Source organism: Natrix helvetica, assembly GCF_964273705.1.
Source record: "Natrix helvetica genome assembly, chromosome: 1".
Classification (NCBI taxonomy): domain Eukaryota; kingdom Metazoa; phylum Chordata; class Lepidosauria; order Squamata; family Natricidae; genus Natrix; species Natrix helvetica.
The window spans coordinates 138,634,514-138,706,602 of record NC_138548.1 but is presented as its reverse complement, the minus strand read 5'-3'; the positions used below and the strand labels follow the sequence as shown (position 1 = coordinate 138,706,602).

Below are 72,089 nucleotides of genomic sequence, written 5' to 3'. Positions count from 1 at the left end.
CTATGGTCACATGATCAAAATTCAGATGCTTAGCAACTGGTTCATATTTATGATGACTGCAGTGTCCTGGGGTCATGTGATCAGCTTTCCCGTGCTTCTGACAAGCAAAGTCAGTGGGGAAGCCAGCTTCACATTGCAACCGTGCTACTAACTTAACAAATGCAATGATTCACTTAACAACTGTGGTTAAAAAAAAAGTCGTAAAATGGGGGGGGGGGTAATCATTTAACAAATGTTTCACTTAAGCAACATACATTTTGGGATCAATTGCAGTTGTAACTCGGTTACGGTTTTTAGTCCGACCCCATGATTGAGCGAGTCCACGGATGGGCAACGAAAATGGTGCAAAGTCTGAGGGACAACACATATCAGCAGAGATTGGATGAACTGACTTTGTACAGCCTGGAGGACAGGAGGGAAAGGTGGGGGGACAAGATTGAAACCTTAAATATATTAAGGATGTGCATAAGGTTCTAAAAGGTAGTATTTTCAATCTTAGACAAAAATCAAAAACACAGCAGGAGGGGAAGTTCAAAAGTATTGTTAGAAAATATTACTTCAAAAAAAGAGTAGGGGAAACTTGGAACCAATTTACAGCAATGATAGCAGGTCATTCATCAGCCACTGAGTTTAATCATGCTTGGGATAAGTACAAGACCATCATCTCCTCCCCAAAAATAAAAAAAAATAAAGTATAATAATAATAATTTTTAGATAGATGGACAAAAAAATGCCAAATCAAGTCTAAACATCTGGCTGATATTGTGACAAACAAATATAAACTAAAAGGAAAATCTCTCTAGTAAAGGGATTAATTCCTCCTCTTCAATTTACCAGGGAGAACTGTGGATTATACAACCAGTGGGAAGTTAGAAACGGCAAATTATATCTGTAGGGCACAGGAAAATATATGCAAAACAAAAAGGGAATTAGTAGAAACAGAATTAGGACAGGCAAAAAGTAGCCTAAAATGTAACAGGATGATGTTGGAAATCCTTTGGTTTAACTTTTGAAACATTTATCTTAGAAACATTTATTTGTTTGTTTATTTAAACATTTATTCTAGAAATTAAACAAAATAGAAATATACATGCATCTTTGTTTATAGAGAAGTTTCTTTGCCCAACCTCACTTGAGCTCCAAACATATTTTCACAGACAGGCAGGCAGGCAAGCAGGCAGACATCTTAGATGGAGACACAGGTAATTTGTTCATACAAACGCCCTTTACAAGCCCATTGTATTTTGCACCATGCTTATATTTTGTACTTGATCGCGCCTTCCGAAATATGTTTTTGAAAATACATTGCAAGTGAGGATCAATCATACCTCCAAGCCTCTAGGAGGCGCGACATGGGAGCCTTTGACCGTGAGGCCGTGTTGGAACATCTCCGGTTGTCATTTCCGATTACGTCCTCTTTTTTCCTTCTTTCCTTCCTCTGGCGCACGTGTTCTCTCCGGTCTTCACTCTTGCGGAAGGATGGCGGCGAATACCGGGAAGCTTCCGATGCGGCTTCTGCGCAAGAAACTGGAAAAGCGCAACCGCAAGATCCGTCAGCGCAATTTGGCCCAGCAAAGAGCTGCCGATCCAAGCCTGGCCGCGGGAGCGTCGCCTGCGGGAGAAACGCTGGGTAAGGTCATCATCATCATCACCACCGTCTCTTTCTTTCCATTTAATCCCAGTCTCCCCCCCCATCCCCGGGTGTGGAAGGAAGCCGGTGGCATGATTGAAGTGGCATGTTTTTTTTCAGGGAAGACTCGACTCCTCTTGCGCAGAAAGAATAGAATAGAATTCTTTATTGGCCAAGTGTAATTGGGCACACAAGGAATTTGTCTTTGATGCAGATGCTCTCAGTGTACATAAAAAGACATGAAAAGATACGCTTGTCAAGAATCATAAGGAAGGGGCTCCCGGATTGCTGGTTGGTTATAATGTCAGAATTAGCCAGTTTGGGTTAAGACGTTGCCTGGATGGGGGAAGGGGTGGTATGTTTGCATGAGATAAAGAAACCTTATGGATACTTTTACTTGGGAAAGGAAGGCCAGCTCATGCATGGATGATGGAGTTTAGATAGAGGAGTTCAGTTCAAATTACTAAAAGTTTATGACATACCAATAGCACTTAGATTTCTATACCGCTTTACAGCCCTCTCTAAGCCGTTTACAGAGTTAGCATATTGGCCCCAAACAATCTGGGTCCTTATGCCATCTATGCACAAAAGTCTTATCTACTGAGGGTAGCAGTAATAACAGAGTGGTCAATGCCTGGCACTTCCTGACTGTTGTTACATCCCCAAACCCATAATTTTAACCTTAGACTGTCTACTTTTGACCTCTCCCCAATACTTAAGAGGTTTGTAAGGGGCGTGCATAAGCGCACCAAAGTGCCTACTGTCTCCATTTATTCATACCCATTTACTGTGTTCATATTTATATTTATACTTATACCTGTTATCTTTTGCGTGTTTGACAAACTAACTAACTAACTAAAAAAAATAAGCTAAATTTGCACTAGATAAAGGTCTGTGGAATTCACCAGGGGCTAGACTGGGGTCTGTTATAGGAGTGCAGTGACTTCAGACTGATGACATGACACGTTTGCCCCATCCTGGGGATCAGCCTGCTCATTTCCTACACTTGAATTGGGTTGAACCTGGGGCAGCTTCCTTGTGAAGAAAGGTTGCAATATTAGGGCTTTTCAGCCTACGCAAAAGGCGAATGAGTGAAGTGTACAAAATTATGCATTATGTGGGTGAAGTGGACAAAGAGAAGCTGCTTTCCTCTTCCCAAAATACTAAAATCGGAGGTGACCCAATGAAATGGAATCCTAAAAGAATCGTGATCAACAAAGGGTATATTTTTTATACGTATATTACTCAACTTAAGAATTTACTACCATGAGATGCAGTGCTATCCAGCAGCTTGACTGGCCACTATGAGAATAGCCTGCTAGATCAGATGAGACAAGAATGTGATCCAGCAAGGTATTTTTTTAGTGGCCCAAGCTGTGAAGTGGTAATAATATTCAAATCAATAAATGCTTTAGCAAGTATGATAGAATACAAAGCTTTAATTGATATTCCTATGTAAACTGTGTGTAGTATATTCATTGATCCTTGTTGCCTGAATGAGATTTCCAGATACATTTTTGGCACTTAGCGCTGAGTGCAGCAACAATTGACCTTTTTGTTTATGCCATTAGAAAATGCAGTGGAGAATGTCTCAGAAGTTTCCAACATTTCAGAAACAGCAATGAAAGACCACAAAATGACAGAGGGGGACTTACCTGATGTAACAAAAGCTGAGGAACCTGGCGGTAAACAACCTGGGATGAAGAAGAAGAAGAAAAAGAAAAGGAAAATTGAAAATTGTGCAGAAAATGGTATGATAGCTCTTATTTTTGCTTCTTTTTAAATGAGCGTTATTTTATTGTCTTGGTTCTTTTTCTCCCCATGATAGCATTGCAGTAATCTTTTTATTAATGCATTTTATTTTAAAATTATAACACATACACATGAGCGTACCAAACACAAACGCTACAATTGATGCTGTTTCGCTTAGTAGATACGGGAAGACATAATTCAGGTATAGTTAATCATTCATGGCATTGAAGACAAAAAAGGATTTCTTCTTTTCTGGATGATACTGGAATGATGTTCAATATCATCCACTGTAATGGAAAGCAGGGAAATTTAAGACCAGCAGAAAGAAAGACTTTTGTTTGATACGGCATAGGTATAGTGGAATTTACAGCCAATGGTTGTAATGGCAACCCATTAGGTTGCTTTTAAAAGACAAGTGGATAGATTCATGGAGTATCATATTATTACTGGATGCTAATACTGATGCCTGCTGGATCATGAGCAGCATCCCTTAAATATTGGTTGCTAGGATGTGATAATGAAAAGGGTGGCAGGCCCAAGATTCTTATAAGTAATCCTCAGATTATGACCAAATTGAAGCTGTAATTTTTGTTGCTAAGTGAAACATTGGTTACGTGAGTTTGTCCCATTTTACAACTTTTCTTGCCACCGTTGTTAAGTGAATCATTGCATTTGTTAAGTCAGTAATACAGTTGTTAAGTGGATCTGACTTCCCCATTGACTCTGCTTGTCAGAAGGTTGCAAAAGCTGATCACATGACCCTTCAACCATCATAAATATGAGCCAGTTACCAACCATTGGGATTTTGATCATGTGACCAAGGGGATGCTGCAGCGGCTGTAAGTGTAAAAACCAGTCTTAAGTAACTTCTTTTTAGTGCCGTTGTAACTTTGAATGGTCACTAAATGAACTGTTGTAAGTCGAGAACTACCTGTATTCCTTTCATGCCAGGCATATCAGAATCTGGTTGCCACTGGGGATCACAAAATACTGGATTAGATCCATTAGAGCTCTTTCACAGTAACAATGCATACTGAGATTCAATAGTAATGAAACAAGTGCTATGCTGAGTGTATACCCTCAGCTCTACAATAGGTTGAAGTAGATCATAAGGAACAGCTATATTAGCTTTCCTAAATAAAATGGAATCTCTAAGCTTATGTGAAAGTATCTCTCATTTTTCTTGTCCTTCCATTTCTAGCTGGTGAAATGTTTCATAAAATGGACATTTGATCTGATCGGGTTCAACAACCCAAAACTTAAGTTCATTTCAAACTGCTATCATAATCTCCTTGTTTTTTTTCAGTTCCATTCTTTTCCACTTCCAGAATGGAGGCTTTATGTTGTACAGTGTTTACTTGTTTATTTCATGGCCGCTTAGAGGGGTATATGGCAGCGGTATAAGGAAACAAAACTTTTTGTCTTTAAAAAAAATAAAAATCTACATTTTGAGTGGGTTTAACTTTCAATGGAGAGAATAGTATAGCATAGAATAGCATAGAATAGAATAGAATAACTTTATTGTCACTTCGAATGTATACTAATCATCATACATTAAAATGAAATTACATTGCATACAGCTCTCAAAGAGTCTCCACCTCTAATACAAATATAAACACGACAAGATTAATAAATACAAACATACATACAGAATTATGCATGTACCTACATATATTACTGTATATGACACAAAGAAACAATACAGACTATTTCGGATGTATACATGTACTTGGCAAGAGAGATAAATCTTGCTAGTTTACCAAGAGATTACTGCTTCATCTTCAGATAATTATTGATAATGAAAATTGGTTTTGTGGTATGTATGCAGGTGGTAAAAAAGCAAAAAATGAGGAAGAAGATCTTAAAACACAAGGGGCTTTACCTGGGAATCTCGAAGAAGAAGAAGAAGAAAATGCTGAAGGTCTGACTGAAGAAGAAGCGTCCGATGATGCTGATGGACCTGTCTTGCCTCTGGGTTTAACAGGTGCGTTTTCTGAATTCTGTTTCTCAGATTTTGTATGTTGACATATCCCCATTACATCATAAATGCATGGAATAAGTCTTATCAAACTCAGTGGAATTTAGAAATATATAGGAATGGTATGTAGGATACTGAACCTGGAATCTCTTTATTTTTATTGAGCTTAGAGGCCAAGCCTTTGGCCTTGGTTAAATATTTATTCATTTTAAATGTTAGTTCACTGGCTTGTGGGTAACATAAAACTTGTACTAAGAGCATCCTTTCCTACTGTTTAGAATATTAACATTAAGAAAAAAATGTAGTGATTAACAACTTTGAGTACTTTCTTGTGATAGATGATGGGCTGTAACCTAAACAAATAAATACGAACTCAATGGATTTCAAGGATGATTTTAAATAAATGTAGGAATATTTATTGAAAAACTATGGTGATTTTATTGAGGAATGTGATGTATATAGGAATGCATTGGTTAAAAAACATCTAAGCAGTACACATTTTCCAAAATAGAGTGGCTAAATTTGGCTCAGCCTTAAATGGTTTGATGACCTAATATTTCCTTCCATGTTTACCTTCCTGCTTGATGCTTGTTCATTTGTAAATTTATAAGCTTGTTTATTTACAAATAAACCAAGGTGGTAAACATACAAAAAAAAAACCCTTTCTGCTACTATTTTCCTTGCAACAACAACCCTATGAGGTGGGTAGAACTGAGAAAGAGTCACTGGCCCATAGTCACTTAGATCAGGGGTGTCCAAACTTAGGAACTTTAAGACTTGTGGACTTCAACTCCCAGAATTCCCCAGCCAGCCATGCTGGCTGGGGAATTCTGGAAGTTGAAGTCCACAAGTCTTAAAGTTCCCAAGTTTGGACACCCCTGACTTAGATGGATGCTCTTTCACGGTTAAGGTGGGAATCGAAGTCATGGTTTCCAGTCTGATGTCTTAACCACTACACCAAATTGGCTCTCAATTGTTTAAAACTAGGCATACTTAAACTCTGCTGTATTTTAATACAATTAACTTCTTTTTATCCAGAGTGATTGATTAGGAGCAATTAAATAAAGCTGACGTTGCTTGTCTCTTCAGGTGCTTTTGAGGATACTTCCTTTGAATCTCTTAATGATCTCGTCAGTGAGAACACGTTGAAAGGGATAGCAGACATGGGATTTACACACATGACAGAAATTCAGCATAAAAGTATTAAACCGCTTTTGGAAGGCAGGTAAGAAATATCATTTTTAAAGAGAAGGGCAAAAGAAATGAATTTCTGTCACAGATGACTGACAGGCAGAAAGCAATAGTGATTAAAATTGTTGTCTTGGAGTTATAGTATTCAGTTGATCAGCCTTGTTTATTAAGCATTAATTTTAAATTCATATGAAGGATGCTACTTTTTAAATAAAAAATGTTAATTTCCAAATCACTTACACATTCCTTTTTTCTCTTTTCTTTTCGTAATTATTCTACATGGCAGAGATATTTTAGCAGCTGCAAAAACTGGCAGTGGCAAAACTCTTGCATTTCTCATTCCAGCCATAGAACTTATCTACAAGTTAAAATTTATGCCTAGGAATGGTGAGATTTTTTTTTCCTTGATATTTCATTTGAAATCTTAAAGATAAATGTGGTGTCGAAGGGCCAAGTAGTCACTTCCAGGGGGAAAGAGGTCTCTAATTGGATGGCAATTGACTTCTCTAATTTGGTTGCCCCATCTTGGTGGCATCTGCTGTCTAAAATGAGTAGAGAGGCCTGATGTGTATTACTTTCTTCGACTGAGTGTGGCAGAGGTATTACCCTCTTCGAAACCTGCCAGAGCTGTGGGAAGAAAAGTGATATTGAGCTCTTAACACTGTTCCTGAGATGGCAGAGCAGAGAAATCTAAGCTCCACATTTGTAGGTAGGCCCACATTAAAACTTGTTTTTATCTCTGGGGAGATAGCAATTGGGATGTTTGAGAATGCAGTATTACTGTATTTTCTATGTCACGGTCAGGTCGCTTCCTGGTCCAAATGCAGTTGACTGCGCCCTGCTCCCTCTGCAGGGTTTGACTCATTCATTTGATCCATCTTAGGCATTTTATGGATCCAAATGATTTTCCTAAGTATTTCCCTGACATGAGTAGAGGTTGAATTTGGAGTTTTATCCATCACTGGCAAGAAGCAGTGTCTCAGGCCCCTGACAAAATTGCTCCTGGCTGTTTGGCCAGTCTGGGTGATCCCTTGGTTAATGGAAGATGGGAGGTGAAGTGGCAGAAGCAATGCCTGGTATACAGGTGGAGGGCAATGAAGACTGAATCTGACTAAGCACAGCTAATATGCCCACGTTTGGGCCAACGCTGTGGCAATATGAGAGGCAAAGTGTACGTAATTCTCTCTTATTGTATCAGCAAGTTATCATCCAGAAGCCCATCTCTCCTAATTTTCGTTGAGTAAAGTGTGTCTTGTAGAATTACCATCTGGCCACTCTGACCAATTAGCTGGGCTGAATCCCAGGAGAGTTGATTTTCCATAGTAGGTGTAGCCTTCTGGAGTGGCCTCCCATTGGAGGTTCAATTGGTGTCTACTTTCCAGAATTAGTTGACAATGGAACTCTCTTGAAGGACATTTGGTGTATGACATCCTCTGTTGTTAGCTAGTTTTAAAATTATTATGGGTTTATATTACAGATAGTCCCCAACGTACGATCACAATTGAGCCCAAAATTTATATTGTTAAGTAAATTTTGCCCCGTTTTACAAGTTTTCTTGCCACGTTTGTTAAGTGAATAACTGAAGTTGTTAAATTAGTAACACCGTTGTTACGTGAATCCGGCTTCACCGTTGTTTTTGCTTGTCAGAAGGTTGCAAAGGGGGTGATCACATGACCCTAGGGCACTTTAACCATCATAAATATGAACGAGTTGTCAAGCACCCAAATGTAAATCACATGACCATGGGGTACTGCAACGGTCATAAGTGTGAAAAATGGGCCTGAGTCACATTTTTCAATGTCATCAAACGGGCACTAAATGAACCGCTGTAAGTTGAGGACTACCTGTATTCTTTGCAGAGTTTTTTTGTTTTTGGCTGCCAAAAGTTTAGATTGTTTAATTACAGTAAGATGATAGACAGGCAAAAAGATAGGTTTGTCATTATTGATTAGAAACTCTCTAGACATCTCTTATTTCCCTTCTTCATTTTAGGAACCGGTGTCCTCATCCTCTCACCAACTCGAGAACTTGCCATGCAGACTTACGGTGTTCTCAAAGAATTGTTGACTCATCATGTCCACACCTTTGGCTTGATAATGGGGGGCAGTAATAGATCAGTTGAGGTACAAAAACTTGGAAATGGCATAAACATCATTGTCGCAACTCCAGGCAGGCTTCTGGACCATTTGCAGGTAAAACAGATAGTATTGCATCATGCATGTCCTCTCTTTTGTCCATGTGTGTGGTTGACACCATTGTTGGATGTGTTTCAGAATACTCCAGGATTTATGTATAAGAACCTGCAGTGTCTGATAATTGATGAAGCTGATAGAATTCTAGAAGTTGGGTTTGAAGAAGAATTGAAACAGATCATAAAGCTTCTACCAAGTAAGTCAGATATTTATGCTGTCTGTATTCTGTGATACTTCAAAATGTATGCAGTAGTCCTGTTTCCACTTTTGTAAATCCTGCTCTTTGTGTCTGCTGTACTGATGCCTACAATTCCCTTTAAGCACTCTACAAGCTATGTAGATCTTAAATGTTTGGTTGATTAATACCTTTTACAGTGCTATTCATATTTGCTAAAGAAAATCCTTCTCCATTCAGTGGACATTACTCCCAATTTAGGATAACTTGAAAAAATTGAGGATGACCCAAATTTAGGATTGCTTGAAAAAATTTAGGGTGGCTTGAAAAAAACACATTTATAAAGATTTGGATGAGCGGCTATATACCCTGTTTCCCCCAAAATAAGACCTTCCCCGGATAATAAGCCCAATCGGGCTTTTGAGTGCATGCGCTAAAATAAGCCCTCCCACAAAAATAAGCCTTCGCAGAAAATCTTGCAATACAGCAGCAGCCATGAGGTGACCACGCTTGCCGTCTCCTGCTCCTCAAAAATAATACAGCCTTCCTGAAAATAAGGCCAAGCGCTTATTTTGGGGGGTCAAAAGAAAATAAGACCCTGTTTTATTTTCTGGGAAACACGGTATGTATGTATAACACTGCCATTTTGTTTCTTTATTTTTTTATTGTAAAAGCTTGTGGGGCACTATTTTTTTAAAGGGATTCTAGTGGCGTATAATCAGCTGGATTGTTCTAATTTGTTACCTTGTCACAGTGTGGAAAAAAAAAACATGTATGTTTAATTTCATCCCTTTCCCTGCCAGAGCGTAGGCAAACCATGCTGTTCTCTGCTACACAAACCCGTAAAGTTGAAGATCTGGCAAGGATTTCTCTAAAAAAGGAGCCATTGTATGTTGGGGTTGATGACAATAAAGAGACAGCAACTGTAGAAGGTCTTGAGCAGGTAATTTAAGCACAGATATCTGGGCAAACCATATTACTCTTAACATTGAATTCAATAGTACTTCTGACATTTAATTCTTCGGAATTTTCTTTCTTGGCCCTTTCTTTCCCATTTAGAGATTTGTATCCAAGCACAAGGATATTTTCTCCCCTTTGTTTCTAACTCTAGCTCTTCACATTCTATTAATTTCTCTTTCAAAATGTTCATGAATTCCTTATCGGGCTTGATTGATAACTGCTGACTATATTATGACATTTCTTGGATTTTCACATTCCTTCATCAATAAATTATTGCCTATTGTATAGGTAGTTAAATTAAAATGTATATTTGTATCTTCACTTCGAAGCCATTAGACATTCACAGTTTGGGAAGTCATATATTTAAAAAATAATACTTTTCAAACAACTACAGGGATATGTAATATGCCCTTCGGAAAAGAGATTCCTCCTGCTGTTCACTTTCCTGAAGAAGAATCGGAAGAAGAAGTTAATGGTGTTCTTCTCTTCATGTATGTCCGTGAAGTACCACTATGAACTTCTTAACTACATTGATCTGCCGGTATTGGCTATTCATGTAAGTATTCACGATATGAATGAATTGATGTACACACACCTACAATACTGTGCAAAAGTCTTAGGCCGCCGTTAGATTTGTTGGAGCAAATGTATAATGACCATATATTTAATGAGGTTGCTGTGACCTACCACTGGCCAGCGGAGCTGGTGGCAGACTCAGACCATGAGGAGGTTGGGGAGGAACATGGGCCAGTCCTGGAGTCTGGGGAAGCCTCTGATGACTGCTCTGATTCGGAGGCAGAGATGGGGCCAGGGCCGTCTGACAGTTATCAGCTGCCTTGGGAGTCGGAGATCAGTGGGACAGAAGAACAGCTGGAGCCTGTTTCTGATGTGAGCATGCGCAGAGCTGCCAGGAGAAGGGAACAGTTAAGGAACAAGGGCCGACTCGGAAGTGAAGGCACAGGTGGATGGTGAATGGCCCCTCCCAAAGAGGAGAGAAAAGAAAGGGGAGTTTGCAGGAGACAATTAGTTCAATTCATTAGGGTGAAGATCTGTTCCTGACTTCTTGCCAAGTAATTGCTGCTACAGCATGGCGTTTGGAAGATATAAGCCTTGCAACTCTCCAAGCCTGATAAAAATCTGTAGTTGTGAAATCTCATGAAATACTGTTTTCCGGGACTTTGCTGGAGAGGAATTCACTTTAACCTAAATTAAAGGTTTTATGGGGACAAGGAGTCTCCTTCATGATCTTGGGAAGACTGAGATGTCTCAGTCTCCTTATCAGAATACAACCCGAAAATACAGGAAAGTTATATGCAGTACTCAAAAACAAGGAAAAAAACCCCCCAAAAAAACAAACCCCAAAACTTCCATAGGCCAAAGTGATAAGTACAGGTAGTCCTTGACTTACAACTATTCAAAGTTACAACAGCAGTGAAAAAGGTGATTTATGACCATTGCAGCATGCCCATGATTTACATTCAGATGCTTGACAGCTGGTTCATATTATTGATGACGGTCGCAGCGTCCCGGGCTCATGTCATCCCCTTTTGCGACCTTCTGACAAGCAAAGTCAATGGGGAAGCCAGATTCACATAACCCTGTGACTAATTTAACAACTGCACCAATTCGCTTCACAAATGTGGCAAAAAAAGCCGTCAAAGGAGACGAAACCCACTTAATCAATTTTTCACTTAGCAACATAAATTCTGGCTCAATTGTGATCGTATGTCGAGGACTACCTGTATGTAATGTGACTTCCTCAGTCAGCTGAACAACAGCAAACACCTGGTATAAACCGAAATGGGGAACCCTCAGTACTGTCATCCTTTAACAGCTTATGCATCCTACTATTTCATGCCAAAGTGACTGCTGTGCATAAAAAAATTACACCAGTTTTGTGCAAGACCTGCTTGACCATTACATACACTACTTGTGTAAGTTATATGAGTGCAATTCATTGGAAGTTTGCTAATAAGACCAACTTTCAATCGCATCGTTCCAGTCAAAATGCCAGAGATTACAGAATTTGACAGACATAAAATCATACTTTTACATCAGCAAGGCCACTCTCAGAGGGAAATCAACAGACAACTGGATATTCAAGATGTGGTATTCAAGATCAAAAAATAATTACAGATGTCGTCAGTAAAACTTTGCTACAACAACAAATCTAATGGTGTCTTAAGACTTTTGCACGTTATACTGTATATTAGAGTAATTCAGCATCTGGATTATAATCCAGAGCTGCTCATTTCTAAAATGCTTCTCTTACATTGGATTGGATTCAGAGTTTTCCACACCACCAGGATACCTTTTATTTGCTAATTTCGTATATGACGCTTGGTGCTGTGTTTTCCCCATTTTCCAAAACAGATTTTCAGGCTATTGCATAGCTGAGGAGGTAACTGAAATAAATATCTTCCATTGAATCAAAAGCCCCGTCTTCTAATGGAAGGGACTCTCAGTCATACTCTCAGTCATCCAGGTCACGGTTGTCTCAAAAGTGCTTTTTCAGGGGGCAACTGGACTTTCTTGGAGGGGGGGGGTTCTTTTTATCTTTTGAAGAAGTTTCGCTTCTCATCCAAGAAGCTTCTTCAGCTCTGACAGGACAGTGGGGAATGGAACGATTTGTATTCCAGTGTCCTGTCAGAGCTGAAGAAGCTTCTTGGATGAAAAGCGAAACTTCTTCAAAACAAAAACAAAATACAACGAAGTCCAGTTGCCTCCTGAAAAAGCACCTTTGGGATGGAAGGGACTGTTTCTTCCCCAGAAAACCTTTGTGACTTCCAGCCCTTTCGTTGTAGTAACTTTATAAGCACTTGAACCATCTGATGGTCAACTAATTTACCAATTTTATTTTTGACCAGCTAAGTGTCAGTGTTGACTGATTTGTGTTCTTAGATTTGTGAGAGTTTTAGGGCATTGTAAATCCAGAGGCTTTTCTTCTGCTCTTGTGTTGCAGTGAAGATCCACTTTTGTGCCTTAGTTGGGTGTCTCAAACTGTCTTTCAAGCTTGAATAATGCAGGCTGCTTTGAGGTTATTGCAAATAGCAAGTGGCCTTTATGAAGGTTGGGGTGCATAACAACAGTGTCAGATTCTCAGCAAGATTTCACCAGCGGAGTCATAAATTAACCTTTAAATGCCATTTAGAGCATCTTTCTCTTAAAGCTGTCTTTAAAGTGCTTATCTGAAAAACAGGGTTCTGTCAGCAAGGTTGAAGTTGTTTGTTAGAACAGTGTTTGCTGTCAGCAAACTATTTTAAGTGGCTCCAGTTGGTATATGACATTTGCTTCTACTGTACCATGTGTAGAAGAACAGAAGCATCCATTGATTCCATATGTATTAGCATAAAAAGAAAAAAAATGATTTTTGTTCGCGCTTTTTTAGTTTCATAAATGAACTCTAAGCCATTTTTATGGAAATCTGGGTATTACCTCTGTGGAAGGAATTACAAATATGGTAAAAGAGAGACTGCTAATATACCTTAGAGGTGTGTAAAATGTAGTTTTGCCCTTTTCTCAGACGAGAACTTGGACATTTTGGGTTGATCCCCCCCCTCCCCTCGCTGCTTTAAAACAAACCGAAGCACAAAACTACCACAACAGAATGATGGAAGTTGGAGATGTTGTCTTACTCAACCAGTAAATCTCATTAGCAACCTTTTTCCTGTTGCCATTGCTTGGTATGGCAGTTTTACTTACTTTTTTTTCCCAGTTGCTTACCACTTCCTTATCTTGCATGTCTTTTTTTCTAGGGCAAACAGAAACAGACTAAACGCACAACCACATTTTTCCAGTTCTGCAATGCGGATTCTGGAATACTCTTATGCACAGATGTCGCTGCTCGTGGGCTGGACATTCCAGAGGTTGACTGGATCGTTCAATATGACCCACCAGATGACCCAAAGGTATTGCATAGTCTCAAAAACCGTATACTTTAAATATGCATTAATGCAACTTTTATGTGTGATGTTAAAATCGGAAATTAGAGTAGTCTGGGATAGTTTATTTTTAATTAACTCCAGCAAAGCTGAATTTAACATGTTCCTATTATTATTATTATTATTATTATTATTATTATTATTATTATTATTATTATTATTATTATTATTATTATTATTATTATTATTATTATTATTACTTGTGTATCCCATTTGTATCTTAGACACAGTGTTTTAGCTTTGTAAATGGCTTCAGTGTTGGTCCAAGGCAGGGGTGGGTTCTGAATCCTGTTGCAACCGATATGCTGCAATGGGGCCGGGTGTCCACCACGTACATATGCGCAGCTCGCACATGTGTATCCACCACCCGCGACGCTCCAGCTGCTCGGCAGAGCGTCGCACGGGCTCCATGCGCGAATGGCTCAAACAGAGGTGTACTGGTCGTATCCCACCACTGCTCCAAGGGTTGAGCCATTGCAGTTGGGTGCCTGGATAAGCAGCTATGTGGGTATGGGGCACTGTCTTTAAGGAAAACAAGAGAATGAACTCATATTAGTGATAGGTTCTGGGATGCTAGAGTGTCTTAGCCGACTCCTGAATTTAGCTATTGTTGAAACAAATGCTGCCAATCAAAAATAATACCTTCAAAATGAGTGCTGATTTAAAACCTCCAGGCTGTTTGCTTTATTAGTATGCAATTTGTAAAGTATATGAAATATGAATAGGGGACTTTGGATCCATTGGCATGACCTTCCGTGCTATACTTTCCTGATTATCAATATGAAACCAAAATGTTAGTTTATACTCTTATTACTTCCCACTAATAAAAGGAATATATTCATCGTGTTGGGAGAACAGCCCGTGGAATCAATGGAAGGGGACATGCCCTGCTCATTTTAAGGCCAGAAGAACTGGGATTCCTGCGTTACCTCAAGCAAGCCAGGGTAAGTTTCTATGGAGTACTGTAGCATTGTACTGGTAGCTGGAATGATTCGTCTTTTCCCCCCCCAGTAATATGAGTCTCTTCATGTTTCATATTTAGTAATATAACTTCACTAGAAATGCAAGGCAGCTGGAATAGCAGAACTGTGTAACATGGAATATAAAAGAATGGAGCAGTTTTAATCCAAATTACCTTAGAATAAGAAGCTGTACTAATTGGATGCTGTGGTTGTGAATTCAGGTTTCATATGGTTGCTAGTACCTAGAACAAAGAGGACTAGCTATCTATAATGCCAAAATGGCCATCTTCTGTCTTTTTAAAAAACAGAAACCTCCCTCTATTCAGTACCCTAAATGGGACAATAGTACTGGGGAGAGAAATTACACGAGTGCTTCGCTTATTGAGAATGAGCTGCAGACATTCATGTGAGCTTGTTTTCTCATTCTAAAACAGTTTGCAGGGACATTAAAATATGGGAATGGCACAGTGGTCCTGGAAGAATTGGCATAATTGTCCAGTGATGGATTGGATGTACAATCTAAAATGGCCACGGTTGCTAAAATGGCTGCCCTTAGTGGATGTTTAAAACTGAGGTTTTTTTCTGAAACATTTTCTGGTAGAACTTGGTCGACCTTATAAAACGTTTGCTATATAACTTCTTTATGGTACTCTAAATTGGCTAGAATAAGAGCATGAGGCATAGAATTGCAGGGGGATTGATCTTTGTACAAGCACAATATTGATCCAGTTTGGCTGTGCACTTTGTATTAAAACATGAAGTTTTTTGCAAATGTCTAATGCTTCACATATGAACCTATAAATGAGAGTGATTGGGTTCACACATAGAACCTACCACATCACATTTATTTATTTTTAAAAAAAATTATTGTTGTTATTAAATTTCCTGCCCGAAAGAAGCCATTACCTTTTCAATAGATTAGGAGTTTTAAAAAAATCTAGTTTAGCGACATGTATTCATCCAGCCAATGTTTAGATGATCTAAGTTTAGATGTGTTGAAATGTATTATATTCTTAATATCTTGTGTAGATATTACATTCACTATATAGAATTTTTGTTGAAAACTTATCTTTATATTTTTAGGTGCCATTAAGTGAATTTGAATTTTCTTGGTCTAAAATTTCTGACATTCAATCTCAGGTAAATATAGACTATACTATGAATATTTTAAAAACGTGGTTTTTTCATTTGTATAGCTAATAAAATATTCAAAAGCAGTTCAATGATGCCAAAAACAACAAAGGATTCATAGTGGTTTTATTTCGATATTCTTGTGAAATGTAATAGTACAGATCCAAACAGCTGATTAAATCGGGCAGTATGAAATTTTCTTGTTAAGAGTGAATAAGAATTGACTCCTTTTCTAAAATTGTCATCTGTGCAGTTTTGACACAAGATACCCAAATTATGTACTCTGGTTGTAAGAACTGAGCCTTAAACAGAGTACAGATGAATGTATCTGGATTTGTGATTATTATTTTTTTAGAACAATTCTCGGGGATGCAGATGGGTATAGGAGGGATAGATGGAAAAGAAAATGAGAGCAAGGCCAATTCTAATTATATTTTTAAAAAGTCCACTTCTAGGATGTTGCATGTACTCATGGAGAAGAATCAAGTTGTGGCAATAAATTATGATTGTTTTAGTAAGTGTGAAAGATTAAGATGAGAATGTTTAAATTCAAGCAACTAAAGTAAGTTGCTTTATAGTAAGATGATTGCAATTATCTATGATGGCTTAAGAGTGTTCTGCAGAATTTTAGGCAAGAATTTCTCCAGTCTCACCTATCTGGAAGTTGCTCGCGTGCAAATCAAGTACTTTATGGTTAAGCGGTGGTCTTTTCCTAACTATGATTTTGGTATACTGGTAATAGCTAATCTGATATTTGAAATAATAACAAAAACATTATCCTATATCCATAAAGACACAAGATATGTTTTGGTACCGTGAATTTTAGAGTGGAGTGCAATGCAAAGATGCAGATGTTTTTCTGTTTGAGTAAATGTTACCTTCCTAAAAATTGTTCATGACTCTGAAGTAAAGAATACGGTTCTTTATGCCTCTATTTATAAATTTTCAGCTGGAAAAATTGATTGAGAAGAACTACTTCCTCCACAAATCAGCCCAAGAAGCATACAAAGCCTATATAAGAGCTTATGATTCCCACTCTTTGAAGCATATTTACAATGTCCATAGCTTGGATTTGATCAAGGTTGCTTTGTCCTTTGGCTTCAAGGTGCCGCCATTTGTAGATCTCAGTATCCTTTCACTACAAGTTAAATTACTTTTCCTCCCTCTTTCTCTCTGTTTCCATTTTTCCCCTCACTCAATAATGTGCTTGCTTGAGTGGGTTGGTAGCAATTGCTGATGTTAATAAATCATTTAAAAGTTAGTGATGTACTAGTAAACTATAAGATTTTTTTCCCCTATTCTGGTTAGATGTGAGGAAAAACAAGCTTTAGATGCACACTTACTCATTTGTGTCATAACGATAATATCATTTGTTGGGATTATTGAATGCTGTTATTGTAGTGATCTTACATGTTAACTATCGTATTTTTGTACCTGTTGTGGGGCAGGGGCTGCTTAGACATCTAATAACCTTTGATATAAGCTGACAGTCAATGAGGGGCGCAGAAATCCAATGTATCTGGAAAGTTCCGTAGTTGAGGAAAGCTGGTCTTGAATCAACTACTTCTTTGTCCTCTTTTGAACTACTAATGTGTTGCCAGCAAACTAATGTTGCGCTTAAGTGAAAGGCTTGTGTCAGCCTCTAAAACAGGCCTGTCAAACTGGCGGCCTGTGGGCCAGATGCGTCACATGCAGGCCACACACACCCCGGCTCCACAAAGGCAAAAAACACCAGTGCATCATGATACGTCACGTGACACAGTCAAGTTTGACACCCATGCTCTAAAGTTCATTTTGACATTTAATGATGGTACCAAAATTAACTGAGCTGTCTGTAGGAAAACCAAAGGGGAAGCTAAGACCAATAATAAGCAGGCAAGTCTATCTATAGATAGGAATGAATTTGCAAATTTATTGTGGAAATTAAGAGCACCTTTCACTTTTGGTGACATGTTTTTTTAACTCTTAGCTTTTATCCAGTGCACTTTTTTTTTGAGCCTACATTCCTTAACATACTCTTCAGATGTAAACAGTAGCCATGGAAAGAGGCTGCAAAAAAGAGGCGGAGGAGGCGGCTTTGGTTACCAGAAGGCAAAGAATGTTCAGAAATCCAAAATCTTCAAGCATATTAACAAGAAAAAATCCGACAACAGACAATTTTCCCGCTGAATTGCTTTATTTCGTGTTGACAGAAATGGCTGTATTACTTTTCAACCAATGTACAATCTTATTCATTTGGGGACTGAATTATATTTACAGATTGTATATACAGATTTCAAATTAAAGCTCAATATTTCAACCTGATCTGGTCCATTCTAATCACCATCTTAATGTGGAAGAATCCTGTATGTTGTCTCCCCAGCTGTTCCATGAATAGTTGTACAATGGGATCTAATCCTGTACTCCAGATGATATAAGCTAATTCATAGCTTCTTTGCAGTGCAGGTACCAGTGTAATCAGAGCTTTCTGGTTGCCTAGAAATCTTCCAAAAGCAGATCTCATGATCACAGAGTATCGTATATTATATATGGTTCTTTTTACTTTTCTTCTGTAAACTGTTTGAAATATTCTTGAATTTGACTATAAACTATATAGTGGTTTTTAAAAAATGATTTTTCTACTGTAAAGATTTTTATTGGGAGGATCTTACTTCTAAGTCAAAGTTTGGCTAGTAGGATTATACTTATACCTGAAATGTTTTGTCTTCTCAGATCTAGTGATGCCTTCAGAATGATGTTTTGTAAATAGTAAAGGAAGTTTGAAGCAGAAAGGACTATTATTTTGCGATTATATAAAAATCATACTTTGAAAGTCATAAAATAAATACATTGGGAAAGCTTGTACTTTGTGTGAGTTAAATGGTTACAATCAGAAAGATAGCAAATGTTGATTTAGCATGTGGGTTACACATTCAAAGTTACCAGTTCCGATTTGCAAATGCTTTCTTAAATCTTTTATACATGCTTCCACCTCTGTTGAAAATGCATTTATATCTTGTTTACATACCTGGCTTCTTTGGAAGAATTTGCCTTTTGAACTTGCCATAGCACAACACTGGAAAGCTGGCAGTCATGCTTAAAGGAAGAGCTGTTTACATGAGTTGCTGGGAATTTGGCACTAGCAATTTAATGTTATATTATTATTTAATAATATATCATATTATATAGTTAGATTCATAGACTAAGATTGTGTGAGTAAAATGATTCAAAGACATAAGAATTATTAAAATGGTGTCTTAAGAATAGAGGCAGTTTCAATCCAGGTTTTTGTCTTGATATTTCATTTTTTTTTTTCCTATTTCCAATCTTCAATCCTAGCATCACCCAGAATAGCAAGGTCAATGAACCAGATTTTCTTCTGCTCTACAATTATGCCTGTGTGTTTGGATCTTAAAAGTCCCATAAGATCTTAACCCACTCATTTTCCAAAACCTCACCTTGATGGCCCCAGTAATTTTTACTACATTCAAATCCAAACCTCTGGCAATTTCCAATGAATAATTTTAGCCAAGCAGTCATAATACTGCTTATCGTCAGTTTGTGAAACTTTTATTACTATTTAAGAACTGCATGTAAAGCTTCACTATTTTCCATTTTAATAACGTGACTTCTCCTAGATCAGGGATGTCAAACTCGCGGGCCTGATGCGTCACACGCTGGCCATGCTCATTCCCGATTTAGCAAAAAAGTTGTGATGCGTCATGTGAAATAATGTATCATCACAAGTTTGACACCCCTGTCCTAGATGCAATGTTCTGTTGACTTTTTTTCTCCCATATCTGATTGTGTAGATGTAGTGTGAAGGTGTGGGCATGTGGTAAGTGTTTTCTTTCTTCCAACAAAAAAAAAAGATCTGGATTAATATGAATCTGCAATTTAAAGATGTGTAGACTTCATATCTTCAATCCAGGGAATTCTGGGAATTGGAAGTCCACACTTCTTCAAATTGCCAAGGTTGAGAAATACTGATCTAATGTATACAGTAGTGTACAAATAGAAGACTTTTCTTTTGTGCATTACTTTTAGCTTTATAGGAACCTATAAAGAACGATACACATTAACTGGAAAGCTAAAGTTTCCTGTGCACTTTTCCTGTTATCAATCTTAAGGTTACTTAATGGACTATACTATTCCCACACTCAAGGCTTGTCTCATAAAGATGAAAGATGCTTTGAACACTAACCCTGTGTTTCTTGAGGAATTGTCTCCCATTCAGAGAACCTTGACAACAAAATTGGACTTTGTAAGCCAGTTAAAAGCAGGTGATCAAAATAGGGCCACGTGGAAATTTTTAAAATAAGAATTGCCTTGCTGTGGTTCCCAATAGTGATAAATCTGGTACAATCCAAGCCTATTCACTTGAAATGTCACATGCAGGCATTAAAAAGCTGTTGCAATCAAGATGAAATGGTACAGATAGATGATATATCGACTGCATGGTGTGACGATTTCATAAATTAAATAACGCTAGTTTCATAATAGCAACTGGACAAAACCACCAACTAGAGTTGTTCCGCTATATAAGCTACCTTACTTTTCAAATAAGTAAACTGCACAAGGAAAGAATTATGAAGATCATTTCTGAAATCTAAAATGTATTTTCGGGGGGGGGGGAGGATAATTTTGGCACTCACCTACAAAAAGGGTCTGTTATTTCATTGTATTTAAGTACAATGACAATAAAGATTATACTTACACTTATTGTGTGGGAGATACCTTTCTCTATGTATGAATAAATCAGCCACTTATAAGTTACTTATGTGAAAAGCTGCTGTCTAAAGTGTTTCATATTTCAGCTTTTAGATATATTTAGCCCTATTAAGTAGGGCATCCACCACAGCACATAGATGATCTGAATGTTTTCATCAGAGGTTGTAACAATAGCAAATTGTTTTGCTCATGAAGCTTCTGCAGCCTGCTTTATTCCCAAGCTTCGGCTGTCAATATTAACCAATACGCTGTGAGAAAGAAAACTTCGGGTTTTTTACACTTTTCCACAAGGTAATGCTTCAACATTTGTAGCAAGATGGTTTTAACCAACAAATGTTTAAATATTCCTCACCCATATCATTAAAGAGCTGAAAAACTACTATAAGACTGTTTTTATATAGCAGAAGAATGCAAACCTTGCTCCTCATGTTAATTATTTTAGGCATCGTCTTTCTATCATCTTTATTTTCTACCACTGTAGCCTCTGATATAGGCTTTACGCTTGCTCACTCGCTCGCTCACAAACGAACACATTTTGGTGATAAACTCACGGACACATTTTTTGTAGGAAAATTCTATTTTTAACATTTCTGTGCAGAGATCCTATCTGTACACTTTCTGCCTTTATCTTAACAAACATGGTTCACAACGAAGCAATGTTTGCTTTGTACTCTTCCGCATTCAGATTATTCTAACTCAGAAAAAAAAGAAATGATAAAAGGTAATTAAAGAGTTGATTGTCAAAGAACTCAGTTTCTTGGGACAAGATAGGAAACAGGAAATGTTTCTACTCATAACTGCAGTCATCATGAAGAAAAAATGAACTTTTTTTAAAAAAATCAATGCATAGTAATAGTTGCAAACTTAAATGTGAATTACAATTAGCCTCCCATGTTTTTTACAATTTTGCTAGGTAAGAAAATCCACATCTCTGAATTTTTGTTATAAGGTAAAGGTTCCCTTTGCAAATATGTGCTAGTTATTCCCAACTCTAGGGGACGGTGCTCATCTTTGTTTCAAAGCCGAAGAGCCAGCGCTGTCTGAAGATGTTTCCATGGTCATGTGGCCGGCATGACTCAACGCCAAAGGCGCACAGAACACTGTTACTTTCCCACCAAGGGTGGTTCCTATTTTTCTACTTGCATTTTACACGCTTTCAAACTGCTAGGTTGGCAGAAGCTGGGACAAGTAACGGGAGCTCACTCCATTACGTGGCAGTAGGGATCCGAACCACAGAACTGCCAAACTTTCTGATCAACAAGCTCAGCATCTCAGCCACTGAGCCACCGCACTCCTTTTTTTTTGTCATACTCCCATTTAAAGGGAAAATTGCTTTTTATATATATTACGAAAATATAGAAATAATTTAGCTTAATCTAAGCCTGTCTTCTTTTACTATAAATTATAGCTTGCCCTTGAGGGAAAGGAAGGTTATCATTGCAGCATGATTAAATACAAAATAAAACCAGTTTCCCTCACCCTCCCAAAAAAAACATTGGAATAGTGCTTGACAAGTTAAAAAAAAAAGGCAACTTAAGGTGTGAAGGAACTCCATAACTCCTTAGGGAAAACCATCAAAGATTCACTAATGCAGTGTTGAACCTAGAGAGCCCACAGATGTATTTTCAATAGGATAGAGACAAACCCTTAAAAACAAAAAGAGAGCCACAAAGCACTGAAAATGGGCTTGAGGAGAACTTAGTCATCCTGAAGCTACAAAATGAATTCTGGACTCATAATTGAATGCATTTGAAAAGTATTAAATTATTGGAAGTTGACGAAACTTTTTTTGAGGAGAGCATTCCAAAGGATATCTAATATTTTTGAGAACTTTGTCTTTGTTATTAAGAAACTAAGCTCTGAGTTATTGCTAGAGAAATCTGCAGGTATATTTTCAATAAAAAATGTTTTTTTCATCTAAGCCTATTTGTTCACCAATAACGTTAGGTTTGTTCATTCCATGTTTACCCAAATAGTAACAGAATTGTGAAAGCTTTGTCCTGAAAAAAAAAATTGACCAGTTCAGGATATCCTAGTCTGGTCATAATGACTAATCACATTGTCATTATGTACATTATGTATACGGGTGTGAAGATTATTTCTTAAAATATAATTATATAATTATAAATATATAAATATATACAATATATAAATATATAAAAAATATAATTAACTAATACAGTAGCAATAACCCATCCTGATCTGCTTCAGGTATCCTGAATGGAATCTATCAGAAAGGTATACAGGTGGTCCTCAAGTTATGAACACAACTGAACCCAAAATTTATGTCGCTAAGTGAAACATTTGTTAAGTGAGTTTTACAACCTTTCTTGCCACCATTGTTAAGTGAATCACTGCAATTGTTAACTTAGTTGTTAAATGAATCTGGCTTCCCCATTGACTTTGCTTGTCAGAAGGTTGCAAAAGCTGGTCATGTGACCCCGGGACATTGTAACCAACATACATGAGTCAGTGGACAAAGGTCTGAATTTTGATCATGTGACGATGATTGTGTGAAAAACGGTCATAAGTCACTTTTTTCAGTGATGATGTAATTTAGAGCAGTCACTAAATGAACCATTGTAAGTCAAGGACTACCTGTAATTAGTCTACCTTCCTTTAAGCTGTCAGAAGAGAGATATAGATGACACATTATATCATTTCCCTGTGTATGGGGTTTCATATGACTTCCACCAGCACCTGGATGATGTTTATAGTAGAGGCTAGGACAATGATTGCTAACCTTTTTTGGATAGCGTGCCAAAAGCGGGCGGAACGCAAGGAAGTCATGCGTGGGTGTGCACACACCCATAATGCTATGTGCATGCTTTTTTCACCCTTCCCAGGCTCCAGAGGCTTTCTGGGAGCCTGGGGAGGGCAAAAACAGCCTCTCCCCACCAAGGCTTCAAGAGGCTTCCCTGAAGGCTCTGGAGGGCAAAAAACGGTCCTACAAGCAAACCGGAAGTGATTTCCGTTCATTCCGGAACTTCCAGTTAGGCCGTAGGTCTGGTTTTTCGCACGCTGGAGGCTTCAAGGAAGCCTCCAGAGGGCGAAAAACAGCCTTAAAAGAAGGCTGAAGTCAGCTGGCCAGTGCACACATGCACACTAGAGCTGACAGGGCAACGCCTCGCATGCCCTAACAAATGACTCCCTGTGCCATCACAGGGCTAGGAAAAAAGTAATAAGCATTTTTAGCACTATTTATGCAACCTCACTTCCAAGTACAAATAGTCCTTGACTTACGATCACAATTGAGCCCATCATTTCTGTTGTTAAGCGAGTCATTTATTTAGTTTTGCCTTGTTTTACGACCTTTCTTGCCATAGTTTAGTGAATCACTGAAGTTGATAAGTTAGTAACCCAGTTGTTAAGAGAATCTGGCTTCCCCATTGACTTGGCTCGTCAGAAGGTTGCAAAAGGTGATCGCATGACCTTGGGACACAGCAAGGGTCGTAAGTATGAACCAGTTGCCAGACACCTGAATTTTGATCACATGACCATGGGGATGCTGCAACGATCATGAGTGTGAAAAACAATCATAAGTCACTTATGTCAGTGCCGTTGTAACTTTGAACAATCACTAAATGAATTGTTGAGGAGTACCTGTACAAGCATCTTCAGATTTTACTGGGGAATTAAAATTAAGCTTATAAGAGACAACCATTGTATGTATCCTAGGCAAAAGCAGTTAAGACTATTACATGTTAGAGGGATTAAATATTTAAAAAGCAATAGTATGTCAATGCTTTATCAGTTTGGAAAAGATATTGGTTCGGCACCATAACTCAAGTCTTTAGCACGGTACAATGCATTTCATTTTCATTCACATTCATTCACATTCATTTTGAAAAGAAGTAAACCCATAAAAAGCTTGAATGCAGAAATAAATGATGAATGGTTGGCTTCACCACCATTCAGCATGGCTCCAAGAATGAAATCTGTAAAGCAATGCTAACACCTTTGCTTTTTGCATTTGAAGAACTTTTCAGTAATAAACATGTATTACTACGGCACATAAACATGTATTGCGGTTTCAGCTATCACCATCTAGTGCAGTGGTTCTCAACCTTTCCGATGCCGCGATCCTTTAATACAGTTCCTCATGTTGTGGTGACCCCCAACCATAAAATTGGTGTCTCAGTTCCTAGACCATCGAAAACATGTGTTTTCCAATGGTCTTAGGCGACCCCCATGAAAGGGTCGTTCGACCCCCAAAGGGGTCCCGACCCACAGGTTGAGAACCACTGATCTAGTGGATGTCTGGATTTCTGAAGATAACTTGAATAACCAATAAATATATCTAAAGGAATCCACATTTAATAAGGGAATTGTAATTTATATTTACAGAGTTCTTTTTGAAGAATATGAAGCACTTAAAAGTTGTATTGATTCGTAAATCATACTTATAATTGGTATTATTTTTCTGGTATTTCAGACCTTAGCTGAAAGCTTGGGTTACAGACTTTGCAGCTCACTTTTGAGTAACTGTTATACTGACAAGTGATACCTCAAATCATTTTAGTTTGATGCAGAAATTAGGCTTATAGAAATGAGCTAATGGATTGTTCCGTGTTTTAATTTCCCAGCCACATCAACAATGACGACACATGGTGGACCTTGGATATTCTAAAAATTTAAACATGATCTCATCCATAGGATCCTGGAGCTAAGAAAAAAACATCTCAGAAGATAACTGGAAAACTATTTCTCTGTCAAGACATAAAACATCATGGACATGTTTCAATGAATCACTGAGTCAAACTCAATTTGAATGAGACTTCATTTTTATTGGTTTTCTCACTGAAGAATAATACAGATAATACAGACGGTGGTACAATGTTTTGCCGATAGTACTGTAAATGCAGTTTGAACTTTTTTTCCCCACTGCCCAGAATTCCTCCTAGGAGATGAGCAGTAATATACATTTGCTTGGTAAATAAATATATTTTAAAAATGGTTAAGATCTTCGCCAGCTTTCAAAAGCAACTTCACGGTTATATGACTTTCCACAATGCTACAAGAAGCATTGCACAGAATTTAAGTCAGATGGGTTGAAACACAGGTGAAATATGGAAGACAAACAAAAGGAAACCAGACTTGGGGGTTGAATATGTGCCAAAACCCTTCCCCCCTATTCCCTATCTTTTGACTTCCCTTCCCTATTGAAACAAGTTGATCAAAACCATTTCCCATCTTCAAATAACTTGCATTGTCCAAAACCAGTTTCCGCTATTATCGATGGACACAGTTTAAAACAAAATTCCAATGTTGAAAGGCAGATGACAATACAGGAATATTAAATCCTAATTGCACAGTGAGGATGTGTAAGTATATGTGTGTCTGAAGGTGTGCAAGTGATTCCCTCACAGTAGGACCTTATCATTTCCCCAGTATAACACCAAAAGTGCCCTCTACTCGCTTAGAGGGCATTTTGGATTCAGGATATTTATTGTACATGTCAACTGAATGAAAGTTGAATGCTATACTTTGGGCTAAGTAAAATTGTTCTGGCTTGAGACTCGCAGAGTCAAAAAGGGACCTGACTACCACTTTATGAAGGAAAGATATATACATATATGGTAATAGATGCCTGGACTTTCATATTCATTCTTGATCATTACTTTCCATGTGGATTATGTGCAGGTTCAGTTTTACTCCTTATGCACACAAGAGGGCAAAACAGAGCACTGTAAATCCAAGTTCAATATGATAAGTTGGCCAAAGAAGTTAGAAGGTTCCGTTTTACATATTACTGATTTATTCTCTGCTTCAAACGTGATGTGCGTATTGCAACTGAAATCTTAACTAGTGCAAAGATAAAATCAAATTACATTTTTGAATAATACTGAAAAATGTTTAAGAAATAATGAACTTGATCACAGCAAAACAAACAATTTTTGCCTGAAGTTCTTCAGGGACCCCTGGCTTTTAGCTTCGACAAAAGCATTTCATTTTTACGGCATTCCTGTTGATGCAAAAGAGACAGGTGAGTGCTTCAACACTCAAAAGAGACATCTAGGATAAACAACAATGCTAGTCCTGCCTGCCATTGTGCTGTGGCCCACAGGTTGGGGACTCCTGTGATTAGGAACAAAACCACCCAAAAGTCACTTGTTGAGATGGCTAGCTATAATCAATCAAACAAACAAATAATATTCTAAGTTCTGGTCTGTCATAATGTATGAACATAACAATCCCACATACTGCTTTCAGTTTTTAACTACCAAAATTAAATTCAGTGATTTCATAGGCTGCTTTATGTGACATTAGATGATAAAGTGACATTAGATGTGACATTTATGTGACATTAGATAATATGGTGATTATCAAATAACTTTGTTGAAAAGGAACCCTATTTTAAAACATTACCAAGCTATGATATGTAAACCAACATCAAAAGTAATTTCTGATCCTTCACATAGCATAATCATTGTGAATACCATTGAAACCTGGTTTAAGGAATGACCTGAGCTCTCTGAATAAAGTTTTGGTTGTGCATTGTCTATTATATAGCTGTCACATTTTGCTGATTGTTCTTTCCTTCCTAAACCCCGGTACAGTATCTGGAGTGGCAAACTGCTCAGAACTCTAGTAGAGAAGATATAAATTATACCAGTTCTATAAACACCCCCCCCCCCTCTTTTACCTCTTTAAATTCTTTGACTGTTTTGAAGTAAAGTCTCTGCTTCTCTAGCAGTTCCAAATATTCATCATTTAACTGGTCCCTTCTCATTTTGTTTTCTTGTTTTTTTCTCTCCAACTGTTGTAAGAAAAAAAAGAAAAAAGACAGATGACACTACGCAACACTAATCAATACACAGTAACTACACCAAATCTACCTACCTACCTATCAAAAGAAATAAAAAACTTTCACAGATTTTTCTCTACCCTCCCGCTTCCTGAAAAACTATGATTCTACAGCACCTTAATCTGTAAATCTTTAAAAAGGGAAATGCGGAAAACAGGCAGACCCTGAAAGATCATATAATAAAGTTCTATAAACTCCTCAATACCCTAACTCTTTTGCCTGTGTTGTACCTTTCCTTGCTCCTTCTGCTTAAAAAAATAGAACTTTTTGAGCCTCCACTTTCACAATCCATATTCATATGAAAATCTAGATCAAAGGGACTTTTACTCTCTCGCAGACAGTTTCTGTCCTACCCGAATCCACAATGGATCAAATGAAGTTTAGCCAGAACAAAGCAGAGCAGATCATACTTGATTCAAGCACTGGCTGCTTTGAACTGCAACAGTCAAAACTGATTAAATAAAACTAAACACTTTGCAATATCATCCAGTTTGTTAATTTACAGCAAGGGATCACGTTCAAATAATATATGGTGCAGGCAGTATATTGAACAACTTTCTTATCTCATCCAAAAAAAACCTACAATTCCTTTGCCAAGATGAATTGCCATACTTCAGTGTAAAGATTTTGACCTATCCAGCCTCAGATACCCGAATCAAGGCAAATTTTTCAGTGGCTGAACAGTTCTTAACCCTTCAGTTGAAATGTGCTTCTCTGAAAATGTTTGTTGCAATTCTCTGTAGCACATTGAGCTATGCGCATAATTAGAGGAAGCGAAAGGGTGCCAACAAGGAATTCTACTGACATTTGAAAAAGGAAACATGCACACATATCAAGTATCTAGAAAAGGCTATCTAACCTTCATTCGATTCTGTTTAATTCCTTCTACAATCTGTTCCATTTGTCGCAGGAATTGGTCTCGAGCACTAGGGGAAGCCATGGCTCTGAAAGGAAAAAAATAAGTTTTAGATGGCGGACAGGAAGACTGAGAATGGAAAAGTGAAAAAGGAGATATTTTTGCCCACTTTATACAGTTAAAGGAGGATAGCATACATATATGTGTATGTGAAGATGTTCACTCTACTCTTTTTATGTAGTCTTATTTTCCTGCCTTTGACAAGTCCCTGCAGTTTTCTCTGCAAAGTTTTCAGAAGTGATTTGCCTTTGTTTGCTTCCTAGGGCTGAGACTGAGTGACTGGCCCAAGATCACTCAGCTCTGTGCCTAAAGTGAGATTAGAATCGTGGTCTCCTAGTTTCTAGCTTGATGCCTTAACCACTATACCAAACTGGATCTTTATATACTCAGTGGGGTTATCATAAGCTTATGATAATAAACCATCCTATAATGAATGAGAAGGAAGATGTAGTCTTTACTTCATTAAAACATTATTTGGAAATTGTACCCTGCATCTATGAAAAGCAGTACTGAAAGTTTAGGGCTCTCAAACCTAGAGTCCATGGTCGTATGTAACCTCATTGTAGCCCTCCAGAATGCTTTGTAGACACTGAGATACCACCTAAGTGATACCTAAGCAAAAGCACTGAACTAGATATCCAAGATGCGCAACAGGGTAAGGAGTGGTCTGGTTCCCATAACTTGCCACAGTCCCAATGGCTTTCCCAGCCTAGGAGATTATGGTTAAGTGGTCTCGCAAGTGATAACTTCAAAGCTGCTCATGGCAAATAGCTCCTGTTCTCAGACTCTGTGGCAGGTAATGCCTTCAGGTAACGACAAGGAGAAAGTGAAGTTTGGTCAGGGAGGAAAGATAGGAGACCACGGCTGCCATGAGGAGAGGTAGTTGAAGAGGAGGAGTCTGGCCATCCCTCCGTACTACTCCCTATCATAGGCAAAAAGAAAAGGCAAAAAGCAAGCAAGAATTTTCTGCCCAGCAAAGAGAAGGAACAGAAAAGAAACCAAGGGACAAAACTATCACTCCAATCAAGAAGAGACCAGAAAAAGAAAAAGGCAGGATTTGGGCAGCCTGATACTTTCCCTACATTTCTTTCTTTCTTTCTTTCTTTCTTTCTTTCTTTCTTTCTTTCTTTCTTTCTTTCTTTCTTTCTTTCTTCTTTCTTTCTTTCTTTCCTTCCTTCCTTCCTTCCTTCCCTCCCTCCCTCCTGCCATCCATCCATCCATCCGTCTTGACTTGACTCGAACACCTAGAAGCAAACAAATAGCCAAAAGCCAACATGGGCTTGTCAAAAACAGATCATGCCAGACTAATCTTATTGCATTCTTTGACAAAGTGACAAAATTAGTGGACCAGAGGAATGCCGTCAATATAGTTTACTTGGACTTCAGTAAGGCATTTGATAAGGTAGACCATAACCTACTACTAGATAAAGTAGAAGAATGTGGGTTAGACAGCATCACCTCCAGATGGATTCGTAACTGGCTGACCAACCACACTCAACGTGTAGTCCTCAACGGAGCTATATCTACATGGAGGGAAGTATGCAGTGGAGTATCCCAAGGCTCTGTTTTAGGCCCAGTACTCTTCAACATCTTCATCAATGATTTGGATGAGGGAATAAATGGGGAACTCATCAAATTTGCAGATGACACCAAGCTGGCAGGAATAGCCAACACTCCAGAAGATAGGCTTAAGATACAGAAGGATCTTGACAAACCTGAACATTGGGCACTATCTAATAAAATGAAATTCAATGGTGAAAAGAGTAAGGTTCTACATTTAGGCAAGAAAAACGAAATGCACAGGTACAGTATAGATGATACCTTGCTCAGTAGTAGTAACTGTGAAAGGGATCTTGGAGTCCTAGTGGACAACCATTTAAATATGACCCAGCAGTGTGCAGCAGCAGCCAAAAAGCCAACACAGTTCTAGGCTGCATCAACAGAGGGATAGAATCAAGATCACGTGAAGTGTTAATACCACTTTATAAATGCCTTGGTAAGGCCACACGTGGAATACTGCATTCAGTTTTGGTCGCCACGATGTAGAAAAGATGTGGAGACTCTAGAAAGAGTGCAGAGAAGAGCAACAAAGATGATTAGGGGACTGGAGACTAAAAAATATGAAGAACGGTTGCAGGAACTGGGTATGTTTAGTTTAATGAAAAGAAGGACTAAGGGAGACATGATAGCAGTGTTCCAATATCTCAGGGGTTGCCACAAAGAAGAGGAAGTCAAACTATTCTCCAAGGCTTCTGAGGGTAGAACAAGAAGCAATGGGTGGAAACTAATCAAGGAGAGAAGCAACTTAGAACTAAGGAGAAACTTCCTGACAGTTAGAACAATTAATTAGTGGAACAGCTTGCCTCCAGAAGTTGTGAAAGCCCCAACACTGGAAGTCTTTAAGAAGATGTTGGATAGCAATTTGTCTGGAACTGTATAGGGTTTCCTGCCTAGGCAGGGGGTTGGACTAGAAGACCTCCAAGGTCCCTTCCAACTCTGCTATTGTATTGACTTCTGGCAACTGCCTGACGTTTTCTTGGCAATATTTTCAAAAGTGCTTTGCCTTTGCCTAGGGCTGAGAGAGGGGTCAACCAGATGGAAAGTTTCTACTTCACAGAAAAGGAGGGATTTTGTTACTAGGCGAAGACTGAGTCGAAACTGGGAGGCCACCAGGCAAAGGAGGCGTGACTAAAAAGATGACACACACAGTCTCTGGGCAGAGAAGCAGAGTTAACACCCATTCCTTGGATTCTCTACTCAGCACACTGGAGAAAAGGAGGGTTTTGTTGTTGTTGTTGTTAATTTAATAAAGGTATGATTAGCAGCATGCTGTGATACTTTTCATTCTCTTTATTTTTCACTTGTCAAAGTCCTCTGTATCAATTTAGGAATAAGAGGAAAACTTTAGTGTGGCAACATTCCAGTTAATGGAAGTAGTTCTCATGTGGCACTCATGATGATTTAAGTTTGAGACACACACACACACCTTTTAACAAGTGCTCCAAATCATGTTCAATGAGGATAAAGAGCTCTTGCTAAAACAAGACAATCTGGCTGGCAAACACTCTTAGGAACCCCCATGAAATCTTTCTGTTCGCAACAAAAGTCTCTGTGTGTTTGCAAATACAACCACAACCAATTATGGTTTAGCTGAAAACATGCCTAGGGACTTGTTTCTTAAAGTGGTATAGCTGCAAACCAATCTTTTATGGTTTCTTGGATGATGTACAAAACTGACACTGTTATTAGTTCCAGCCATGCTGTCTGAGGACAAGCAATTTTACTTATGTGCCCTAAGTAAATAACTTCGATTCAGAAGAATATTGCTCAAGTACAACAAATACATGAAAGCCAGTTTGGGACAGTGTTTAAGGCACCAGGCTAGAAACTGGGAGATTGCAAGCTGCCAGGAGTCAAGAACAAAAAACCAAATACTTAAGAGGACCATTTTCTATTTCTCCCTGGAACACAACAAATAGCATATTAATTTTTTTATTTTCTTTACCTTGATTACTTGATAAATAACTCAAAATGGCAAACATACCTCATACTCCTCCCTCCTATTTTCCCCATAACAACAACCCTGTGAGGTAGGATAGGCTGAGAGAGTGACTGGTCCAAGGTCACCCAGCTGCCTTTGTGTGCTTAAAAGGGAATTGAATGAAGTTTCCTGGTTTCCAGGCCAGTACTAATTAGCCACTAGTTAGCCACTATACCAAACTGATTCTCTACACCAGGAGTATCAAACTCCTGTCCCATGGGCCAGATGTGCCATGCGCTGACCACGCCCACCCTTGTTTTAACGAAGGGGGGAGAAGTCACGATATGCCGCATGACGACAATGTGATGCTGCAAGTTTGACATCACTGCTGTTTAAAAATTCAGAGAAAAGTAGCAGGAGTATATTTTGCACGAGCAACTATAGCTATTTGGTAAGAGTTTCATAATTCATGATACACTGTAATGTATATGTAAAGGCTTTAACAATGTTTCTTAAATTGAAATTGAACACAAGAAGTCATGAAACTATGCTTAGCCCAAAGGGAGAAAAAATGTGATCAGTCTACTTACTGCTGGAAGTTATCATGAACGGAATTAAGCAAATTAACCTGAAAAAGCCAAAATATAAAGTTTCCCAAGTAAAAAGTTTTTGAAAGTCATTCAAGCAATAGGACTTGTTAAAAAGCAATTTATATATGACTGTATATTATACAATAGAGTATTGATTACATGATTACTGGCACATGAACATGTACTTGCAATCATTGTGGTAAGAATATTTATCTATGAACCAGTTTGTATTTACCTTGGTATATTAAATGCAAATACTACATGCTGTCACATTTCCAGCACTATATAAAATGTGTGCTGGCAGGAAATGTAGATTACCGCAGTCTAAAATATCCAAATATTTATTCTATTTACAAATATACCACTGTTCAAGCTAGTACAGATATTTAGATAAACACAACATAAACATAAATATGTGTTGCCTTTGTGCTGATAAATAAATAAAGGGAGACTAGTATAGATCTATTTCAAACTATTTAGCTGTTAGCAGCTAGACATACCCTTACTGGGATTTGAATCTGGGCTGTTTTTATATGTTAGGCAGTTGCATTAGCCACTAAGCCACAAGCTCTCCTCCCTTATCAGCTGAGCCAAAGAAATAAGTAAGTGTTATGTCAAAGCACCCAATATGCCCAAATATCGGAGGGAGCATACTGCTTCCCTTTTGCCTTTTAGCTCCACCCTAGGAGCCTTCCAGGCAGGAAACCATTTTTGTGTTTCATTTATGCTGATAAATAAATAAAGGAGACTAGTATAGATCTATTTCAAGCTATTTAGCTCTCATCAGCTAGCCATACCCTTACTGAGATTTGAACCTGGGCTGTTTTTACATGTTAGGCAGTTGTTGAATTAAATAAAATTGCTGAATTTTCCCATGGAAAATGGCCAAAATGTACTGTAATGAATTGGTTGTGGTGAGCTGGCCACTGTGAGTTAGCCACAGAAAATTGACTGTGGCAAATTCTCACATTCCGTGGACATCAGTCACTGCTGAACCTATCTTTATATCTACAACATTAACAATATTTTAAAGCAAAGGGTTGTTTGTTTTACAAATTCGAAGTGTACCCCAATATAATTTGTTAATAAGCAAGCATAAAGTGTATTTTAGTGCTAAATAAGCAGATGTAGGATTTGAAGCCTTAGCTGAATTATTTCATGATATTATCAAGCTCAAAAATAGGCTTTGTTTTTTCCCAAATTACTGCAAATTTTAATTACCTCTTTTTCCAAATACACTTTTTTATCATCCAGTGTGTTGTAGAGGGTAAAAAACTGCTTTGTTTCTTTATGCGTTGCTGATACTGCGGAAAATCAAGAATTCAGAAAAACAAGTTAAAAATGTAGCAGACCACAACTGATTGTGCATTTATTTAGTTTATAGCCCATCTTCCTACTCCAACAAATATTCAAAGATGCTGAAACAAAAATTAAAACACAAGGAAAATAATTTCAAAATACAGATTAATATGAACAGTAAATTAGCTCCCAAATCATTTAAGACTTAAATGTCTAGATCAGGGGTTCTTACTTTGACAATTTTAAGATAGGTGGTCTTCAAATCCCAGAATTCCCAAGCCAGTATATATACCTTTTAAGGATAGTCTCCTACAAAAATTGATTTACAATTGTGCCTGGCAATTATGGTTGTAAGACATGACAATCGTAAAGTGGTTTGAAAAAACCATGTTTGACCAAATCCAGCTATTGTTACGCCAATGCAGTGGTGGTTAACCGAATAATGAGAATGTTAGGTGAATCCATTGTTCATTATGGCCTTTTGTTTCTGCTGGAAAGTGGAAATAAATGCCAGTTTCTGGCAGACTTATTGTAAATTTATATCATGTGATTGCAGGACACTGCAAAAAAAAAACATCCATGATGGATATAATGGAATCTCAAATGTCTAGCACTGATTTATTTTGAGTCAAGTGTCTTTTAAATTCTCAAGAGGTTATCAAAAGAAGTGACAAAGAAGTTGGCTGAATCTGTTTACTGTGTGTGGTGCGTGCGGATAGATAGATAGATAGATAGATAGATAGATAGATAGATAGATAGATAGATAGATAGATAGATAGATAGATAGGATATAGAGACAGAGAAGTGGGGGTCTTGTTTGGCTCTGTTATTGTATTTTTCTTTCTTTCTTGGAGTCTGTATTTTAATGCTGTGAATAAAATAAAATAAAAATATAGAAAAGAAAGAAAAGACTAAGCTGGCAAGTAATCAGCCAATCTAAAAACACCAGGCAATAGATCTTAACATAAAATCAACATTCTGTGAATTGTAGCTCACATAAATTTATTGGAAGTGACAGAACTTCAGCTAGTAAAGGAAAAAGGGTTATTCTAAATGATTTGTAATGCTCGTTTAAGCATCTATCAGGCAGGCAAAAGGTAGAATTCTCCTAAATCATCCATTCACTACATTAAACACAACCAAGAAAAATAAGCATCTGTTCTGGAAAGAAATAAGGCAGAATCTGACACAAAACACTCTTCAGGCTATTAATGGTACTGGAGAGCCTGAAAAGGCATAATGGTAAAACTCATATATTATTTTGGTGTGCCTGCTGATCCATCATATGCATGCATGGCTATGCGCACACAAATGGACCAAACAGATCAATCTGCTCTATTATATTTTTACTGCCTCTTACAGCTTGATGTGTGGTTCTATTTTACCACATTCTTTACTTCTGTGTCTATGTACACACACACACACACACACACACTATGTTCATTGCCCCAACAGCTTTTGAGGAAAGCTGATGTATTTTTTTTAATTTAAAGTAGTTTTTAAGGATAAGTAATGACAAATGCCGAACTACAATTGCAGACTAGCAAAACATCAGGCTGGGAGTACCACACCAGTGATGGGAAGAACCCATTCAGTGCAGAGATAACTTTGTACTTTCTACCAGGATAACTTTAGGATTGGTCACATTCCATATACAGAGTAAATTCCGCTTTCACAAAGCATAACACACACACACATATACTGTCAATCTCATCTCCAAACCAAATATGCAACTTCTGTTTAAAAAAAACCTGAGAGACACAAACTACATTCAATTTCGGAATACACTGGCCTACAGGGAACATAAGCTAATGTCTAAAAAAGCTCCTAGACCTTATGATTGTAAGCAAAGATCTGTAAATACCTACACTTCTGGAAGAAAAGAACCCAGAAAAGGATAAGCAGTTGTGCTCCCCACTTAATTTCCCAGTTTTACAATTCATCTACTACCTGCAGCAAGAGATAGTTCTGTCAAATGCATCTGTTGGGAAGCAGATACCATGTTTTAATGCTCCTAACATTAGTCTTTATCCAAAGGACTTTTCAAATATATATAGGCTTTAAACAACTTCAGAACTCTTAAAAAAACCTAACCCGTCTGGCATTTATTACCCAACCTTTATAAATAGGGTTATAAATTAATTTTATTAATTTTTGGAGTTAATAGAAATAAGTGAATCTCCCAATAAAACAAACTTCTGGATGCGCTACGGGCAAATGTGGCTAAGAACAGATGAGTTATTAGAGCCAAAAGAACCTTTATTCAACCCTGCATCCTGACAGCTTCTAGGACTTAGTTTCCCCCCCTCTACAGGTAGTCCTGACTTACCACCATTTTTGATCCCCTTTTGTGACCTTCTGACAATCAAAGCCAACGGGGAAGCCAGATTCAGTTAACAACTGCAGTGTGATTTGCCTAACAGCTGTAGAAAGGTCAGTCGTAAAATGGGGCAGATCTCGCTTAACAAGTGTCTTGCTTAGCAACAGAAATCTGGGGCTCAATTGTGGTAGCAAGTTGAAGATTACCTGCAGTTAACTAGCAAATGGATAGTAGCATTCTGTATGGAGATGCTAAGTGATCTTGATGTGGCTGTTTTCCACTGGTGTCCATCCACCCATCTGTATGAACCCAGCCTAGTTCTCTGCTGATACACTTCCTATACCCTCATGTAGAGGAACGGGATGCTCGCGGAAGATATGAACCCTTCATATTTCATGACTCTATCCAAGGGGGCAATCCTGAATTAATTCAGTTTTCTTGGCAGTGTTATAGACACTGCTTGGTTATTGTTTTCAATGGTTGGTTATTGTTTTTAACTTCCTAATTTTGCAGTACAGAGAACCAGTTTGGTGGGCAGTAGAGATTTAAGGCCCTAAGGTAAGAACCAGGAGATTGAGAGTTCCAGGCCCACCTTAGGCACAAAACCAGCCGGGTGACCTTGAACCTGTCACTCTCTCAGCACAGAAAGCAGGTAAGGCAAACTTCCAAATGTATTACCAAGAAAATTGCAGGGACTTGTCTCAGAAGGTAACTGACTCGAAAGTATTCATCATCACCCTCACCACTATCTAGTCTCCAGCTCTGGAATTCCCAGGAAGTCTCCCACCAAAATCCTAACAAAGGCCAAACATAGATAGCTTCTGAAATCAGCCAAGGTTGATTTAGATGCTGCCATCTGCTGAAATACATGCTTACTATCTTTTACCCACCCACCCACAAAGTCACAGAAGTATCAAATCTTCAACCTGCAGGCAATTTTTAAAGTACCTGAGAGGAGAGGCATATTTATTTATTTATTTATTTATTTATTTATTTATTTATTTATTTATTATTTATTTATTATTTATTATTTATTTATTTATTTATTTATTATTTATTTATTATTTATTTATTTATTATTTATTCATTCATTCATTCATTCATTCATTCATTCATTCATTCAATTTATAGGCCGCACCCTCTCCACCAAGGGACATAGGAAGTGACTATCCAAAGGCAACTAACAGAGCTACTATTAGCGAGGTGCGTTGTCATGCTCTATAAGTTCATGCTATTTAGCAGTGAGAGATACACATACCTTGACCATACAGTTCAATAAATCTCTTCTGGTACTGTGTCAACTCTGCTCTGCTGGGCACCTCATCAATCTTACGTTGCAAAATAGCTATTTCCCTATTTCGGCGGGCCTGAAGGGAATTAAAACAAAAAAATAAAAACTAGGTAGCTTTTAAAAATGGAGCAACCTTCCAAAAGAACTGGATGACAGAATCGATTGTGCTACAGTGCAGCTACTTCCCTGGGACAGTTCTTTGTTGAAACAGCTTAAAAAAAATAGTTGCATGAAATGATGTTTACATTTTGAAACATTCATTTTAAGAAATTAACATTCATACATTAACCAGAAATTATGTTGAACATGATGGAAAAATGGGAAGAAATTTATTAAATTCATCCCCCCCCCGGCTAACTTACCAGAAGAAGTCTGATCTTCTGCAGTTTCTCTTTCTCCATTTTGTATTGTTGGTCTATAATTTTAGTAGGTTCCTAATATTCAAGACATAAACATATCCATAGTCATGTGAGCTGAGTTAAGATCTATTGAAACCAATGAGGAGCAGAACAGTGTACAGCAATACAGGTAGTCCTAGACTTACAACAGCCTATTTAGTTACAGTGGTGCTGAAAAAAATGATTCATGACTGTTTTTCACACTTACAACCGTTGCATCATCCCTGATTACATGATCAAAATTTAGATGCTTGGTTCATATTTATGATGGTTGCAATATCCTGCGGTCATGGGATCAGCTGACAAGTTAATGGGAAAGCCAGATTCACTTATCAACTTGTTACTAACAACTGTGGTGATTCACTTAACAACAGTATCAAGAAAGATCATAAAATGGTGCAAAACCCACTTAAATGTTTTATTTAACATAAATTTGGCCTCAATTCTAATCATAACTTGAGAACTATCGTATTTTTCAGAGTATAAGAAGCACCTTCCCCCCCTCAAAGAGCGTGGAAACGTTGGTGTGTCTTATACACCGAATATAGCCATTTTTTGCTTCCCAAAGCCCTGCCTCCGCATCCCATTTTTGTGAAAAACGGGCAAAAAACGGGCAAAAAACAGAGGCATTTTTGCCTTCCTCCACCCCCCAGAAGCACTCTGCAGGCTTCAGCAGGATTGGGAGAAGGGAAAAATGCCCTTGTTTTGGTAAAAAAAAAAAAACAGGCCATTTTTCACCAAAATGGGGGTGTTTTTCCTTTCCCCCACCCCCCAGAAGCACTCTGCAGGCTTCAGCAGGGCTGGGGGAAGGGGAAAATGTCCCCGTTTTGGTGAAAAACTGCCCGTGTTTGCCTTCCCCCAGCCCTGCTGAAGCCTGCAGAATGCTCCTGAGGGTCGGGGAGGACAAAAACTTTTTTTTCTTACTTACTTCTTTGAAATCTTGGTGTGTCTTATACACCGGAGCGTCTTATAGTCCGAAAAATATGGTACCCGTATTTATCATTTAGTCCCATACAAATGAAATACCTCATTCCTGCTACTTGTCAGAAAGAGGTTACTGATTTCAGAAGAGGATACAAATGGTTAATGGTGTAAATTAAGGAGTAACTGAGAGTTAAAGGTAATGAGAGAAAGAAAAAAGAACCTTTAACGAAATCTGGAGCTTCTTCTAATAAGTGGCACAGGACCTAGTTACTTGCGGGATCGCATCCTACCTCATACATCCCTGCGACCAATTCAATCCCACAGGGAGGGACTCCTCCGGGTGCCGTCCACCAAGCAATGCCAACGGGCGGCGCCCAGGAGTAGAGCCTTCTCTGTGATGGGCCCAACCCTCTGGAATGACCTCCCCCCCGATATCAGAACCACCACTGACCTCCGCTCCTTCCGTACGAAACTCAAGACCCACCTGTTCCAATTAGCTGGCCTAGCCCATTTATAGTCCCATCTTTATCCTCCTGGCAATTAATTATTTAAAATACTGTATTTTAATTGTTTTTATTTATCAGCCGACCTCCTCCTTGTGTGTGTGTCTCGGTACATGTCTTTGTCATATGTTTGTTTTGTCCACATATTTATTTCATATGTTTCATTGTACGCCGCCCCGAGTCCTGCGGGAGAGGGTGCGGCTAAGAAATAAATATTTATTATTATTATTATTATTATTATTATTATTATTATTATTATTATTATTATTATTATTATTTTATTCTGGGGTTGTTTTTTAGGGGTAGATTTTAATGTATTTCCAATTTTTAATTTTAATTATTATTGTACAGTTTGTATGCTGCCTCCTCCATCTATATCTATATGTATTTATATTGTGTTTTAATATGATATGACTGTACACCGCCCCGAGTCCCTTCGGAGAGAGGGTGCGGTTTATAAATTAAATAAAAGTAAAAGTAAAGTAAAGTAAAGTATCCACACATGATACAGTCCTAATTTATACCTAACTCTCCCTTTGCCAAAAAAAAAGTTAATATATTTTGATTTTAAAACCCTTGTTCAGGTTGGGGCATGTTTCCTACTTGACAGAAGCCGAAGTAGGAAACCAAATAGATATTAAAGGTCTAAGAACAAAGGAACAATGAAACTTGGTCAATGAAGCTCTTCCCCCTTTTAGAAACTCACCGGAAAGAGGGGGAAACTTTCCTGCCCCTGATTTATTGCTCAGAGTTTGAATTTTCCAGGCTCTGTTGCTCTCTCCTGACCAATTTAGACCATCTAGTATCATTTGATTAGCTCTCAGTATTTCAGCTTCTTGGTATGTTTTCTCCCCATTCATAATTACATAGATTATCCATGAATGGAAGTATTTCAGACTCTGCTTACTTTAAAAGAGACTCTTTCAGAATGACATCATTCATTCATTCGTTTTCTAAGCTATTATTTTTAATTTGCTAATGATCTGTTATTTTTCTTGTAGATTTATATACACTTCTTCATTTTTAATATTTCTGATTTTTTAAATACTTTAATGTTAAATGCATTTTAATATTAATGTCATTTTATAGCTTCAATAAATAATGTGGGATGACAATATGTATGAAATGTTGTGACCATTACATCACTACATAGCATTCATACACAATTAATTTTTGATTTAATTTTATATACATTTTACAAACTTTTATTACCATTATAATTTCACAGAGACATATTTTGGTTCACATTAAATCACACAATCACTATCCATTTTTTAAAAAAAATGCCTTCAATAAAGAAATATTAAAAAGAAAAGAGCTATGTGTCATCTAAGCATTATCTACCATGTATTCAACTACCAGGTTTTGAATAAAAAACAGCTTTCAATATGGATGAGACAGGACAAACATTAAATCAAGAAATGTTATTAATCTGAAAGTGATTATAGGTAAACGCCATCATATAGATCTAGGACCTGTCAGATAGAGATTGGCAAAAAACAAACAAACCCATGTCAGTTTCTAACCAGAACTAGCAGATAATTGGAAGGGTTTTCTCAATTAAAGATAATTATCAAGGAAGCAAAGGATAGAAATTTCCAATACTTGCTGTTTACCTTTTCCTCTCCACTTTCAGCTGCTTCTGCTTTCAAATTTTCAATGTTTTGTTGGAGGCGTGCCATCTCTTCCTTAAAGAATAATAAAAATAGAAATAGTTCATCTCCAAACACGGTACTCTTTATGAAAAAAGAAGCCAAGAACTGAATAATCAAGAACACATATTGTGTTCAAATTCAGTTAAGATATACATGGACTAGAACAGGGATGTCAAACTTGCATCATCATGGAGTCATCATGTGATGTATCGTGACTTTTTCCCCTCCTTCGCTAAACGGGTATGGGCGTGGTCAGCGTGTGACGCATCTGCCCGCAGGCTGCAAGTTTGACAGCCCTGGACTAGAGACAAATAACAATGGTTTAATTTTATTTAAAAATTAACTTGTTATCTTAAATAACAATGCTTTAATTTTATTTTAAGATAGAACTTCTTTTACAATCTTAACAGGATGCTCTGCTGTTGAAGTTGCATACTTTTTTGGGGGGGGGGGGGGAGAAACGCAGATTTCTTTTTCCTGAAATATTTCTTGCAGCGGAAAATAAAAGACGCACGCTGGCTTGAAAATGTTAGTATACCTATTTTGATTAAAAATGCATCCACCATCAAGATTACAAGAAAAAATAGTTGAAAGATGTACCTGCAAAGCAACTTTCATTTTAAAAAAAAATCAAAGGAGATTATGAAGCCACAACATTTTAGGGCATTTAAATGAATTCAGGAGAAACAATTCTCTAGTAATCTATAACTGTTATCCTAAAAGGCATTAAGATACTGGAGCTGAAAATTCATAGGACATTTCATTTCTCTTATCTTGAGTCCTACTTTTATCCTAATGCCTTTTCAGAATAAAATGCATTCCATCTGCACAGCAAAAAAATATGTCCCCTATTTCTCTTAACAAGGTGCTGTTTTAGCCTCTATGTAACATTCATAACTCATGCAAACCTTAATTACATCCTACAACTACAGACATGGTAATATAGGAAGCAACCTTACACCAGGTTAAATGAATGGTCCATTTAGCCTAGTAATGTAATTAGAAAATTCTCTTCGTTGAGAATTGTGGGAATTAGAAAGCATATTATCTGCTTAGGTATGACTTTACACAAGTCAATCCAACTAAGTTTACACTGACCAGATTTACCTGGTTGCCTGGATAGGCAATTGGACAAAGACCACTAGAACACTAGTGATGTGACACTCATACTGATATTTAACTGATATTTAACTTGGCTAATCTAAATTAGCAAATGATAACGCAAGACTATTCAGTTCAACTTTGCTATTTACCAAGCTCCACAATCTACTGTTAGATGGGAAAAAGTCCGCTCTAAAGAACACAGTACCCAAAAATGTTCTAGTCCCAGAGCCATCTTTTCAAATAAAAAGTCCACTCCTCATTATTTTAACTTTCTTAATTCCAGTGGCTTAATTTAGCTTTTTTTTTCTTCAAACCATGTTGCTTTTAGTATTGTGAAACCATCAGGATTCCAAAGCCTTTGCAAATTTACAGTCTCTCGTTCCTGCATATCCTACCTATATAGCATGGTTTGATCACAGGTGGCCAATTATTTTGCTATACCATACTGCAAAATGAACATATGTTAACATATATCTTAAAAGAGCTTCTTATACAGCATTACACAAACAGCAACAGGAATGTATCTAAATAACTTTCTTAAACTTACTCTACAATGTGCTTTAAATTCTTGTTCTTGACCTTTAAGATTCTCATTCATTGCCACCAGCGCTCGAAGTTTCTGCAATACACTAGGATAATAATGTGTAATGAATTAAACGTGAGGATTTGGAACATCTCTTCCAAGCAAATGTAAGCAGTGGCTGAAGAGAAAACCCTTTTTACCTAATTATCTGAAGCACTCTAGCTCAGGGGTGTCAAACTTGCATTGTCACGTTGTCGTCACATGACGTATCACGACTTTTTCCCCCTTTGCTAAAACAGGGGCATGGCCAGTATGTGATGCATCTGGCCAGCTGGCCACAAGTTTGACACCCCTGCTCTAGCCGATGCCACAGAATAAAAGATGGAAAATAGGCTTAATAAAACAAAACTTTGTGAAAAACAACCATCTAAGTTGCTACCAGCAGTTACATTTCATCCTACATAAAATATTTCTAAAATGTTAATTTTGGAAAAGAAAAAAAAAAAAGAATAGGAACTTCAGTTGAACTTACTGCATTTCTGTCTGAACTTTACCTATTAGACTTCTTTTATAAATACAATAGATTCAAACTGAAGTTCCTAAAAAGAATATGCTTAACATTTCTATTCAAGCAAATAAAACTGAAATGCACTTGCATCGTGTTGATTGTATGGTATTCTTTCAAAAAATATTGTATATCGTAAAAATAAGGCTCAAAAGTTTCAGTGAGAACATTTGTAAAACATTTTGGTCTATAATCTGTTTTGTCCATTTTGGGAAATCTCTGAATTCAAATCACCATTGACCCAAAATTAAGACATTTAAGCTACCCATATGTATTCAAGTGTTTGAACACCATTATAGGCAGCTTTATAGTGGAGAGAAACGGAGTGAAAGGAATCACTTTTTTCTGTGTTTAGACACTTGGGAAAAGCTGTTGCTTTTCTTTTTCTCACTTTGTCCACTGGGTACCAAGTGTTCATTTGGCACACTTGTAGCAAGTTTCCTTTTTATCCTCTTGGAGATCAAGAACATTAGATCACCCTTTTGAAGAGGCCTTTCTCTCTGAACACAGAGAGCATTACAAATATCCTGTAACCTCTGGAATGCACCCTAAAATTGTGCTGTAAGTCTTCCTGGCAATAATAAAAACACTAGTGAGTTATGCTGATTATGAGAGTGCAATGTTCCAAATTTAAAGAGGAAAAGGATGATTAAGAGCATACATGGGTAAACACAATGAGCCTGATGGTAATAATTCAAAGTTGCCACATCTTTTCTGGGATCACCATGCTACTGAGAGGAAGAGGCCCAACAAAGACAAAAATGTATGAGTCTGCATGTATGTATACCCACATGTACTGTATGGGTACACAAACACAAACTAAGGATAAGAAAAACTCCAACATGGGCAATGTTTCTCTTGCTCGCTCACTCTGTCTGTCTCTGTCTCTCTCTCTATCTCTGTGTGTGTGTGTGTGTGTACGCACAGATTCTTTAAATCAGTTCACTAATGTTAATTTTTTATGCATATCACATTAAAGTAAATTCTGTTCACTTAAATATTACTAAATCTTATTCACAAATTCTACTTCACACACACACACACACACACACACACACACACACACACACACACACACACACACACACACACACACACACACACACACACACACACACATATATATATATATATATATATATATATATATATATATATATATAATGTTGTATTTGTGCTGATAAATAAATAAAGCTATTTATTTCAAGCTATTTAGCTCTCATCAGCTAGCCATACCCTTACTGGGATTCGAACCTGGGCTGTATTGCATATTAGGCCGATGTAATTGGGCATACCAGGGGTTGTAACACACACACATACATACATACATACATACATACAGCCCTTTTGAAAAAGAATTTTTAAACTCATTTACACTCCAGCAAAACTAATGCCCTAACTCTTGGTAAATTAGAATTAAACTGTAACCCATTTAATTCCAGGGAGAAAAACAAGTACCCTATATTGCCAAAAGTATTCGCTCACCTGCCTTTACTTGCATATGAACTTACTGTCCATGACATTCCATTCCTAATCCATAGGGTTCAATATGACATTGGTCCACCCTTTGCAGCTATAGCAGCTTCAACTCTTCTGGGAAGGCTGTCTACAAGATTTAGGAGTGTGTTTATGGGAATTTTTGACCATTCTTCCAGAAGCGCATTTGTGAGGTCAGACACTGATGTTGGACGAGTTTACGTGGCCTACCACTTAGTGGCTGAATTGCTGTCGTTCCCAAACACTTCCACGTTCTTATAATACAGCTGACAGTTGACTGTGGAATATTTAGGAGTGAAGAAATTTCACGACTGGATTTGTTGCACAGGTGGCATCCTATCACAGTTCCACGCTGGAATTCACTGAGCTCCTGAGAGCGACCCATTCTTTCACAAATGTTTGTCAAAGCAGTCTGCATGCCTAGGTACTTGATTTTATACACCTGTGGCCATGGAAGTGATTGGAACACCTGATTCTGATTATTTGGATGGGTGAGCGAATACTTTTGGCAACATAGTGTATGTGGTTTAAAGCAGTAACATTTTAAAAATAAATTAGTCAGCAGTATTTTGTATCCAGCCACTGCCAAACTTTCTGATTCTTTCTAAATGCCAATGCTTGCTGCATGTATGAGTAAAGATGAGTAAATGTTACTTAATGTAAGATTCTATTTGCTATCAAATATAAGAAGCAGAGTGGTCACGTGATTAGGACATTGGATAGATTAGCAAGCCCACATTTGAGACCCAAATGCTCCCATGGAGCAGAGTTGAGCTCCCATCTCTGTGGAGCTGGAGCTGGAGCAAAGGCCCCACAACTGGGCATCCCCCAGACAACAGTGAAATTGCCAGCTAATCCTTTCAACTAAGAAGTATTTCGATGCTTCTGACACAAATGCTGTGCTATTAAATACCTTGTGGGGCGGGGGCCAAAATAAGCGATAAAGTACACCACTACGAAAGGAATAAAGCAGAAGGGGAATAGATGTAGCACGTACTTTGCATCTGCTTGGGATTCCACCACTTCCAAAGTTGCCAACTCCTTATCTAATTTTTCACCATATGATTTAACCTATGAAATCAGAATTTATAACAGATGATGTAAACATTTTGTGGATCAAAAGATGGTTAAGAGAAATCAATCTAATCAGCAAGAAACACCCTCTAAGATTTTATCTGTCTCTGTTATGAACTCTTGGCAACATCTGGCAATGTTTTCATTGTATAACAAGCATGATTTCTAAAAGCATAATTGTTTTCCCTCAATAAACAGTGGTAGCAAATCACATGACTAAACACATTACACATTCAGCATAATTTTTCTTGTCTGAGCACAATTGCGACATTCTTTGATTCTTTGAAACTTAGAAAACAGGACACATGAAGCAGATATAACACTTATTTCTGCAGAAATCTAAGAATTAAGCGAAGTATGCTGATTTCACTAATCCATTCAACATTTTCAGTGGTGACTGAATCCTTTGAACATCTGATGCAGCTCCTCCACTAGCTTACAGCACTGATCAGATGCACTAAGATATCCTACATCAAATAAAATATAACTTGAATTCATCTCGATTTGTTTTGTCCATAATTAGGCATACATGTACCCAATTATATGCAGGTAAAAGAGTAGGCTACAGTTTCTCAGAGTAAGCCCAAAATAATTACTTGCTCTTCAGAACAAACATAGCTTGGAGTGACATGTTCTTAGAACCAAAGAAGGGCAGAAGATCTCTGTGAAGTTCAACAGAGTTGCTGGGAATTGGGGGGGGGGGGAAGGCGGGGGGGAATGTAAATGATGATGATGATGATGATGATGATGATGATGATGATTTGGTTAATTTTGGTGAGATTCAACAGCTCGAGTCCTAAACAAGGACCTAGGAACTGTTAAGGTAACGTCGGAGGATATAAGCTATCCCAAGAAGGGTGGTTTTTTGTAGAGTCAGAATGTTCAAATCCGATAGAATTTAGAATTTCCAAATAGCGAGGTAGCCCATTAGGTATTGCTCCAAGGGCTCCAATTACGATCAGGACAACACTCGATTTCTTTTTCCACAGTCATTCAACTTCAATTTGCAAGTCCCAGTACTTTGTGATTTTTTTCTTGCTGCTTATCTTCAATTCATGTATCACCAGGTATTGCAATGTCAATGAACCATACTTTTTTCTTTTCAACCATTGTTATGTCAGGTGTGTTGTAGGCCAAGTGCCTATCAGTCTGAATTCTGAAATCCCACAAGATCTTGACTTTTTCATTCTCTAGAACCTTCTCAACCTGATGTTCCCAGTGGTATTTGCTGTACTCAAATCTATACTTCTGGCACATTATTATTAATTATTATTATTATTTGTGACACAGTCAGCCAGATGTTTAGACTTGAATTGGCATTTTTATCCACCTTCCCAAGTATCTGGGATAGAAAGATGTTTCATCATTTCATCATCATCATCATCATCATCATCATCATCATCATCATCATCATTATTATTAAAAATGTGTTCACAAAGACTGTAAAACCAACAATCTTGGTGGGGAATAACTGCCAACAATTCTTTCGTCGCAAATAACAATTGCATTTTATGGAAGCAATGCAATACATCTGGACAACTGACAGAGCTACCCCCATGGAAAGGTTTCAGCATTTCACTAAAAAGCAACAATGAAACCCATCCTACTGCAAGTGCCTCTTGCTCCTGTGAATTACTGGTGTGTATGCACACCTTTTTAAATAGCTCCATTTGTTTCCTGCAATTTCTAAGCAGGTCTGAGAAAAGACAGCAGGAAGAAAGGATAAAGGAAAAAAAGTTTACCTCATTTAGCGTCTTTTTAGCCTCATCACATCCTGCCTGTAGAGCAGCACATTTAGCCTTCAACTATTATCAGAGAAGAAAAAAATAGCAAAAAGAAATTAAGTTGTTTATCTGAATATTTCGTGAAAGATAGGGAAGACTCTTGTCAAAACGTACCTCATCCAAGTGTTTCGTTTTCTGTAAAATCTGTTTGTTTAAGGACGCCACCTTCCTTTTATGCTGCTGGGCAGCTCCAAGTCTCTCTGGGCGTTCCTCGGAAGAAAGTTCTGATTGCTGGGTGTGGGGTGGGGTGGGATGGGACGAGGAGGGATGTAAAAAAAGAACAGAGAAGCAAGTTGTCACTTAAGGTTTTTCCAGCTTTTGAAGTAGTTTTTTGGCTGCAGTTTATACACAGGTCTCTACAAAAGGGCAGATGTATACTTTTTGATATGGCCACCTTCCTAATCAACATGTGTTGCAATATTTAATAATAGTAACTACAACCCTTATGTTGATCAAGTCTAGTTTCTCAAGATAGTTACAGAAAGACTGAGCTATGAACATATGTGTTCTTCCTTAAGACTTAATTCCTATAGAAAACAGGAAAATGAGCATGGATAGGAATTGGGACTGAGGCAGGTGGTCCAATTTCTTTAGAATTTTAATGCATTACTTTTGGTATTACTACTTCATTCTGTATTATTTCCAACTCAACTAAATGTTGGCAATAAATTATATAATTGGTTTTGAGACTTTCCCTTTGTGTGGTGGTGGTATAATTTTCTGCAAACAAAATGCAAAATTAGCACTGGCTCACCCCATCATTATTATTCTAATGGGCAGAAGTTTGTTTTTTTAAAAGTTGACATATTGGAAGCTGAAAACAAAACAGCCTTAGATCAAAGTTTGTTTAAAAATGAGAATGTCCTACCTTTTCAGCATATTCTGATACAATCTGCTTGATTTCATCAGACTGAAGTCCAACTATCTGGCCTACGGTGCTTGCGGTCAATCTGCCCTGAAAGCATAGCTCAAGTTGGTTTAAGGCATAGAAATGCATACCTCCATGAAGATCAGGGATACAATGAAAACTGTTTCAAGGAACTTAATGGTTTCCACCGATGCTCCAGTTCCTTTGTGTTTTTTTCCTTTTCTCTTTCCCATCCCACTTTTTCCTTTTTGAATCATGTCTGTTTGGTTGCAAGCCTATCACATAGGCAGTGACTCTCTCGCTCTCTCTCAAGTTCATAAGTGGGTACAGGTAGTTCTCAACTTACGATCATAGTTGAGCCCAACATTTATGTTGCTAAGTGAGAAATTTATTAAGTGAGTTTTGCTCCGCTTTGCAACTTTTTTTGCCACATTTATTAAGTGAATCATTTATTAATGATTTATTAAGTAAATTAACATTTATTAAGTAAATTAGATTTATTAAATAAATTAGATTCACTTAGCACTTAATACAGGGGTGGCGAACAAGTTCGACAAAAAGAGCCAAAATTTTAAACTGTGAGAGTCAGAGAGCCACACCACGCAGTGACCTGCCAAAACAGACCCGGAAGCAATGTTCCCTCTAACTTTTTTTCGATGTGAGCAGAAAAGTATAGTGTTTGAGCGGCACATTTTCATGCCTGAGCACCCGAATTTTTTTTACAGATGTCACCTAAGACAACAACGAAATCAGTATTATTTGAAACTCAAAGCTATGTTTCTTCAAGGTACCCGCTTAATTCAAAGTGTTATATAATATCAGTATCACTTAACAACGCTCCTGCTTAGCAACCAAAATGTTGGCTCAGAAACTCTGGCATTTGAAGCACGCAACTCTTAAAGCTGTCAAGTTACAAGACCCTTGCACCCCTAACCCTTTAGGGAAAAAAACCCCCAGGGGTCTTCAAACCTGACAGCTTTAACACTTGTGGACTTCAACTCCCAGAATTCCTCCTCCAGTCATGTTGCAGCGACGTCATCTGCGTGGATCTGCTCCATCTTTGCTTTCTTCATTGTGGGCAGGGCTTCTGCTGAAGATGCCGACGAGTACGAGTTGCCACCAGAATAACTGCTGCTACCTCCTCCTCCTCCAACAGCACCACCAGATTTGCTCCTGAGCTCAGCACTGGGTAACCCGTGCCCGCTCCTCCTCCTCCGTGCCTTTGAGGAGCCATGAGGCTTTTTTCCCCCCTGCTCCCCCCCCCGCAGCCTCATGGCTCTTCAAAAGCACGGCGGAGGAGGAGGAGGGGGCAGGCAGGGGTAACCCAGGTGCTCCGAGCAGAGGGGAGGCGCCGCTGCCACGCGCGGAGATGCCGGCTGGAGCTTTGGCGGCTTTAACTCAGCCGCAGCGCCGGGCGGCAAATCCGGCAGTGCTGCCTGTTAGAGGAGGAGGAGGTGGCAGCAGTTCTTCCGGTGGCGGTGGGGGCTTTGGGGCTTCACAACTAGCCTCAGTCGCCCCGTGCTCCTCAAAGCAAGTCTGGGGAAGTCTTTTGCAGGCGGCCCGTTCTAGCTGCCTGCAAAGGACCTCCCCAGCTTCCGAAAGGGAGCGCACGATCCGAGCCACAGTATACTAAATAATGATAAGAGGCAAAGAGCCTCATTTATTTTGGCCGGGAGCCACCCCTGACTTAATACAATTGTTAAGTGAATCTGGTTTCCCCACTGACTTTGCTTGTTAGAATGTTGCAAAAAGGGGATGACATGATCTCGGGACACTGCAACGGTCATAAATGTGAGTAATTTACTAAGCATCCAAATTTTGATCCCATAGAGATGTTGAAACAGTCATAAATGTGAAAAAATAGTCATAAGTCACTTTTTTCAGTGCTGTTGTAACTTTAAATGGTCATTAAGTGAACTGTTGTAACTTGAGGTCTACCTGTATTTGGTATTTACTTAAGGACGAGCCTTCTTAAGAATGGCCTTCCTAAGAATGGCCTTTAGCCTTCCCTAAGGCTTTGAAGATCCAGCTTTTCTCTCAAATGCTAGGAGAAGCACATTACAACAGATTTCGTACCAGGTTTTTATTGTTTCTAATGTTTTAATCGGTTGAGTTTTATAATTTTAATATGATTTTATACTGTATATTTTACTTTTGGATTGGGAGCTACCCAGAATTGATTGAAAGATGGGTAGCTATATCAATGTTTTAAATAAATGGCCTTTTTGGCAAAAGAGCAAATAAAAAATAGCAATAATATGAAACCCTTGAATAACAGAGGATTTCTGGGTAAAATACAATCTTTGTTTCTACTCCTTTAAATTGAACACTACCATGTCTTTACAAGCTGCACAACAGTTGACAGCGAAAAAACCTCTAATGGGGAATATTTTTCCTTGAGCCTCCTACGTTTTTCCTTGTTTCAATTTATACTGTAGTTTAATGGCTCAGGTTCTCCCACCCAGTTAACTCTACTTCAAGGGTTGCAATACTTTTCCAATCAAATTGTATACAGTGGAAAGCCACAGTATTCCAAGTTTATGCTATTTATGAACTAATGCTATCGAACTGGCTTATTAAATGCAAAATGCAACTGAAAATGGTACATGCATACCATCTTTTTCTAAAAAGTTACAGTTCTTTGCTTATTTTCAGCTCATAGAGTTAGAACATTTAAATAAGAAATTTGATAAACATCCATTTTCAGAAATATTTGTACTTGTGTCTCCCTCTTAAACTGCCAAATGCAATTAAATAACAAGCATTAAAAGCAAATAAATAACTTCTTTCTTAAGACACTAAATTTACCTCTTCTGTCCCCATTGCAGCCATCTCAGTCATCAATGTTTTGATGCGAAGCTGATAAAAAAAAAAAGAGGGGGCAGCATCAGAAAGTTAGCTTCTGAATAAGACCCCAAGGTTTTTAGTCAAGAAATATCAATTATGAGTACCTCTTCAGCAGCTTGAAAGTCATCCTCAGTATAAGCATCATTTTTTCCCGATGATGCAAGCCCAGCTGGCGGTACAACTTTCTTGTCTTCAGGCTATTACAAAGGAAAGGATGTTTGTATGATTAAAATTAAAAATGGATGGAATCACAAGACAAAAAAAGCCATCAACATACAGCCTAAATTCATTAAAGAAATAATGCTGAATCCAAACAAGCACAGTTTGGTTCATACATGATTCTAAATTCATGGTTTGCTGAGTCAAACACAGGATGGGTTTAAATATTCAAAGGCATAATTCTGTCAGACAACCATCTGTTAGGCTGCAGCATAGAAGATTTATTCAAACCTGTACACAAGAATCTAGTCAAACTAAAGTTTAACACTAAACTGGTGCCAGATAAGTTTCAATAGAATTCAGGAGTCTAGTTGAGGAGTTGTGTACGGTGTGTTTATCAAGAAAGAAACAATCTTACCTTCTCAATTTTTCCTTGCTTGCTGAACCCGTACCTCCTGTAATACATAAACAGAGAAAACAAAAAGATTTTGCAGCTTCGTTTTAGTTTAATAAAAGACGTCACTTAGCCCATGCATAAGACACTCTTCACACAAAAAATAGAAGTGGCAGCTCTGGGTTAGTTGTGAGTTCAAAATAATGTGGTGAACAAGCATCCTATCTATAATAATTGAACTTTCACCAACACTCCATAACAGTGCAGCAACAAGCCAAGATAATGGGGCGATTCCCTATACTGTAAAATGTATGAACAGTGAGGGATTACTTCTTGGCCTCCAATCCTTTCAAAGACTAAAGGAGGTGATCGATATGGCTTCATCGTAATAAGCAAGTCCTTTTCAATCCTTTCAGACAGTCTGGGAGAACTTTAACCTTCACTCTTCCTATAAGCAATCTGAATTTACTACTCTTTAATTGTTCTTGTTATTTTTCAGTGGTTTTCAATGGTTTGGGAAGGAAGGGATTTGCCTTCAGAGGCCTCCAACTCTCCTCCCCAACCTTAATTTGAATCAAAAGAAAAATCAGCCACACTCAAAAAATGTTGCCATTAAAATTCAGCAGCTCAATCCTGGATACTGAGAAGAGTACCTGAACCCAAGACTGCCTAAACGAATATAACAGCTGGGGCTCCAATTGGGGAGTATCCCGCTAGAGGTGGTTGATAGATTAATAACAGATCCCACCTCCCTCTCCTGCTCAGCCTGTTCCCTCCATCCCCATTCTTTAGTTATAGCTGATAATTTGTATTTTTGTAGCATTCTATTCTTATTGCAGACAGGTTTTTGTATAGTTTCATTCTTTTTTTAACACTATAAGCCACCCAAACCCACCTTGTGTTTAAGATGGACAGCCAACAAATTTAATAAATAAATAAATAAAACCAGCACACTGTCCCAATGATTAATAAAATAAAATAAAATAAAATAAATAAATAAATAAATAAATAGTTGCTCACAGTTTTGCTACTCTAGTGCTGCTTGTTGCTAGAGCATCTAATAAAAGTCCATCTTCCTTCCAAGAGCCCTGCAAAGCTAGACTCTCCCTAATGTTGTACATTTTCTTTTCACATGCCCTCTCCGGTGAACTACTCGTTTGAACATTTCTTTCAGCTGCAGCTCTACCTCACCTTTCCCTAAGAATCATCAAAGCTTGTTAGGAATTCTGTTTTATTCTATAGAAATTCTATTTTGTTCTACAGAAATTACAGCAGATTATTAAATAGCCGTACAGATTGGTAACTGAGGATGTTTACATAGCCATACAGATCAAAATAAAATGTACAGCGTACAGTCACCGTGGGCCTTGCTGCTTAACGGTTTTAACTTCTCAACTGTCACACGAAACTCTCCTCAGAACAAACAGAACCATGGATTGTAAACATAAATGCAAACTAAACATTGCCATGTACTGTCTGAATGATTCTGTAATTTTTGCAATACAAAATACATTCTAACATGTATTCCAACAAAGCTATAAAACACAGCAGAGGAGAGAGGCCACAGGTTGGGGATGGAACATAGGCTTAGCATGCAAAGGTCCAGTCCTGGAAATCTTTCCATCCTTCTGGATGGAAAATAACAGAATCCTTATTGTTTAAGAGATCATTTAAGATTACAATCATCAAGTTACGACCATAATGGAACCCGCCTATTATGGTTGTAAGTCGTAATAGTCATAAAACAGGTTGGACATGAGGTCGACCTGATTCTAGGATTTTTTTTGTGGTGATTGTTAAGGGAATGCAATGATTGTGAGTACGAAGCTATTGTTAGCTATGAGTGTTTTGCTAAATACCTCAAGTGCAGCAAAACCACTGAAAAACACGGACATGTGATCTTGGGATGCTACAAATGGCCATAAATATGGCTGAGTCTCTGAAGTGGGAGACATGATAGCATTGTTCCAATATCTCAGAGGTTGCCACAAAGAAGAGGGAGTCAAACTATTCTCCAAAGCACCTGAGGGTAGAACAAGAAGCAATGGGTGGAAACTAATCAAGGAGAGAAGCAACTTAGAACTGAGGAGAAATTTCCTGACAGTGAGAACAATTAATCAGTGGAACAGCTTGCCTCCAGAAGTTGTGAATGCCCCAACACTGAAAGTCTTTAAGAAGATGTTGGATAGCCATCTGTCTGAAACGGTATAGGGTTTCCTGCCTAGGCAGGGGGTTGGACTAGAAGACCTCCAAGGTCCCTTCCAACTCTACTATTGTATTGTATTGTATTGTATTATTATTGTATTGTAAGTGTAATCATGTGACGGGGGGGGCTGGGCTTGTATCTGGTATTTAGGCTTAGCAATCCAATCTGCCATGTTTTATTAATCATTAATATTGCGTAAAACAAAAACCAAGATTAAGGATATAATACTGTCACACCAAATGTGGATCTGGAACAAAGGTGAATATCTGTATATTCTGATTTGTTTGGAATATATATTTTGGCATGGAGGAAATAATGAGAGTGAAAAAAATTATAAATCATTGTGACAGCTAAAGAATGAAATCAGACTACTTTAGCTTTCCTTGATCTGGGGTCAAGGAAAAGTTAATTTTCATTTAATACCTCTCTCCCCCACCCCCCCAAAAAAGAAATGTTTTAACCTGAACATTTAAATAACTAAGAATGTTCATCAAATACCGCTACTGAATAATAAAAATGCAGCCATATTAATGAGAACAATGCAAACTCAATTAGAACAAAACACACAAAGGAAAATACTCACAAGAAATACTCAGTGAAACTTGAGAGGAGGGATAACAAAAAGAGATGGAGATTTGAAAACATAGCAAAGACTGCAGTGGAAAAGCCATGATTGGTAAAATTAGCCACTGTTTCTCAATGTGTGCGTAAAAAAAATTAAATCTGACACTACAATTAGCCCCCCCGAACTGTGGAATATTCTCCCCCTCCTGGAGGTGAAGCAGGCTCTCATTCTTTTGGCCTTCTGAAAAGGAGTTAAATCAGGGATGGGTTGCTGCCAGTTTTACTACCGGTTCACAACCCGTGCTGCTGGTGTGTGCGCTGTTCAATGTAAATTGTTCTTCACGCATGTGCAGAACGATTTACAGTGAATTGCGCACACGCAGTCACTAAAAACCAAAATGGCAGCGGCTCAGCGGTGGCGAGGGAACCGATTCGGGGGCATGGCAGGCATGGGTCGCTGCCAGTTCTGCGACCCAGGCCTGAATTCCACTACCGGTTAGCCAAACCAGGATCAACCCACCTCTGAATTAAACCATGGTTCCATAGCCTCCACGGGGGAGCCCAGAGAAGTGTGCGACTAGTGGGGCTGACTAGTGAATCTTCCTTGTCATTTAACTGATTTTTAATTCTGTTTTAACTTTCTTGGCACTTTCTAAAGTTTTTAACCTTTATATACTTTTTATATTTCATAGTAATTGTATACTAGATATTACCTAGTTTGGTTTCATTACCAAACTAGATAATATCATCTGTGCTAATAAAGAGCGGGGTGGTGGTTCTCATTTTATTTATTAGTGGCTTGCGCTAACAGTGTTGGTGGGAATTATCTTGGTGATTCACTGATTGGGCTGTTAATATTCTCTTATATTAGAATGGTCATAAGATGAGGATTACCTATATTTCACAGGTATCTACTTCAGTACAGTTGTCACTACTGTGCATCAGTTCTAAGAGCTTATAAAATTTCAGGATATATTTTAGAGGACACATTTCATGCAAAGTACAAGCTAGGCATTGTAGGCTCACTATCCTCTCATGTAAACTAATCCTCAAAACATCTAACCGCTGTGAAGATATCAGTATTGTATAGTAGGCTATCTTAATGATTTTGTCATAAAGAAACTCTTAGTATCCTGCCCCATACATCCCTTTGACCGATTCGCTCACACAGAGAGGGACTCCTCCGGGTGCCGTCCACTAGGCTGTGCCAGCGGGTGACGCCTAGGGGAAGGGCCTTCTCTGTGGCGGGCCCGACCCTCTGGAATGACCTTCCCCCCGACATTAGAATGGCTACGGATCTCCGCTCCTTCCATCAGAAACTTAAAACCCACCTGTTCCAGCTAGCCGGCTTGGCCTAATTCCACCATTCCCACCTCAGTTTTATTTCTAAATTTTTATGATTGGTTTTATGGTCTGTTTTTAATTTTGATAAATTTGTACAGGGGTTGTTTAATTTGATTTTTAGCTATGTATACGATTGTTTGTATGGTTTTTAAATTTATTCCTGTACACCGCCCCGAGTCCCTCCGGGGAGAGGGGGCGGTCTAGAAATCTAATAAATTATTATTATTATTATTATTATTATTATTATTATTATTATTATTATTATTATTATTATTATTATTATTATTATTATTATTATGTTTCCATGGAGCCATCGATTTTTCTGGAAAGGAGCTTAAGGGACCTCACTCTTAACTTACCTGCCATATTCCAGAAGGGTAGCATGAACTTTGGAATCCTCATCTAGTAATTTCTCTGCTTCCACTCGTCTTTGATACTTCCTCCGTGGCTTGTACACATCCTGGAATACAGTAAATACCCATCACACTATTCAGAATTATGCAAAGTATTGAAATAGAGTAAAACATAGTAAGCCAAAGAAATTAAGTTCCAAGGATGCCTTTTTTTCCCCAAGAGGCAACTGGACTTTCTGGTTTTTCTTTGAAGATGTTTCATTTCTCATCCAAGGAGTTTCTTCAGCTCTGAAGCTTCTTGGAAGAGAAGCGAAATATCTTCAAAGAAAAACCAGAAAGTTCAGTTGCTTCTTGAAAAAAGCACTTTTCGGACAACCATGACCTGGATGACTGAGAATCTCCATAGACAAAGAAATTAAGGTATGAAGTAAGAAAAGTAAATAGAGCAAATTTTAAGTAATTTACAACACTAATATCATTTGCTGTACTTCTCCATTCTAGTCATCTTCATAAGCATTCTTGTTTTCACGTTTGTATGTGTGTGGAGAGTAAGATAGCCGGGAGGGGAGAGGAATCCTTTATTGGACTGCAGGAACAGAGCTGATATCTTCAAGATCCACTGAGGGAAAATCATTCCTTGTGTTGCTGGAACACAGTTAAAATCCTGAAGATTTTAGCTCCGTTCCTGCAGCCCAGTGACGGTTTTCTGTGTACCCTGAGGAAATTCTTTGTTGGATCCCTCTCCTACTTCAATGGATGGACAAGAGAGAAAATCCTTCATTATGTGGCAAGAATGGAACTATGATCCTGAAGATCTTAACTCCGTTTCTCCAGCCCAATGAAGCATTTCTTCTCAAGTGGACAGATGAGAAAGGAAATCCTTTCTCAGCCTGGAAATGTCAGCGTTGGCTGGAGGAGAGAAACTTAGCTCCATGAAACAACTCTCCATCACTGAAAACATTGTTTCTTTTTTATTGCTCATTATAGCTAATTCCCAAAATTAATGAACAGATTTTGATGAGATTCCTTAATCATTATATACATAGAAACAGGGTTTAAAATTGGTTGAACATTTTTTTAGTATTATAGAATTGGCTAGCCTCATTTAGTTTCTGATCACTCAAATGTCAGTTATGCCACCTTTTGAACAGGCTGTCCAGTTTTTTAAAACAAACAATAAGGACACACACTGTTGCAAACTTAAAAAACAATAAAGACACACATAGGTGCAAACTTTCTAACTTTAAAATCTGTAATATCCTTGAAAATAATAAAAGAAAAGGAATACATTCCATAATTAAATAGGACTTAATTTTGAATCACTGAAGATAATTGATCATTAATTCTATCTCTAGTCTTGAATAATTATGCTTAATTAGCAGAGACTTAATTATGGCTGCTTTAGCTAGCTGTATAAGGATCATTTTAGTATAATTAAGTTGGGAAAAATGAAAAACATGCATTTCATTTATAATAAGCTATAAAAGCTATAAAACAAGGCAATGTACTTAAATTTAAGGTAAAACAAGTGAATTGAAAAAAGAATGGCCAACATATGACCCTATGAATAATCCACTTAGATTCAGATAGTAGTGATCATCTTAACTAGTTTATTTCTGGTCCTAGGAAATAGACAAGATGCTTTTGATTATTATTTTTATGACAATAATATATAACAAGAACAAATTTTATATGTGACAGTTTAATACACGAATAAGCAAACTTCACCTTACCTCCTCTATCTATATGACTTTGCTAAATCAAATAGAACTGTCAAGAAAATTAATTAAAGTCTTCCTTGAATTGAGGTACATTTCTAGCGATTACATGAATGTTATATTATTTTCCTGGCAAACATACTATCAATTTTTGTGCACAGATTTGATACTTTAAATTATTTTAAGAAGGGAAGCATTCTAACTACATAAGTATATTTCATATTTAAATTCTGACTAAAGTCTGGTGGTTGAACCACATATAGACCACTTTTATTAAACATTTATTAGGGATTCCGGTATCTTTTAGCTGTTATTTCTTTCACTGGATATAAAAACTGCCATAAAAATGTGATTAGTGATCATTAGTTTGAAATAATTGATCCATATAATTGGCAATCATAAAAAATACCAGTGAATGAGAGAAGAAGGAATAGAAACATGCAAAAAAATCAATAAGCAAATTAAAGTGGATTTTCAAAACATGTCCCTCTTTGCATCCCATTCTTGTTTAGTGCTACATTTTTTTACAAATGAAGAAAACAAAAGAAGTGCCTTTCTGAAGAAAACTACTTTAGGATTGCAATGTCTGAATTCTATTTGATATTGTACCATTTGTTTATATTACACCCTGACAAAGGCAGTTTACTTTTTCTTAGCTACAGTGACATATATGATCATCGTTTCTACAACTTGGCTTCCCTCCTTCATTGACTCTGCCAGAGAAAGTCATGTTAAGAGCTTTTTACCTCCCCCCCCCCCGCCCTCTCTCTTTGATGTTTTGATCAATGTTGGCAGATACACAAGTGGGTAAATCTGTTTTAAACCATAGAACATCAGATGAAATACAATGTAAGCCATAAAAATTATGCATCTTTAAATTTCTTTTCATGTGATATTGGAAACTGACACATCATTTCCTACAAGGACAAAAGAAAAACCCAAATGTATTGTTAATATTCAAAACATACACTGGAATTTCAATATACCACAAATCTATATGCCACAGAAAATTAATCCAGCATTAACCTAGTAGCTATCTGAAAAATAAAAAAAGAGAACTCTCTTTTATTTTTACTGTCTTCAAGAACTCTCACTATAAAAAAGAGGAATACATTTGCAATATAAATTTAACAGCTATATGCTATAAAATACACGAACAGCCAAAGTTGGCCAGTTTTCTGCTAGGAATCTTGCATCCCCATCCTGTGTCATGCTAAACCACAATGAACCATGATGATTCACAATACACAAATCCAGGCAAATCCAATGTAATTGCTAATGACATATAAACTTTTTTTAATAATATTCTTTGCAAGGCAGAACCAATTCGTAACAGAACATAAAATTAATAAGAAATACAATGGGTATTATTACTGTAGTTACAGTAGAATTCATCCGAAAAGGTTTCCTAACTGAAAAAAAGGCAAATATTTTATATATGGGGTCTAGTTGAAAAAAATAAGGTAAAATAAAATAAAAAAATATGGCAAATCAAACATTCATTTTGAAAAATCTTTGAATTAAAGTGCATTTCATTTTACACTTACACTGATCTCATTAACAGTTTTTATAGATTTTTCTTTTCGTTGCATGAATTCATCATCCTGCAAGGCAAGTGAGATAAGTTTAAACAATAGCAACAAACTTTTGGTTTCTAAGCGAATAGCAAAGATAGCAAACCTTATTGTATAAATAATTGTGATGCTTAAATACTCAAAAATGGAAGCTATGTCATTCTGTCTCCTTCACATTGACAATATAATTCCACAACTACTTATCTGGGTCATTAAACTCATCAGGACTTACTTCTAAATATCCACAGATACAACCGTGCCATTTATGCTTACATTCTAATACTGTAATATACTGTACTATAGTTTTAGAAAATATACTTGTCTAATCAAAAGCAAAGGCTTTGACATTAGTTATCACATAGGAGCCAGAAAAAGATGCTTACCAGCTTATAAGTAGAGCCAATCAACACAGGAAGATATACTTGTTCTAGTACTGAATGTTTTAACAGCATCTCAAACTCTTAATGACAGTTCTTAAAAACAAAGCTTTTAAATCTAAAGCACCTTATTCCAGCAGAAAATACAACGTGAATCTTGAAAACTAATTATGACAATTCAACATTTGAATTCAAACTGTTCTGATGTACTGTATGTCTCATTTCACGTTTTAAAAAGTTATTTTTTCCAATTTAGCTATTATAGAATTAAAATGGTCTGCTTTGATTATCTTTAAAAAAAAGTGTTTGGGCTATGAAACAGTATTTTGAGATAAAATATTTCCAAAATTATTAAGATAGTATGCTTTGAATAGAAAACAAAAGTTTCAAACTCTTTTATACAACTGTTTCAAATCAAAAGCCGGATGTTTCAAATACAGTTCAAACAGTTCAAATTCAATAATAAATAAAACAGTTCAAATTCAAAATATTTTGCACATGCCTATTTTTATAATCATAAAAAGCTGACAATTATATTTTCCTTCCATAAATGAATTGGAGACAACTTGAACATATTCTGGGTTTTCTAACAAAGAAAAACTGAACATGACGTTTTTAAGAACAGATAAACCTGCCATATAGAACTATACAGTAGTATGTCACAGTAGCATGTTGAATGGGGCATTAAGCATCAAACCCCAATGTCACAACAGAAATTAAACTTGTAATAAAAAAATAGTTATATGTCTATCAGTGCTGGACAAGCACATTGCTTTAATATGCTGCTGATAACAATTTTCAAGATGATTTTAGAAATGCTCCAAATGGCTAGCAATACAACTGGATATTTAACATTAAAGAAGGAATACTGACATTTGTTTTTCTCCAGTATCAGCTCCTGACATTTGATACATCAGTTTCTGTCCTTAAACTCTATGAGCTGAAACAGCTGTGCAAACTTTGCTTCAATCCTGTACAATTTAAAGATGCTGAAGAGAATCACTCTTGATGCCAGTTCTCAAATCACAGAAGATAGCAATCAAATGTTTACCTCTGGTAAACTGTGTATCTTTTGAAACTGAGATATGGAATATGACCGGATGTAATCTCCCATTTCTTCCCGGGTCTCTATTGCACGTTTTACAAGCCACTAAGAGCAACAAAGAAAAAGAAAGAAAAAGTTGTGGGAAGGGGGAAAAAAATAAGATCTGGATATGTTACATCTATAAAAAAGATAATTAAGAAAGTGAATTTCTTCTTTTAATCAGCAGAGCTATTTTTCCAACAGTGCCATCTTTATATATCAACAGGCATGTACCTGTATAACAGGAAAGATGTGAATGAAATCCAATCCCTGTATTTGATGTGGCTCCAAGCGGTGAGGGCATTTCATTCTAGGTAAAACTGATACAATCTTCTCTGTTAAGGCACTGAAAAAAGGCAAATAGGAGACAAAGGGCAAATATATATGCAGAACATCCTGAAAGGGCCCCTTGTGGATACAATTGAACGGCCAATAAACACATCCCATTAATTTGTTTAGAAATCTCACCTAATACAAAGACCCTTAATTTTCATGTAAGCGGTATAGGATTGCAATCTAAATGGCTGGAGTGATTTAAAAAAAATGTTGAGCACAAGAACTCAACAATATTAAGATAGGTCTGCTAATTTCTATGACAAATAATTTGACTCATAGCCTCTTATCTTTTGGAAGAAAAAACTCTGAGACAAACTTTTAAATGTTTAAAACTTATTATATCACCTTTAAGTTGCCTCTTGCTAAGAAAACAGAGATTCATACAGTAAACAGATTGTTTTTTTTAAATTTTTTCATAAAGTGATTCTCATAACAGAGTATAAGAGCCATGGAGGTGCAGGGGTTAGAATGTGGCATTGCAGACTAAACCTATTGACTGCTGATTGCCAGCAATTTGGCAGTTTGAATCTCACCAGCTCAAGGTTGACTCAGTCTTCCATCATTCTGAAGTCAGTAAAATGAGGACCCAGATTGTAGGGGGCAATATGCTGACTATGTAGACTCCTTAGAGAGGGCTGTAAAGTACTGTGAAGTGGCATATAAATATAAGTGCTACTGCTATTGCAGTAATAGTACCTCGTTCCCACTTGCTTGGATCAATGAAAACAGCATGTGATTATTTTGGCATTACCTAAAAACTGATTTGAGAATAATGCATAGAACAAAGTGTCTATCTTACTTTCAGAGCTACTATAAAACAATTCAAGATAATCAGAAATTCTTGCACAACTTTCCTAGATAAACAAAATTTGTGCTGAAAGGGTCATGCATGCCAATAAATTAGTTTCCAAGAGTTTCCCTACCAACTTACATTTTTTGACCAATTGTTGAGTTTTCCTGAAATAACAAGTCAACATCAATGTCAAAGTTGCATGTTGTGATACACCAGGTCATGCCACCAACCACCTAAAAACAGGATAAACATATTCATTAAAGTGGAAAATCCAATTGATGTCATATATCACATAAAAATGTATTTCACTTTAACTTAGTAATGAAATTTTAACTTAGTAGCAGTCCCAGAATTTATTGTTGAATGCAAGATGTTTCTTTTCAACGTACCTGTATACTAGCCATATTTATTTTCTTTTACTAAGAAACATTAAGAGAATCAAGAAAACAAAATGGTTGTTTGTATAATCTGTACTTCGGTTGAATAGGTGGTTAAAATCAGCAAAATGATGAAAAACTATTAAATCTGTTTAGAACATGCAGCCTGCACACAGTATTATAGTAATGATATATGAATATAATCTTACCTTATCAAAAGGAGACAGGCCTTTAATTCTTGCTCTGAAGTAGCCAGCAGCAACTAAGAGTTCTAAAATTTCACTTAACTTGATATTTTGTTCTTCATCCTCTCGAGTTTCAACCTAAAAAGAAAATTAGGTGTGTGTGTGTCTACTGTATATTAATAAAAGTTATCAAGATGGAGTGGGATGATGAATATAAATATAATCAGTAAATGTTATTTCCCCATGCATGTTATATTTATGTCATAATATATGTTCTACAAATTACCTCAAGATACAAATCAATATTACCATAACCACTTCTGCACACTCAAAAAAGTGTCCAAGATTGGGTCTTCATTTCAAAGGATGGTCTTGTACCTCCCTCAGCAATGATTATAAAATGTGAGACATCCCTGGGTGTATAAGATTACACCTTAAAAAATTACTATCATATTGCCAAATTATTACTTTTATGTGACTATTCATTTTAATACTACCGTACTACTGTCAGAGCTCTTTGGATGAAAATAATTATGTTTTTATTAAATTAATATATTGTCTTTTCACCAGAAATAATGCTTAAGAGAGGGGTTTTCATCCTATTGCAAAATACTTTGTGGAGAAAACGCACTTAAGTTTAGCTTATTTATTTTATTCAATTTGATGCTACCTGACTCCAAACAACTCTTTATACAATTCTGTGGATTTATCTAGATCTCTTCAAAAATGCTGCTAAAGCCTAAAGTATGCTACAATCTCAAAGACAGTGCTACAATTCAAGTATCTAGTCAGTTATGGTTAACAGTACATGTGGAATATCAAAAATTGTGAAAAAAATAGCATTTTTATTGTGCTATATACTACCAATTCAATAAAAATAACTGCTATGGTTTTGCATTTGTACCAGTGATGGGTTTCTACCAGTTTGGATAGGTTCGGACAAATCAGTAGTAGCTTGGCGGCATTGGTCTCTGGAACCCGCAGTGACCCAGGCCTCCCACGCCCCTGAACCGGTTCTCCCGGAGGCGCCATCTTGTTTTTGTTTTCTGCACATGTGCAGAAGCATTTTTATAGTACTGCACATGCACGCACAGCACACTGAGTAGCGGCTGCCGGAATCCACCACTGATTTGTACCAATTCCAATTACATTTCACAAAACAGGAATGTAAGTGAAGACAACAAACTCCAAATTTAAAATAATGGGTATCTGCATACGCACCATAAAAGTAAACCTCTAAATCTCAGTAGTCATTGTAAAAAGGGATCACTGGTTTATAGATCCAGCACCTGGACTACTGCACTGCAGCCTCTCTCCATTCACAGGTCAATGCCCAATGGCAGCCTCAGGCCATTCTCTTGGAACCAAGACAGCTTGTTTGTGAGAATGGATCAGTGGCTGAAAACTACTTCATCAAAACTCACAAAACCCAGTACAAATAGCAGGAGAACTAACATTCCGCTAACTAAATTTCAAAACTCTCATCAAGTGTGGGTCTACATAACTATTATCATTTTTATAAGCAACCCCAAAAGAAATGTGCAATTAGGAAATGCAGTGATGAATATCTAAGACTGTGCTTTCCCAGTCACATAAAAATCAGATTTTTTGATAAACAACTTTCTTGACCCCAGCAAGTTCCTATTAAAACCTGTTGCGGTTATGTAATGAGTGCCATTATACATAAAAAAAAATAGTTTTAGAAATTTTGGGGTACAATGCCTTTAAAAATGGGAAGATATAGAAAGGTATTTATAGCTGCAACCATAACAACTCTCTAGTTCATAATAAAAAGTGAACTTCCATGATTTTAGGAATGAAGACGTAGGGGAGTGGGGGATTCCTGCAAACACTTAAATGCTTATTTAATAATCCAGAAAAGGCTCATTTGCAGAGCTCAATATGTTTTTCCCTTGTTCTTAGGAAGAATGGAAAATCTGTTGTTTTGAGAACCACTGGCCCAACGGTGTTCCTATTGTCATGCCTCAAAATGACAGCCCTGTGGGTGACAATTGTGGGATGTGCTGTTGGGGAAATGATGAGATTGAGAGCAGCAACTAAAGGGAGAGGGATTTTTTTCCCTCTGCTGCAAAATGGGATTACCTTTAAATTTATAGGAAGCTGTTTTGTGAGCTGAATTATGCTCTTCTGTACAACACATTATTTTTGGCTATTATGTTCTTATAGGGTAGACTTCCTTTAATAGGCATTATCAAGCTATTGTGGAAGGACAAACTGATTATTTCATGTAATGGAGACTACAAAAACAGAAACACCAGTGAAAACTGTCTCTCTGAAAACCACACTGCATATCAGACATTAATACAGTTGAGCGAGTCAAGAGATATTTCACGAGAAGAGTCCTCCACTCCTCTCTTCCCAACAGAATACCTTATGCCACCAGACTTGAAATTTTGGGCTTAGACAACTTAGAACTATGCCGCCTTCGGTCTGACCTAAGCATAGCACATAAAATTAGCACATAAAATTATCCCCTACAATGTCCTACTTGTCAATGACTACTTCGGCTTCAACCACAACAATACACAAGCACACAATAGATACAAACTTAAGGTAAACCGCTCCAAACTTGATTGCAGGAAATACGACTTCAGCAACAGAGTGGTCAATGCCTGGAATGCACTACCTGATTCTGTGGTTTCTTCCCCAAACCCCCAATACTTCAACCTTAAACTGTCTCCTGTGGACCTCACCCCATTCCTAAGAGGTCTGTAAGGGGCGTGCATAAGCGCACCAATGTGCCTACCATCCCTGTCCTAATGTTCCCTTTTATTCGTATCCATTTCATGCATTCAAAATCATGTTCATACTTATATATGTTATCTGATACATGCTTGATGAAATAAAATAAATAAAAGTAAATAAAATAAATAAATTTAATGAAGCATGTTAGGGATCTGCAGGAAAATGAGGGAGAAATACAGGTAGTCCTTGACTTACGACCACAACTGAACCCAACACTTCTATTGCTAAGCAAGACCTTTGTTAAACCTAAGAGAGGCAACACTTCACCCAGGACATAATGCTTAAAAGGTAACACTTCACGGACTCCCATGTCCTCAGCTGTACAGAATTGTCAAGGCGTGGAGAAACGGTCATTTAAAAAAATAAAAAAGCTCGGAAAGAAACTGTTTTTCCCCTTCCTTTGGAAAGAAAGCGAGTCATTCTCCAATCGTTTTTCCTCCTCCTTCTCCTCCTCCACGGGACGTGCATGGAAGGTTCGCTCGCATAAAGAAGGGACTCAACAATCCCATGACTCTTTCCTTTACCTCCTGGGCAGGCTGATGTTCCTGCCCCTTAAGGGTACCCATGTCCGCGCCTTCTCTCCAGCTGCTGCTGCTGCACCGCTTCCTTCTCTTCTGTCACATCCGCTAACGCCGGACTAAAGACTCGCCCACTTAAGTGGGGAAAGCGTGGGTGGCGCTCCTTCTTCTTCTTCCGCATAATCCTACTCTCCCCTCTTCTTCCCTTGGTTTGGACCGCACTCCTCACCCAAAACGCGCAGATCTAGCGCGGACCGTACCACTCTGTTTAAAAAGAAAGGGGAAGGCGAAAACGGGAGGCGCTCAAGTTGCTCTTTGGAGCGCAGAAGGTTGGCTGGCGACTTGATAATTGAAGGAATGCGCCAAGGCCGAAAATAGATTTTGGTAAAGGAATGCCTGGCCCTTATTCCCGCCTGATTCCTACTGTTTCTTATTCAATGTGGAAATTAGTGAAAATTTGAAAAAGATAGATCGTCGTCTGCTGTAAACATGCAGTCGAAATGAGATGGCTTCTAATTACTGCATCTTTGCCAGTATTCTGGCAGAATTATAAAATTTACACCCTGCAGTTTCTTGGTGGCTCGTTTGAAATACAGGTAGTCCTATTCTATCAACAACAGTTGTTACAACTAATAACAGTTTATTTAGTGATCTCTCAAAGTTACAACACCAATGGAAAAAAGTGACTTATGACCATTTTTCACACTTACGACCATTGCAGCATCCCCATGGTCATATGATCAAAATTCAGACGTTTGGCCACTGACTCATATTTATGACAGGGTTCTCTGATCCCATTTTGCGAACTCTTGACAAGCAAAGACAATGAGGAAGCCAGATTCACTTAACCATGTTACTAACTCAACACTTGCAGTGATTCACTTAACAACTGTGGTGAATAAAGTTGTAAAATGGGGCAACACTAAACAAATGTCTCATTTAACAATACAAATTTTGGGTTCAATTGTAGTGGTAAATTAAGGAAAACTTATATTGACCAAATCTATCCTGAATTAGCTTGTTGAGGTGAGCCTGCCAGGGTGCTGTCATCTGACTGAACTTGATCAATGGAGAGATCTGCTTTTAGCAGAGCGAATTACCAAATGGCAAAACAATCTACTAATTTATAGTCGTGCTTTGACAAGAGCTTGTTTAGCCATCTTTTGCTTGTATTTAGTAAGAATGTATTTATTTCTTTAAATTTATTTATATTAATCAATTGATAGGGCTTCACAACTCACAAATGCAATTCTGGGTGGCTGACAACATAAAAAATACAATATAAATTAATTTTATGTAATATATTTAATTAATTATAATGCAAAGTGGCTGCTGAGGACACCTACAACGGGCATAATTATTCTGAATTATTTATGTAAAAGTAAAAAACAAAAAACGTTTCCCGTGAAAACTGCCAGGTCTTCAACACTTTCCAAAAGATGAGCAGAGGAGCCAACTTAATCTCAGGTGATGTGGTGTTCCAGATGGCAATTGAAACCTATGGACAAGCACCCGGACAAGTATAGCAAGGCAAACCCACAACAGCCCACGTGGCTTCATTCTTGATCAACTGAAGTTTCTAGATATTCTTCAAAAACTGCTCCTTGTAAAACATATTGCAGTATCCACTCAGGAGATGACCAAAGCATGAATGATTGTGTGCAGTTTCTCCTGATCTAGGAAGTGGAGAATCTGTGCCCAATGCAAAGTTGGTTATAGACACACACACACCAAATCTCATCTGCCACTTACTCTTTGAAGTCAAAGAGGACCCCATATTGTCCATTGGTACTGCCTGCAATACTGCAACACAATCCAGAACGAAGGATGGGAAATAACCAGATCCAGGGAGTCCTTACATCTAAAAGCTAGTATTGAGCTGAAGCCTGATCATTACCATCGAGACCCCCACAGCCTTTAGGTACTGAGGCAGAATCTCCATCCAATCATTGGATAGAGGTGGAGTGTAGAGATGGAGATATTTAACTGAGTATCATCAGTACATTCATGACACCACAGCACAAGTAGTTGAACGATCTTACCTGGCAATTTCCTATAGGAGTAGGAAGAGAGTCAATCCCTGAGTCACCCTATAAGAATGGCTATAGGGCAGGCCTCTCCCACCATTAATACCTATGGGAACCAACCCTGGAGGAAGACGAACTAGCATGGCATTGTGTCCTAATCATAGGCAAAGATATTGAAGGCTAATGAGAAATCAAAAAGATCAAGGAAGGACTAACTACTCTCATCCTATTCTCTCCAAAAATTATCCACAGGTTTAACAGATGCCATTCCAAACTCATAGCCTGGCCTGAAACCCTACTGGAAGAGGTCCATATAATGTTTCATACAGCGCCTTCTGAAGCTACACAACAATCATATTCTTAACAACCATTTCTACAAAAATCTGAAGGCAGGACAGAAAGTGTCCAAAACAGTTGAATCTTGGGATGGCTTCTTAAGAATGAGCAGACCACTGTCTCCTTAAAATATGTTTCAATAATGCATTCACCATTGTTCAGACTCAATCACAGATTTGCTCCTGGGTAGTCTTTGTAGCCAGAAAGGACATGGATCTAACTCTGAGATAACTGAACCTACAGGCTAAGAACCCTGTCTATTTTCTCAAGACTAACAGCATTTAATTCAGCCCTGATAATGGAGCTAAAACACACTTCAGGTCATGCACTAAGGCCTGATTCCAAATCTGAGAGGCTTTATTCATAAGAAGCTGAGTGTATTCCTCAATAGTAAGTGGAGCCCAAGCCCTACCTTCCCCAGAAGAGAGTGAGCCACTCAAAATAGAGACACTATTGTTATGGTCTGTTGGACACGTTAAACACTCTACCAACTGGGACACACGCTAGAATTTATCACTCATAGCACTGAATGACCAGCAGTGGAATCATAAATGCCATATGATATGTATGATATATTAAGTGAAACTTAAGTAAAGCACATTATAACTTATTGTGTCATGTAACCCCATTTTTTCAGTTGATCTGGTAAATTGGGCTATACTATGCATATTTATTTGGCGATAAATCCTACTGATCACTTGGGAACATGTTGGTTTGTAAAAACATACAAGATAAACATTTAGTATGTATTTTAAAAACATACAAGATACACAATTACAAGAGCACATATATCTCGTAGTGGACGTTATGGAGCAGCTTCCCCATGGAGATCAGTCCAACTGCCTCTTTGCTGGCCTTTGAGCAGCTCTTGAAAACTGAAATGTTTTCAGCTGTCCTCTGATGTGAATGTTGCCATCTTAACTTTTTTTAAAAAAAAATTAATTATATATTGAAAGTTCCTGCCTCTAAATTGTTTTAATAGCAGTTTTTTTTTACCACGGATGTTTTAAATTGCATCCTTTCCATATAAGCTGCTGGGTTTTTTTTTTTGACTGCCATATGGAAATATGTTAAATAAATAAACAGTATTTCTCAATTCTAAAGAAAATCCAATCAGAATGCCCCTTGATATTCTGTGCCACTCTGCCAACTTACTTCTTTTAGAAACCTACTTGAGCGGCAGCTGAATGCCATTTCAGCACAGCTAAGATTTATATTCACATATGCTCATTTTACGAGATTATTTCTTAACTACATCAGTAACAGAATTCAGCTCAGTATCTGAAAATCAAGTCATGTTTTTGCTGCTTCCCAGCTCAACACCTGTTATCTGCAGCACCTGTAATTCTGATTTGAAAATTGTTGGAGGATGGCAATTTTATTATTGCTGCATGGGAAAAGTGTGATAAAATATCTCAGTCTACAATGCTGCTGAATTATGTGCCTTTCTGTAATAATAATTATTTGTTAGAAAGCCAAACAAATTGCAGCAGCTGCTGTGCCAACCCCATTGAGTATCTTTTATCTGCCAGTAGGTGATACTCGACATTTCAATGCAAAACAGACTCGCCAAACAAAGCAGATAATAAATGTAGGACTTGCTCGTACATGGTTTTACCTCTGAGGGTTGGAACCTCAGCTATTAAAATTATGAGATAACAGCAAGATCAGCTATTTTGATCTCAAAATGAGTATTTGTTAACATTAATGCAAATGCTGACTTCTGGCACTACAGTACTTATCACACTGCAAGTAGTCCTAATTCAAAGAGATCTAATATAACTTGAAATTATTGTCAAACTGTCTTGCTGTAAATATGGTTGCTGTCAGCTGTAAGATAAGTAGTTTGGTGATATTATTCCTTATTTTCTCTTTTAATAGAAAAGTGCACATGCAAAACATTCATGGCATGCCACAGATGGGTATGTACAATTGGCTGTGTTCAATACAAATAAATTGGGATAAGATTATGAATGTTCATAGGATGCATAAATTATTTTGTATATGGCTATGGATCTTTGATTCACTTTTTCATTAATAAAGTAGTAATTTACAAATGTGCTTTAACTAATCTTCTTCATTAGGCTTTTTTATTTTGGTTTGTTTTGGCTGTTATGCAAATGACACTATAATAAATTGAAATACAATGAAATATTGCAAGAGGTGATGTCTGCATATACATTGAAGGAATGTTAAAAGAAAGTACATTGTTTGTTTCATACAGGGAGCTCTTATTTCAGGGAAGAACTAATCATATTCTGAAATATAATAATTTCTATCAGATATGAAATAACTTTTCATAAGCGTTTTTCAGAACAATATTCCTGGTTTTCAACTTTACAGTATGCACTTTATGCATTTGTACAATTGTTCGCTCTGATTTTTGCCACAATGATGATTGTTTATCTTAACATTAAATGTCAAAAATTGCTCTGTGTTGGCATTTTATGTGAAATAAATGATTATTCAGAAAAGATAAAATGTGTTTAATTTTCTATGAAAATTAGATTTAAAAAATTAATTTAATTTAATTTAGAAATATCTATTTGTAGATGCAGATAGGAATATGTTTTCACTACTGCTGACTAACTTAATCAAAATATAAGGCATCATTATTGATACTATAATTTACATTAAAGAAATGTTTATCTTGATCTTAACAGAAAGCACCATTTGTTATAGTGGTGAAATAGAAAGACCTAATATGTTCATTTGCTTATAATTGTACAATGCATTTGGTATTTCCCATGTTTACCAAGCAAATCCTACTGTATTCTGAATTATTTCACATTTAGCGTAGTTTCAAAGGTCAGTGACAAATCACTAGAACAATTTTGCAGCTGGAGGCAACTCTCAGTTGCAAAGTGGAAAAACCATTTTAAGTTAAATCTAACTTCTGGGTTTTGCTGATTTTCTTTTTTTTTTGTATCTTCAAGTCATTGTTGACTTCTGATAACTGCTAGGACAAGACCTTGCAGATTTCTTACCAAGATTTTGGAAGTGGTTTGCCACTGCCTTCTGCCTAGGGTTGAGAGAGAGTGACAGGCCCAAGATCACTCAGCTGGCTTTGGGCTCACAGCAGGACTAGAATTTATGGCTTACTGATTTCTACCTTGTTGCCTTAACCACTACATCATGTTAGGTCTCTTCTGCTTAGGAGTTCTGATTAGAAAGTCTAGGGTGTATGCTGAGGCCTATACTTACGGACATGTATTTAGCATAATTTGGTTAAACTTTCATTGTTATGGTACATCTATAAAACATTCTCTTTCTGGAGGAATTCAACACTATAATAAATTGTTGGTGTCAGACAAGAAAGATCTTGCTACTAGTTAAGTATAACATGGACAATCCTATGGATTAAATGAGTGAGTAGAGTCAAAAAATAGCAAAATTCTAGTTAAATGGAAGAAAACAGAACACACATTGAACAGTATAAAGAACTGTGGCTACTAGAGTGATAGTTCAGGGGTGTCAAACTCACGTCGTCACATGATGTTTGGGACTTTTTCCTTCACTAAACGGGGCATTGGCATGGCCAGTGCGTGACGCATCCGGACCGCGAGCCTGGAGTTTGACAGCCCTGTAATAGCTGGATTCACTCATCATACAAAATCGTGACTTCCGGTTGACGTTGCAGTAAGAATGACTGGAAAATAGTGGAGCCGTGCTCTGTGAAATGCAGCCGGCAACTGCTTGCTGGGAGACCCTACAGGGTTATGCCTCCTGGAGGGGAGGTGAAGAAAGGAGAGGCATTTTGTTGATTGCGAGGAAACCACAATTTCCTAGCTGATCCAAAGAAAGCTCTCCTGAACGGCAGCAGGCATGACAGTCATTTTTGGTCAGTCACAAGCTGAGATAACCAGGGCACTATGATCTTGTGCTGGAGAGATGTGTGGACAGAGCAGT

General features: G+C 37.5%; 2 protein-coding genes across 2 annotated transcripts; one reads left to right on the top strand and one right to left on the bottom strand.

Moving 5' to 3' along the window:
* The first annotated feature begins 1,417 nt into the window (after nt 1-1,417).
* DDX18 (DEAD-box helicase 18) lies at nt 1,418-18,756 on the top strand. Its single transcript, XM_081935298.1, has 14 exons — nt 1,418-1,630; nt 3,202-3,381; nt 5,211-5,366; nt 6,450-6,585; nt 6,838-6,938; nt 8,544-8,743; nt 8,825-8,939; nt 9,722-9,861; nt 10,273-10,434; nt 13,634-13,786; nt 14,650-14,763; nt 15,865-15,921; nt 16,862-17,039; nt 17,936-18,756. Exons 1-14 carry the CDS (start codon nt 1,480-1,482, stop codon nt 18,079-18,081), a joined length of 1,989 nt encoding a protein of 662 aa, XP_081791424.1. The 5' UTR covers nt 1,418-1,479; the 3' UTR covers nt 18,082-18,756.
* A 6,632-nt stretch (nt 18,757-25,388) lies between these two features.
* Nucleotides 25,389-65,981, bottom strand: CCDC93 (CCC complex scaffolding subunit CCDC93). Its single transcript, XM_081951178.1, has 23 exons — nt 65,824-65,981; nt 62,558-62,671; nt 62,110-62,204; nt 61,077-61,188; nt 60,810-60,908; nt 59,355-59,411; nt 56,096-56,196; nt 51,647-51,683; nt 51,174-51,266; nt 51,031-51,081; nt 48,223-48,309; nt 47,469-47,585; nt 47,313-47,375; nt 45,494-45,567; nt 42,459-42,540; nt 40,769-40,840; nt 37,690-37,761; nt 37,295-37,403; nt 33,639-33,721; nt 32,418-32,455; nt 28,290-28,374; nt 27,269-27,382; nt 25,389-26,587 (listed from the first exon to the last, which is right to left on the bottom strand). The coding sequence occupies exons 1-23, from the start codon at nt 65,863-65,865 to the stop codon at nt 26,534-26,536; spliced, it is 1,851 nt and encodes a 616-aa protein (XP_081807304.1). The 5' UTR covers nt 65,866-65,981; the 3' UTR covers nt 25,389-26,533.
* Between the last annotated feature and the right edge of the window lie 6,108 nt (nt 65,982-72,089).

Excerpts from the sequence above, each read along its gene's own strand:
- DDX18 (XM_081935298.1), top strand. The coding sequence starts at position 1,480 with ATGGCGGCGAATACCGGGAAGCTTCCGATGCGGCTTCTGCGCAAGAAA. Across the intron at positions 8,744-8,824 it reads GGCTTCTGGACCATTTGCAG|AATACTCCAGGATTTATGTA; the intron begins GTAAAACAGATA and ends GATGTGTTTCAG. Across the intron at positions 15,922-16,861 it reads TTTCTGACATTCAATCTCAG|CTGGAAAAATTGATTGAGAA; the intron begins GTAAATATAGAC and ends ATAAATTTTCAG.
- CCDC93 (XM_081951178.1), bottom strand. The coding sequence starts at position 65,865 with ATGGGTACCCTTAAGGGGCAGGAACATCAGCCTGCCCAGGAG. Across the intron at positions 47,376-47,468 it reads AAACGAAACACTTGGATGAG|TTGAAGGCTAAATGTGCTGC; the intron begins GTACGTTTTGAC and ends CTCTGATAATAG. Across the intron at positions 32,456-33,638 it reads AAGTGTATTTGGAAAAAGAG|GTTAATTTGCTTAATTCCGT; the intron begins GTAATTAAAATT and ends TGGCTTTTTCAG.